The sequence below is a fragment of the Zingiber officinale genome, chromosome 9B (genome assembly GCF_018446385.1).
Source record: "Zingiber officinale cultivar Zhangliang chromosome 9B, Zo_v1.1, whole genome shotgun sequence".
NCBI classification, from domain to species: domain Eukaryota; kingdom Viridiplantae; phylum Streptophyta; class Magnoliopsida; order Zingiberales; family Zingiberaceae; genus Zingiber; species Zingiber officinale.
The window spans coordinates 33,358,875-33,430,051 of record NC_056003.1 but is presented as its reverse complement, the minus strand read 5'-3'; the positions used below and the strand labels follow the sequence as shown (position 1 = coordinate 33,430,051).

General features: G+C 40.9%; 5 protein-coding genes and 1 pseudogene across 8 annotated transcripts; 3 read left to right on the top strand and 3 right to left on the bottom strand.

Moving 5' to 3' along the window:
• The first annotated feature begins 5,370 nt into the window (after positions 1-5,370).
• On the top strand, positions 5,371-14,158 carry LOC122023921 (phosphatidylinositol/phosphatidylcholine transfer protein SFH9-like). 2 transcript variants are annotated; one of them, XM_042582351.1, is made up of 11 exons: positions 5,371-5,622; positions 5,701-5,738; positions 10,826-10,909; positions 11,007-11,060; positions 11,449-11,526; positions 11,912-11,965; positions 12,048-12,107; positions 12,190-12,285; positions 12,680-12,781; positions 12,870-12,950; positions 13,594-14,158. In XM_042582351.1, the coding sequence occupies exons 1-11, from the start codon at positions 5,568-5,570 to the stop codon at positions 13,903-13,905; spliced, it is 1,014 nt and encodes a 337-aa protein (XP_042438285.1). In that variant the 5' UTR covers positions 5,371-5,567; the 3' UTR covers positions 13,906-14,158. The 2 variants fall into 2 exon arrangements, with proteins under 2 accessions (XP_042438285.1, XP_042438286.1); XM_042582352.1 differs by having other exon boundaries at positions 5,687-5,738.
• Positions 14,159-15,020: 862 nt separating this feature from the next.
• Positions 15,021-17,787, bottom strand: LOC122022297 (trafficking protein particle complex subunit 6b-like). Its single transcript, XM_042580253.1, has 4 exons — positions 17,575-17,787; positions 15,743-15,860; positions 15,441-15,648; positions 15,021-15,275 (listed from the first exon to the last, which is right to left on the bottom strand). The coding sequence occupies exons 1-4, from the start codon at positions 17,724-17,726 to the stop codon at positions 15,247-15,249; spliced, it is 507 nt and encodes a 168-aa protein (XP_042436187.1). The 5' UTR covers positions 17,727-17,787; the 3' UTR covers positions 15,021-15,246.
• Positions 17,788-20,522: 2,735 nt separating this feature from the next.
• LOC122025462 (protein MONOCULM 1-like) lies at positions 20,523-21,981 on the top strand. Its single transcript, XM_042584276.1, has one exon. It carries the CDS (start codon positions 20,658-20,660, stop codon positions 21,852-21,854), a length of 1,197 nt encoding a protein of 398 aa, XP_042440210.1. The 5' UTR covers positions 20,523-20,657; the 3' UTR covers positions 21,855-21,981.
• A 6,761-nt stretch (positions 21,982-28,742) lies between these two features.
• LOC122024474 lies at positions 28,743-30,331 on the top strand (annotated as a pseudogene).
• Positions 30,332-31,509: 1,178 nt separating this feature from the next.
• On the bottom strand, positions 31,510-33,482 carry LOC122025407 (60S ribosomal protein L6-like). The gene is made up of 4 exons (XM_042584209.1): positions 33,164-33,482; positions 32,971-33,077; positions 31,896-32,077; positions 31,510-31,818 (listed from the first exon to the last, which is right to left on the bottom strand). Exons 1-4 carry the CDS (start codon positions 33,418-33,420, stop codon positions 31,666-31,668), a joined length of 699 nt encoding a protein of 232 aa, XP_042440143.1. The 5' UTR covers positions 33,421-33,482; the 3' UTR covers positions 31,510-31,665.
• Positions 33,483-35,237: 1,755 nt separating this feature from the next.
• On the bottom strand, positions 35,238-48,047 carry LOC122023452 (chlorophyll a-b binding protein 7, chloroplastic-like). 3 transcript variants are annotated; one of them, XM_042581564.1, is made up of 6 exons: positions 47,881-48,046; positions 47,634-47,800; positions 37,451-37,597; positions 36,243-36,375; positions 35,853-35,945; positions 35,238-35,782 (listed from the first exon to the last, which is right to left on the bottom strand). In XM_042581564.1, exons 1-6 carry the CDS (start codon positions 47,998-48,000, stop codon positions 35,480-35,482), a joined length of 963 nt encoding a protein of 320 aa, XP_042437498.1. In that variant the 5' UTR covers positions 48,001-48,046; the 3' UTR covers positions 35,238-35,479. The 3 variants fall into 3 exon arrangements, with proteins under 3 accessions (XP_042437498.1, XP_042437500.1, XP_042437499.1); XM_042581566.1 differs by lacking the exon at positions 37,451-37,597 and having other exon boundaries at positions 47,881-48,047; XM_042581565.1 differs by lacking the exons at positions 47,634-47,800; positions 47,881-48,046 and adding an exon at positions 44,660-47,625 and having other exon boundaries at positions 37,447-37,597.
• Positions 48,048-71,177: the final 23,130 nt, after the last annotated feature.

Below are 71,177 nucleotides of genomic sequence, written 5' to 3'. Positions count from 1 at the left end.
CAGGGTTTATATGACAATCCTAATGAGCTCCTCAAGGGGCAATTATCAACCTAAATTACTAGGGCACAGTTTCATTCTATAATCAACAACACACCATATAAATAATATCATTTCCTAACTTATCGGGCCTATTGATTTAACGAGCTAAATCGCACCCTTTGATAAATTAAAGAAATAAATATTAAATATACGTGCTTGTTATTATATCATGATTAAGAGTACACACTTCCATAATAACAGAGGTTTTGTTCTTTTATGTAGTCAGTATAAAAAGAAACTACCTCAAATGGTCCTGCTCAATACACTCATAGGTGTAATTTATTAGTCAAGATAAACTAATACCTAATTACACTACAACCACTCCAATGGTTTGTCTCATTCCATCTTGGTTGTGAGCAATTGTTTATAATTTATAAGGAACTGATAACATGAACTTCTGTGTGTCTTCTCACACCATGTTATCTACAATATAAATTAAATGGGCAACTACACTTAGCATAAATATAAACATTTAACCAATGTGATTCTTATTTCAAAATAATTGTTTACAAAAAGCTAGACTTTTAGTATATACTCTAACAGACTTCGCCAACTGGAAAGTAAAAATAGAGGTATTTTTTTAAAATTAACTTTGATATTTTATTAACTATCAAGTATGATTTTGTAGCACTCATAGATCAACACGAAGCCAAAAAGGAAGAACACTACTAGACCAAGAAGGAGCAAGCGGACTTCGTGGACAATGACAAAGCAATGTTTCATTTGCTCAGAGTTTTGCTGCCTCAAGAAGTCAACCAGATCGGAGCCTACGAGTCAACCAAAGATCTATGGGAGAAGTTTCTTGAGCTACATAAAGGAACCTTGGAGGCAAACCTAGCAAGTAGAGATCTACTCTGGAACCAATTCAGCAACCTCCGATTTAAAGAAGGGGAAATAGTTGCTCAACTACATGCCAGACTCAAAGAACTAATCACCGGAATCACCAACCTTTGAGAGACGGTAATAAATCGAGACTCTCTCCCGATACACTTTTAATGCCTTTCCAAGAACTTTAGATTGGACATCCATAGTAGATTCATTCTACATTTCTAAGGATCTTGAGGTAAGTACCTTAGAAAGTCTATTTTCAACTTTAGAATTACACGAAACTCGATGTGCATGTCTAAGAAATAAAAAGGAGCCAACTCAAAACCTAGCTTTCAGAGCTAAAAAGATTAAACAAGAATCAGACTCCTCACTCGACTCGGATCAAGAAGCATATATAGTAAGAAAATTCAAAAAGACTTTTAGATCTAATAAGTTTAATGAGTTGCAAGACAAGAAAAATCCAAGAGGCAAAAGAAAGATCAAATGTTATAACTGTGATGAAGAAGGGCACATCAAAGATAACTTCCCAAAATTAGAAGAAAAGGACAAGAACAAAAGGCCATCACGAACGAAGCATAAAAACCTTAAGGTGACATGAGACGAATCGTCGTCATCAAAATCAGATATTGAAGCATACGCCAGACTTGCAATTATGGCAAGTCATCAAGAAGCCGAAGATAAAGTAAACTCATCCGAAATGAGTATTGAAAGTATCGATGAAGGAGAGATACTTCTAAAGATTGCAATAATGAAGCGGGAGAGTCAAGCTCCATCACAGACATAGTAAATGAGATATGTCTTTTACCTCCTAATTAGTTATACTTAGGTATTAAATCAATATCTATATCTTTTTACAAGTTAAGGTCTAAGTATGTTAAATTGAAAAAGGATAATACTAAATTTAAAATTATTTAGCTAAAGCATATCCATTAGAAGAGTTTGATAGAATTAAAAGCGAAAATATTAAATTAAAAGAACAAATAGAATTCTTGAAAAAATTTGCAAGCTTAAATCCTATTTCTTCACAATAATTTTCAAAATTATAAAAGAAGACTAAATTGGTACTTTAGATTTCACAAGGACTAAATTAGAAAAATAATAAAAATATATATTTTAAGAAAATATCTTATTAATTAGTAGGTAAAAAATTATTTTAGGTACCTAAATCATGCTTAATTTAAATAAATGTGTATGTATGTCTTAATTTAATTGGCTTTACTTTTTGTTTGCAAAATTAATTATGTTATATACTTGTCATTCATGTTTTTTTGTTGAAATTTTTCGTTGTGTTGCAAATATAAATAATCTATTGGTATAAAAATGTTTACGATTTTATGAATTTTCAATCAAAATATGTAATTTAAAATTTAAAATTATTTTAGAGATTAATTTTGAAAAATAGATGTTTTTTTTAAGGAAGTTAACGTTAGATTTTAGATGGTAAGAAAAATAAGAAAGATTTTTAGATGATCATTTCTATTTTTAAAATTTTATTTTTAGAATAAACTCTATCTTTAAAATATTTTCTACGATTAAAATAAAAATATTTTTAAATTTTTATCATGTTCTTAAATTAGTAAGATTATTGTTGATAAAGATTTTTCAAAACATTTTGACACTCTAAAATAATTTTGAAATTATTTTTGACAAATCTAGTTTTTTATTTTTAGAAATTCATATATTCGAAAAATATTTCTTGAAAAAATTTCTTAATCTGGATCAGTATTCAAATCACCCTTAGAAAAGTTTTTTTAGATTTTTTCTCTTTTTATCCTTATTTTTTTGATGGGATCAAAACGGGAGAGAAGTTTAGGAATTAAGGAGAGTTAATTATTTGCAATATTGTATGATCCTGTCCGAAAATCATGGAGATGGCTAGCTGAGGATGTGACTTCTGTGTTGACTAGATGTAGATCTCACTCCACTCTGCAACACAAGAAACGTCAGTGTCGAGCCAGAGAAGGCGTCCCCGGCGTTGGCCCTCCGACGCTTAAGTCAGTCACCGGGAAGATGGAAGGAAGTGCAGTAACAGTAAGCACAGACGTGAATATTAGTGAATAATGTGTATCCACCAATACATAGACCCCCTTTATATAGTGTCCTGGTGGGCAACACGCACACTCTCCAAGGTATGGACACACTTTCCCAACTATCCCATAAAAGGACATGTCAAAAAGGTATCTCTGACATTATACCTTAATAAGGCGTGTAAATCTCTGATGAGACAGTGGAAACTTCTGCCGTACGATCTGCCTGTTAACCATGTCTTGTGTCGGTGGTACTATCCACTAGAAGGATACTAAGAAATACATCAATGATCTCTCTGCTCAGCCAAGCAGGGTAGTCGCTCAGTTGGGGACCCCTCCACCTGATCGACTTCGACTGCTCTTCCCTGCGGTAACTGGGTCCAATAGACTGTCTTCGCTCGATCGAACAAGCGCTCTGGTCTCGTTCCTTGATCCGTACTAATTCACCTGACGATCTGGCCGTAACGTTCTGCTTCGGCCATTGCCTGCCTCGATCGGTAATTGTAGTCGACCTCTGCTCGACTACTATTGGTGAGCCCGTTGACTTCCTAGCGTTGACCACCTTGACTTTGACCTCCACGTTGTCAGCTAACCCCGCTTCTGACCTGAATTGGATTAACCCCCCATTACTACCACATCATTTTACTTGTACTTAATTGCAATATTTTATGTTCACTTAATTTATTGTTTGTTATTACTCTAACTTAACTTGGGTTGATGCACATAAAAGGGAGAGATTATAAGTACTCTGGATAAGTTATGATGTGATAAACTTGATTAAGTTAGACTTTGCATTTTTTATGTCTTGTGTCTAAGTGTGCATGGACTTAGGAATATCAGAAAACAAACAGAAGATGTAGCGGACTAGAAGGATGACACGAGAAGTAAGTCGACAGGCTCGGTGTATCTGAGGGACGAGAATCTGTGAAAGAGTATGCCTGTGGAGCGAGAAGGATGAGCGTGGTGCTTTCGAGGGACGATAACCCAGAGTAGAAGACCGGAGTTGCATTCGTGTGAGCTCAACTCCGGATGACCAGAGAAATCATCCAAAGCGACTGGAGCAAAAGCCGAACAAGTCAACATAAAGTTGACTTGTGATGTTTGAGTCCACGTCAGCAATACTCCAAGCTCCCGGACCGGTCCAGGCGCCCAGGCAAAGATGAAGTTTTATCATCGAACCGTTGCATAGCCGTTGTGAGCCGATAAAGTGCACCACTGGGGGTGCCCGGAAGAGGTCCAAGCGCCTGGGAGTGTCACATATCAAAACGGCTATTTCGACCAGTGGGATATAAATAGAGCTCTGATTCTCTTCATTCACACAACATTTGTTTACGAACTTTATACTTCCATCTCGATAATTATTCTTTGTAATTCTGCGCTATCATCGTCTGTAAGAGACTACTCCGCCTTCATCGAAGGATAACTACTAGTGAGTTGATTCCTGTCTCGGATTAACCATCTCCCCGATTATAATTAAGTAAAAGTTTTGTACCTCTTTCTTATCCTATTTTATATTTAATTATTTGTTTTTCAGTTAACTTATATTTGTCTTTGCTAAGATAGAAAGTAAAAATATTATTTCATCTAATTTGTAGGATATTCATCCCCTCTAATTGACTATATTGAGACCCACAATAATAACTATGGATTGTAATTACTCAAATATAGAAAGTAAAAATATTATTTCATCTAATTTGTAGGATATTCATCCCCTCTAATTGACTGTATTGAGACCCACAATAATAACTATGGATTGTAATTACTCAAATATAGAATTGTATTGTACTTATAAGACTGAGTAATAGGAAATAATAATATAGGAAGTATAATGGAAAATACTTTGATTAAAAATAGGCGTCTATTTCAAAAATGAGGCGCCCTTATATTAGTTTGTCTTTAACTTTTAAATATAAAAAACGACTTATATTCTAGGGACCTGAGCGCAAGGAAATTGCGTTTAAAAAGAGACGTATTTGTCGATTCGTAAATAAGTCTTCAATCTTTTCAAAATCATATCAAAACTTTTGTCACCTGCACAGTCATGACTCATGACTATTCTACATCAAATGGAATCTTTTACCGGTTGACCCTCTAAAATCCAAAAACAATATTCTAAATTCAATATTTAGATAACACGCGCAATTTACTTTCTTTTTTTTTCAAATTTTAACAGGTCAACTATTTCTAAACAAAGTCAACAAAAACTTGTGAAAATTTTAAATTCAAAAGTATATTTAAGAAAATAAAAAATAAAACAAAATTTGGTATTGACGATCTGGATCGCGTCCAAGCTCTTCCATCAACTTACAATGCCTCCCGGTCTTCCATATGTCGCCACGTGGTGAATAGTTAGTGCGGGTTCTTGATGACTCGTTTAAAATTTACACCCTGTGTTTTTTGCCATGTATATGATTGGAGTTGGTTGCGGGACCCACGTGGACCCGTTTGATCCGTAGATCCAGACAGAGATATAAAAATGCCGGAGGCGGCAGTGGAGGGAGGGGGGAAGAGAGCGAGAAGGGCGACGGCGGTCAGCTCACGCCACTCGATTTCTCCTCTGGGAGCCTCGAGGTTTGGAATCGAGGTCCTAAGTTCCGAAGTTCTGATCCCGATTTGAATCTGGAGCACCAAATTTGAGTCCCCTTTTTCGCCTGGGGGCCCGCCGCCGTGGGAATGGGGATCGCCTCGGAGGATGCGGTGGAGCAGCTCTCCACGCTCATCGATCAAGGTATGGTTGTCAATCGGTCGTTGTATACGATATTGTGGGATTTTTTGTGGGTGTTTGACTGTAGGTGGATCTTGTTAGTTGTTGCGGTGGATCTCAAGCTCAAGCATACATTTCAGGTACGGCCTCTGTGAATTTGCGTATAGATGTGTGGGATTTTGAACTGGTTGCTTTGTAATTTGGTGGCTTTGGGCTCTGGTTTTGGTTGAATTATTTTTGTCAACAGCTTCATTTTGTGTCTCCGATCTAAAGTTTTTAGAAAATATCGATTTTCTAAAATGGAGGCAAACTATCAGATTTTGCATTTTTAAAATTTACTGATCTAAGCGAAAGTTAGATTCTTGGTACGCTGCAGATAGTAGTGCTTGCTTCTTCATGTTCAACTTTTTGACCAAACGAATCAGTAGATGGCAAAAAACTGGTTTGTATAGACTGTGAGTTTTTGGGTTACAGAGACGCCTAACCCCTCTATTATTTTTTTCCCATTTCTTTAAATTGCACAACTATCATTAAGATTTGAATATTTGACCATTTCGGACATGTTTTGGTACTCGTATAGAATCATGTTCGTTTTGCTAACTGTCTCGCCTGTTTGTCAATGGGATGCTATGTTGTTTTGCTAGGTTATTAGAGGGTTGTTTAGAATGTTGTGTAAAAGGGAGAAAGGTTTTACTCACACGACATCGTTAAGTACACTTGATCTGGATCTATATTTAACATTATCTCTAACTTGCACATACATTTTGATGCTTCTAATGCTCCATCTCAACAGAATAAGCTACGGAATAAAAACAACTTATTGGGTATTGATCCTGTCCGAGTCGCTGAATCGACGGACGCTGGGCACGTGGCGCTCTCCTCTATCTCCGACCAGCTACACAGACCTCCGGCGAACCTGCACAGAAGTCGGGCCGGGGAGGGGTCCCCGGTGACGACCCTCCGACGCTCAAGTCAGGCAAGAAGAAGATGATGAAATAGCTCCGAAGATCAGAGTTTTCATACCTCCGGCGAAGTCTGCGGGCTCTTATATAGAGCTCTGAGGAGGCTGATGCACATACACCGAGGCACACACGTGTCCTCAGCCCATACCCAGTATGGGCTTGTCAGAGGAGCTTGCCTGACCCCTTACTGCTACAGTCCGAGCACGTCTCTGATGGGACAGCATAATCTTCTGATGAGATAGCATAATCTTCTGTCTTGTCATTCTAGCCCTTCTGTTTCCGCACCGAGCGGCATGCCGCTCGGCAGTCCCATCACGTCCGACCGGACTAAGGTATACGTCCGTTCGGGGTATTCCTGGCCATGTGCTCTGGACTGTTCGCAGTGTTGATACTTTATTCCTTCGGCCGAGCGGGCTATCCGCTCAGCACTACTATACTGTTCATCATGAGCGTCGGAACCCCGACTTCCCGCCGGGGTGTATTGCTTCCGCTCGGAAGCTTCGGCCGGTCGTCACCATCATTATCCGCTCGGCCAAGCTTCTGGTTGGCCTTTTACCTTTCGACATCCACGTGGCGTTGACTCTGCTAAATGGGGACTCCCATTCTTACCGCCGGATCACTTGCCTCCCCTTCAAGTCTAGTCGAAGGAGGCAGTGAGTCCGACTGACTGGACTGTGTGTCCGAGCGGGCGGTCGTCGCCTTATCGCTGCTGCTGATATCCCTTGAGCCGCTCGGCTCTTCGCTTTGTATGCCTTGGCGCTCAACGTGGATGTTGGCTCGTCTCCCGGTTTCCCGGCCGGAGGGTTTATAGACGCCGGACCGTCCCTCGATTTTTAACGACGGGGCTCGTCGGCGCGAATATTTATAGCCGGTCGGCGCGGCTCTCGATCTTTAACAACGGAGCTCGTCGGCGCGGATATTTATAGCCGGTCGCGCGGCTCTCGATCTTTAACGACGGAGCTCGTCGGCGCGGATATTTATAGCCGGTCGGCGCGGCTCTCGATCTTTAACGACGGATATTTATAGTCGGTCGGCGCGGCTCTCGATCTTTAACGACGGAGCTCGTCGGCGCGGATATTTATAGCCGGTCGGCGCGACTCTCGATCTTTGACGACAGAGTTCGTCGGCGCGGATATTTATAGACGCCGGCTCGTCTCTCGATTTTTAACGTCGGAGCTCGTCGGCGCGGATATTTATAGCCGGTCGGCGCGGCTCTCGATCTTTAACGACGGAGCTCGTCGGTCTTCTGCTCGGGGATTTATAGACGCCGGCTCGTCTCCCGGTTTCCCGGCCGATGGGTTTATAGACGCCGGACCGTCTCCCGGTTTCCCGGCCGGAGGGTTTATAGACGCCCTCGATTTTTAACGACGGGGCTCGTCGGCGCGGATATTTATAGCCGGTCGGCGCGGCTCTCGATCTTTAACGACGGAGCTCGTCGGTCTTCTGCTCGGGGATTTATAGATGCCGGCTCGTCTCCCGATTTCCCGGCCGGAGGTTTTATAGACGTCGGACCGTCTCTCGATTTTTAACGACGGGGCTCGTCGGCACGGATATTTATAGCCAGTCGGCGCGGCTCTCGATCTTTAACGACGGAGCTCGTCGGCGCGGATATTTATAGCCGGTCGGCGCGACTCTCGATCTTTAACGACAGAGCTCGTCGGGCTTTTAAGCCTAATTTGGACAACGTTTACCTGGCAGAACGGCACAGGGTCTTCGGAATTGAGCCTTTGGCTCGTACAATATACCTCCGGCTGAGCAGCTCGGGGCCTTCGTCGTCGAGCGCTTAGCTCGGATAATTTACCTCCGGCCGAGCGGCACGGGGCCTTCGGATACTATACCTCCGGCTGGGCAGCTCAGCTCTGGCTCGGATAATTTACCTCCGACCGGCACGGGGCCTTCAGATACTATACCCCGGCTGAACGGCTCGGGGCCTTCGTCGTCGAGTGCTTGGCTCCTATAATTTACCTCCTACCGAGCGGCACGGGGCCTTTGGATACTATACCTCCGGCGGCACGGGGCCTTCGTCGTCGAGCGCTTGGCTCGGATAATTTACCTCCGCCCGAGCGGCACGGGGCCTTCAGATACTATACCCCTGGGCCTTCGTCATCGAGCGCTTGGCTCGGATAATTTACCTCCGGCCACGGGGCCTTCAGATACTATACCTCCGGCTGGGCAGCTCTCGAGCTCCCAGCTCGGATAATTTACCTCCCCGGCGGGCCGGATACTATACCTGGCCGAGCTGGCCTTCGTCGGCGCTTGGCTGATAATTACCTCCACGGGGCCTTCAGATACTATACCTCCGGCTGAGCAGCTCGGGGCCTTAATCGTCGAGCGCTTGGCTCGGATAATTTACCTCCGGCCGAGCGGCGCGGGGCCTTCGGATACTATACCTCCGGCCGAACGGTCCGGGGCCTTCGATCGAGCTCGGGGCTCGGTTTATTTACTCCCGGCCGAGCAGCACGGGATTTATCCCATCGAGCTTTTGGCTCGGTTAATATACTCCCGGCCGAGCGGCACGGGGTTTTCCTATCGAGCTCGGGGCTCGGCTAACATACTCCCGGCCGAGCGGCCCGGGGTCTCCCATCGAGCTCGGGGCTCGGTTTATTTACTCCCGGCCGAGCGGCACGGGATTTATCCTATCGAGCTCGGGGCTCGGCTAATATACTCCCGGCCGAGCGGCACGGGCTTCCCATCGAGCCTTTGTCTCGGTTTATTTACTCCCGGCCGAGCGGCACGGGGTCTTCCCATCGAGCCTTTGGCTCAGTTAATATACTCCCGGCCGAGCGGCACGGGGTCTTCCCATCGAGCCTTTGGCTCGGCTAATACACTCCCGGCCGAGCGGCACGGGAGTTTTTACTCAAGAAACTACAAATTTATGAGCAACAGAAATAATTGAAGAACTGACCTGCCGACCAGCAGGGGATCTGACCCAATTTCTTGACTCCCGAATACCCGTGGAGTGAGAAGAATATATATACTTGTCGAAACTCATCAAGGCTTCCTCGTCGGACCGATATCGGGGCAGGCGTTGCTCCCACTTGAATTTCGGTCGGACCCCCATTTTGCCCCCATTTCGCCTGTTGCTCCGGTCGGTCCGCTCAGCTGTGCTATCCGCTCAGTTTGAGCCTTCTGTTTCTGTTGCTCCACGAGCTTAGCTGCTCTTGCCTCAATTAGAGCGTCGGGCCTCTCCTGGGAGAGCATCACGGTGTGAGGTCATCCAGCCTCGTCCATCTATTCCGCTCGGATACAGGCGCGTTCCCACAGACGGCGCCAATTTGATCCTGTCCGAGTCGCTGAATCGACGGACGCTGGGCACGTGGCGCTCTCCTCTATCTCCGACCAGCTGCACAGACCTCCGGCGAACCTGCACAGAGGGGTCCCCGGCGACGACCCTCCGACGCTCAAGTCAGGCAAGAAGAAGACGATGAAATAGCTCCGAAGATCAAAGTTTTCATACCTCCGGCAAAGTCTGCGGGCTCTTATATAGAGCTCTGAGGAGGCTGATGCACATACACCGAGGCACACACGTGTCCTCAGCCCATACCCAGTATGGGCTTGTCAGAGGAGCTTGCCTGACCCCTTACTGCTACAGTCCGAGCACATCTCTGATGGGACAGCATAATCTTCTGATGAGATAGCATAATCTTCTGTCTTGTCATTCTAGCCCTTCTGTTTCCGCACCGAGCGGCATGCCGCTCGGCAGTCCCATCACGTCCGACCGGACTAAGGTATACGTCCGTTCGGGGTATTCCTGGCCATGTGCTCTGGACTGTTCGCAGTGTTGATACTTTATTCCTTCAGCCGAGCGGGCTATCCGCTCGGCACTACTATACTGTTCATCATGAGCGTCGGAACCCCGACTTCCCGCCGGGGTGTATTGCTTCCGCTCGGAAGCTTCGGCCGGTCGTCACCATCATTATCCGCTCGGCCAAGCTTCTGGTTGGCCTTTTACCTTTCGACCTCCACGTGGCGTTGACTCTGCTAAATGGGGACTCCCATTCTTACCGCCGGATCAGGTATCAATTAAGTTAATCCATAGATTAATTGTATCATGCTGCCTCACTGGTTTCAAAAGTCTTTTGTGCTCATGTTTTGTCTTTTGACATGGTTGACTAATTGTTTACTATCTTGTCTGGTATGCCTATGGTGATTCATATCAGTGAACATTAAAACACAATGTTTCTGCTAACGATAAGATTATGCACATTTTTGTAGATTGAAATTGAGGGTAAAAATTGTAGTATCTTTCATTGTTTTGTTTGCAGAATATGCACCAGGGGAATCCAAAACATACTTTGATCCGCTTTCTCAAGGCTAGAGAATGGAATGTGCCTAAGACAAATAAGATGGTATCTGTTGATTCTGTTTGAACTTTAACTTTTCAGTTACGAAAAAAATATATCGATGTATTTCTTGCTAAGAGCCTTATACTATGTCTTTTGGTAGCTAGTGGAGTGTTTTAACTGGAGGATGCACAATCAAATCGACGATATCTTCTCTGTGAGTATTTGTACTTCTTGTTATACGATCTACTATACTTTTTTTTTTCTTTTTCTCACATTGAGATCTAAGTTCGTTACTTATGATAATTTAGGTAGGAACTCTACATACTATGTCATTAAACAACATTTTGCCTTTTGATATGTTTTATTTTTAGATGTCTCTTCTAATTCCATGAATGATCACCACTTATTTAGGGCTGCATTTGATTTTGACCTGAAGGCCCGAGCTACCAGGAACGAAACTACTACCTTTTGCATATGTTCCTTATATGTTTATTTCATGATCTCATAATAAGCAGAAAGTACCTTAGAAATGTAAAGGAAATTCTCACTACTTTTTCAGTATGTATATACATTTTTCTCACAATGGTCCTGTCTAAATGCAGAAACCTATAACACCGGTGGACCTATATAGGGGGATTCGTGACTCACAGCTTATGGGGTTGTCAGGGTATTCAAAGCAGGCAAGGTTTTGAACTTTTTTTTTTTTTTTGTTGCACTTGGATATCCTAGTTATATGAAAGTTCATTTTCATGCAATATCCTGATCTTACACTGTCATTAGTCAATCTAATTGTTTTCTCTCACTCATTCTATTTATGAATCTTTGCTCATTCATGATAAACTTATATTGAACTTTGTTTCAATGATCTTAAACACTATGTTTCATGGTTTGTATTGTAAAAGCTAATACATGCAGTATGCAAGCATGAATATAAATCACCTTTGCGTGTTAGCATTAGCATTCAACTATATGAAGAAAGTGTTACAATCAATTGTTATATGATACCCAAATAATGTGATACTAGTTTTACTAAGATTATATTTTTTCCACTTCCATTTTTCACAGGGTATTCCTGTCTTTGCAATAGGTGTTGGTCTAAGCACATTTGACAAAGCTTCTGTAAGAATTTTTTTGCAAATGTTTTCAATTCTCCCATCTAGTCTTATCCAGTGTATTATATTTCCGTGCTTCTCCCATATAGGTTAACTATTACATCCAATCACACATTCAGATGAATGAATACCGAGACCGTGTAGTCTTGGTAAGTACCGATACATATAACATTCCTGCTTTGCATCCAGCCAGCTTCTATAATTTATGTTCTCTCTTTTCTCCCTGTTTAGCCTGCTGCAAGTAGGAAAAATGGGCGATACATTGGCACATGTTTCAAAGTTTTGGATATGACTGGTTTAAAGTTTTCATCCTTGGGCAATTTAAAGGTTATTCTTTTCTATTACTTCTCTTTATATTGACCATGTATCTCCGCTTCTTTATCTACGTGTTGGTATACAAGTTAGTTTATAATTTTAGTTATATGCCTTGTAAGAATGAGTTTAGGTTTATGTAGGTCCGATAACATCACACATGATCTGATAAAGTGACAATATACGACACGTATGAAAATATGCCATTGTGTGACTCGTGTATCAAATCAATTATGTTAAAATTTATTTTAAAGATTTACTAATTTTATATTCTTTTATATCGATACAAAATGACATTGCTTGGTGTGATTTATGATTAACATGGCAAAAATTGTCGGTCTTCATTAAAGTTACAGTTAGTACGATAAATGATGTATACTCATTTACATTTCTTCTCTTAATATAACAGTTAGTATCCCTCATGGCTACTATTGATGACTTGAATTATCCAGAAAAGACGGAGACTTATTATATTGTTAATGCTCCTTATATCTTTACAGCTTGTTGGAAGGTATATAAATCCAAGTTATCATGCTGTTAGCTTTAAAGAATGCTCAAATTCATACTATTGACGTATTCTCTCTTTCTTTGGGGTTTAGGTTGTGAAACCACTTTTGCAAGAAAGAACCAGAAGAAAAATTCAAGTATTGGATGGTTGTGGTAGGGACGAGTTATTGAAGGTAAATAAATCTTCTAGTTGCTCCTATCAAGGGAAAGTTTTAGTTGCGAATTTAGAGCAACACAAATTATCTTTATATCAAAAACTATGAGAGCAAAGCAAAGTTATTCTATTGAGATACTTAGAAAGCAATGCAATATATCTGCTTAAAGTTATTTTGATGAATGTCTTTACTGTTGAGATATATGCCCACAAACAAATATGTTATTTTAGTTGATGAAATTTTCAATAATATATATAATGTGGTTCTTATGAGGGTGTTTAGTTGGCTAGATGGTGACAGATTTATTATAAAACAGGGATCAATTCCTAGCGGGCATAATCATACCAAACAAATATATAATTTTTTTAAAAAAATAATCGGTTTACGAAACCAACATTTACTTTATCAGAAAACATAGTAAACTGAATGTCAAAGTATGGGTAATGACTTAGATGACAAAATAGCTTCTGAATGTTCCTCTACTGCTTTTTTCTATTTGCAATGTTTAGTATAAATGTAGACATTTGACCTGTACATGAAAATTTAAGAATAAAGCTACAAAATTCTTGGTTCTGGACACACACTTTATATCTCTTATGATCCCAATAGTTGGATGGTGACTATCACATCAACCAACTAACAACTAATTTGGATGCTTCAGGTAATGGACTATGCTTCCCTTCCCAATTTCTGTAAAAGAAATGGCTCCGGATCATCTCGCGATTCTTCTTTGGATTTGGACAACTGCTACTCCCTCAACCATCCCTTCCACCAAGAACTTTATAGCTACACCATGCAGCAGGCGAGATCCAAGGACCCCCTCATCAAGCAAGGCTCACTTCACGTAGATGTGCCCGAACCAAACCCTGAGGGAACAGAGATCATGAAGACAATACGGTCGGAACTTCACAAGATCGGGAATCAGAACGGTATAACCCACTCATTGAGCGGCCTGCAGATCGACAACCTATGAAGTGCTTATAGGAAGGAAGAAGGATCATTTGAAGGTGCTTTGCTTGGGGTTTTTCACCATGAAGATAACTTGGGGGAGCGGCTATTGTTTCGACATGCCTAAACCCAAAGTAATAAGGGCTGTACACCCTTTGCTTTTTCGATAAACAAAGCGGGAAAGGAAAGTTGTGTAATATGAAGTGCTAAACTAGTAGTATTACAAATTGGAATGTTAACGCTTTGAATAAAGGTTACTCTGCCATAATTATTATTCATCCATTAGTCTTGGTATTTCCTCGCAATTATACACTATATTTGATAACTATCTTTTTTTTTTAAGATTCGAAGTTGTTTCAAAAGAATAGTCTTAGGGTAATGATAAAATTACTGTGGCAGTTTCAAAAATAACCTCTTAATTTTTCTCTAACATTTTATATTGTCACTAGTTTGTGCAAGTAGAAAGATATTTTTAAAAAAAGAAATATGAATAAAATTATAATTTGATCTAAAGACAAAATACATGTTAGTGTTTTCTCAATTTTCTAATTATCTAAGAATTGAATCTTAGATTCGACAGATTAACAGATAAATTTCTCTTGACTGTTAACGTTTTCTCAATTTTCTAATTATCTAATAATTGAATCTTAGATTCGACAAATTAACAGATAAATTTCTCTTAATAAATAAATGATTGACTTAAGCATACTTGACTGATAGATTGCCTGCTAAGAACACTTTACGATTTATCCTAACAAATTTTCATGAGACTAAATTAGTCATCCCAATATTAGTATATGAAAAAAAAATATCTATATATAAAAAATCACATGAGCAAACTAAAGATTTCTTTTTTTAAAAAAAAAAATATTTTTTATTAAAAATTTAAATTTGTAATAAACATTCTCTTTTTTTTTAGTCAACCAAAATTAAGTCAACTTGGTTTGGAATCTTTGAGAAAAATAAAAAAAATCTGACTCAACCGACCTGATCCTAAGCCGAACACACACCCGCCGATTTCACCCACGAACGTACCTATCCGTTTCGTGGCTGGAGGGAGAGAGGAATCTAGGGACCACTCGCATGTAGAAAATTAGACTTTGTATAGATTTACTAGACATATAATCCAACAAAAAAAAATCACATAAAATCCACTCTAAATACTTTCGATAAAGTTAAGGTCAACCAGACCATGTTTCAAGGCAAATAGACAGATCGAACCAGAATTTTCATACAGTAACAATACTTTCACAACAAGTAGAACCAGTGAGAGAGCTCGACTTCGTTTTGTTCAAAAAATATCGCAAACAACTCGAGATCCATAATCAAACCACCTTCATGTCTTAGCTGTGCGTGAGGCGAAGCTCTAAGCTTTTATGCGTACCATGAACGAACCTGTTGTCAATCAACAAAATGTCTTCCGTGACCGAGAAAAGATACATTCTTAAGATCTAACAATTCAGTTTTTGGTGCACTGTGATAACTTTTGAGCAATGTACTGTTTGCAAGTAATATGAATGGAAGATTATAGTATTATTATAAGATTGTGTGAAGACTTACAGAAAGGAAGATTCGATGAATCAGCAGATACAGCACAAGGAATCCCCAAATTTGACAGGGCTCCTCTTATAATTCCGCATGGGAAGTACAGAAGCAGGTTTGTCACTTCAGAAGAAGAGCCCTGAGATCCGTCATCGTTGTCTGATGATGGATCGATCGATATGCGAGTGAGCCAACGAAAATTGTTATCTTGTAGAACAAAAGTGCCCTGCCACAGAGCCAACATGGTTCACAACTTCAAAATGGAAAAAAGAAAATGCAACTGAGGTTGTGATTCTTTTTAAACTGTTAAAACATATTACCTTGTGATTCGTTTTCAAGTTATCGATCTGCTTCTTAAACAGCTCTTGCCAGAAATCTTTGCATATGAATTTAATCACCTCTAGATGATCGTTAAATCGAGGGCGCTCCATAGTGTACCTGCTCAAAGATGAGTAGAAAGTAATACGTTAATAAATTTACAAAAATTTGAAAATACAGCATATCATATTTTCGACTTCCAATAGTTCGTGTACTTGGATTTATCAGGATTAATACATTTAGAAGCATAGTGTATTCAAAAAACACACAGAAAACACTAATGAGAGCCTTCAATGACCAGCCATCAGCTACTGTTGATCTGACTTACTAACAAGAGAAATGATCTCAGATGCAAGTTTTTGACAACTATGAAAATCCCAAGTCACTAAGCACAATATAGAAGTATAGATATTTACTTAGGTGATATGATCCTGACCCCTTAATTCGAGTACAAGAAATGGCAGCCCAATGATGATTTTTGTAACCTTGTTGATACCATCACTCTATATGGAATTTCAGTCTCGAGTTGGAATGGTACAATTACAGTTCCACACCATACCAACACACTACATGCTTCAAAGAGTGCAAACGTCAAGTCAAATGAGTTTTAAGCCTGACATTCACTTCTACTTAACTTGCATACACGTTCAAATAAAAACCAATGATAATTAAAACCTGAATTGAGTTCAAATTATAAAGATAACAATTATAAGAATACAATAAGTCAGTACTACCAAAACTGAGCTGGCACAGCGACATGGTCATGCGGGCCTTGAAGCCATGCAACTAACGACCATCTTATGTTAGAACAAGAACATAATAATCCTTTTGTGAAAACCATCGCGCATAAAACCCTAGGTCTTTCATTTGTAATCATTAGGAATTAATCAACAAATATGCGAAAGTGTAGCTGAATCCATAATGCTTAAGAACCTTTTAGAGTCATGCAGTCGACCTTCCAGATCAACACAATTCCCTTGAGAGACCCCTTCAATATTCTTTCGGCAGTCTCTCTGACTATGGGATTCAAAGAGAATAGATGCTGACTCGTGAAACCCAAGGACCATAACCCCTTATTTATAGGGATAACCTATCTATTATCCTTTGGTGTTTTCTGTTTTAGCCCATTATAAAAATATAAATCACCCATAAGGTCTCTACACATAAAGGGTCATACCCTGTCGCATATATTAAAGTCCAAATACTAAAAAAAACTTTAGTTGATCACTTTATTGGGCTTAACCTAATATGACAACCCACTATACGTAGCTATTTCATATATAAGACCAATGTTGGATTATGGATCCAACATCTTAACCTTACAGAACTGATTTCTGTTCAGTAAGATGTTAATGCCTCGACCTAAATGGATCCTACTTCAATTATTTCAATCCGTGCCTTGGGACTTCCTCAATTTCTGTTGAGAAGAGGATATAACAGATTCAATAAAATCAGTCATGAACAGAAAAGGAAAAAAAAAAATAATCAAGTATAGTCCTTGCTTGGGATTTCTAGTCAAAAGTATCAAATTGAAGCGCACACAGATCCAACACTGTTAATTCTCAACATTAGCCATCAACAGTCACCAAAACCCCTCGGAATAAATCGAAAAATTGCAGCTATATGCAACAGATTCTCAATGGATCCTTTCTTACTACGAAATTTTCAAAAAGGGGAACCCTTGATCACTAAATCTAACAAACTAACATGATCTGTACAAAAAAAAAAATACAAAAAAAATAAATCAACATAGGTCAACAGCACAAGTGAAGAATCAGACAACTGATCTGGGAAAAAAAAAGCGGTGCGCGAAAGGGAAGAAATCGAGGAGAACCTCTCGATGAGCTGATGGCCGACCTGGTACCCAATCGCCTCGATTCGGTGCGCGGCAAGCTCCGGTTTGGTGGCGTAGAACCGCCGGCCGTAGGCCGAGACCATCTCGATGATGACACCGTCGATGCAGCTCTCCGCCACCTCCCTTCCCATCTCTCTCTCTCTCTCTCTCGACTACTCCCTCCACAATAACGCTGTCTCGCCTCTTGTTTCTCCCTGTAAAAGAAATATATTGTTTAAAAATACCAAAAGTTTAAAAAATATCCATATCAACCTTACAACTTCCAAAACGTTTCTTTTTTACCCCTGTGATAATACTCTCACATCAAGATCATCATTAATTCATTAGTGTTGTTTCCATGCGGCGATGGAAAATAGTAAACGTGCAAAATAGAAAGAAAGAATGGAAGAGTTTCAATGGAAAAAAACAAGAATTAAATTGAAAAATACATAAACATATTTTTTTAAAAAATCAAAATTAACTAAAGTCAAAGTGAATTGAGCTGGTAGATGCCACCAAGAGCAAAAGACTTATGCTTCTAAGGAAGTTGGTGTTAGAGCATCCATAGTGAGAACTCTGTGACGTGGACTTGACGAAAAACCTCCCTTCTATAGTGGAGGGAGGTTTTTTGATTAAAATAAAGAAGCGGTTCTGTCGCTGTGGAGCCGCTTCTTCGTCTTTTCATTTTTTTTTATTTTTTTAATAATTAATAAAAAATCAAAAAGCCTGGTAATTAAAGTCTGCTTCTCATTTCAGTGAGAACAACCGTTGTATACCGTTGAGCAACGACTAATTTTTAGCCATTATTCAATGATTATAATTTAATTTTTTTAATATATAAAAAATCTATAAATATGAGATCTATTTCATTCATTCCATTGCTATCTTTGCTCTCAACTCAATTCTTCTTTTCATTCCCTATTTGTATTCGAGATGGATGAAAATCTCAATACTTTCTTTACGAATCTTTTGAATTCTTCAAATACAGAAGGAAAATACATCTTCTAAAAATACTCGCATTCCTCCAAATATCCAATATCCTTATTTTTTCTCTCAACCACAATATCCTCCAAATTTTCAAAATATTTCATATGTTCCACAATATTCTCCAAATTTTCCAAATTCCCAAAGTTCTCAAGACTTTTGGCAGCCGTGGAATCCAAGTAATACCGCCTCAGCTCCATTTGGTATGTATCCATCCCAAGACTGGTCAGCAATGGGTAGCCAACTTGGGATGTCTTATATATCCTTACGAGGTTTCTCCTACTCAACCACCTGTCATACTTTCGAATGAATCTAGAAGGGCGACTATTGATCCATCTATCAGCGACAAAGAATCTCTAATGCCATCATCTGTTCCAGCAACTTAGGTGCCACCACACTCATCACAAGAAGAGCGTGAAGTTGAGCTGGAGGAAAATGAATCGAAAAGAAGATTTTAGTCTCCCGATGAAGATGTGGTCCTTGCGAAGTCATGGGCAACTATAAGCATTGATGCAATCATTGGTAATAACCAGAAGAATCAAGCTTTTTGGAAACGTATTGATGATTACTACAACAAACATCGCCCCACTGGATCTATGACGAGAAGTTATCAACGTCTGAAATCACATTATTACAGGTTTGCATCGATGGTAAATGAATTTTCTGCAACTTATAATAATTTTTGTACTCATCAGCAAAGCGGTTGGAGTGACGAGAATGTGTTGGAGAATGCACTAAATATGTGGAAAGCCAACAACAATAACAAGGATTTAAGTATATGCATGTGTGGAGGGTTCTCAAAGACTACGATAAATATACTCCACAATCAGTTACTCATTACTCTAACAAGAAGGCAAGGACATTCGAGTCAGGAGGAAACACTTCAACATCAAATCCAGATACAAGTGTTGATTTAGATGACTCTGAAGTCCGCATTCGTCCGATAGGGCAAAAGACAGCGAAGAGGAAGGGCAAATCTAAAGCAGAGAGGGCGACACAATGGAACATAACATCGACAAAGAATGGCAAGATATTAAAGAATATCAAATGCAAAAAATGCCTCTGCGGGAAGCCGAGATCTTTCATAAGGATTATGAAATTCTTATGAAAGATACCAGTGAGATGACACCAGGACAACTTTATTTACATGAGAAAATGGTGGAAAAAATTAAACAGAGACATGGCTTGGTGTAGTTTACGTTTATTTTTATATATTATTATAATGTATGTCTTTTCATTTGATGCACTGTAATATTTATGTTGTTTTTTTAAATTATTAATGTTATTTCATGTTAGCAAGTGGTAAATTTAAATTTTATAAAAATTTAATGGTGTATAATGTAAAATATGAAGGAAAAATGGGAATTATATATAATGAAAAGTGTGAGACCCATGAAGGAGTTGTTGAGAGGTTTTTTGATAGTGGAAAGAGGTGTGAGGTTTTTAACTTTTGATGTGGCACAGACGTGGCAACGAAGGAGTTCACAATGGGTTTTAACCACTGTGAATGCTTTTAATGTCAATTTGGATTGGATCAGTCGGTGGATTCGGATTAGATTAAACTTTAAAGTAAGATATTATAAAAAAAACTTCAATCCGAATCCAACTCAAATTTTAATATAATTCAAAAATCTTAAACTCAAACTCGAATAGCTCGAATAATCTGATTGACCCAATTAAAAAATTATTATTTTTTTATAATTTTTTATTTTTATCTTAATATTTTATTATCATCATGTTAACCTTATACTCTTTAAGTACATAAACAAAATTTAATTGGACAGGAGGGTAAAACTGCATGCATAGATCAACATGCAGGATTAATTTGATTAGTCGGCAGAAGATTAGATATCTAAATTAATATATTTTTTTACAACAAAAAAAAATGAGGTTGGAGATGAGTTGATCAGATGAGTAGAGAGCTATCTGCTGCCAATTATTGTTGTTGCCTCGCCCCACCACGCTCTTGTGCCTTTTGCCGAATCTTTCTTTCTTTCTTTCATGTCTTCCACCTCCGATCGATCCCCTTCCTCTGCAAAACTGCTATCCATTCTTCATCATATCATTCATTCTATTCCATCACTTGCACCGCCGCCACCATGCTCGGCTCATTGACGTCCAACACCACTGCAGGCGACGGCGGCGGCAGCGAAGGCAGTGCCGGTTCTTGTCATCAGCATGACTCCAACCTCCACCCAGCTGCCGGTCCAATTTTCTCTTCTTTCCCTGCGCGGCAGCTGCTCATTCACTGCGCCGACCTCGTCCACCGCGGCGATCTCCTCGCCTCCGACCGCGCCGTCACCCTCCTCCTCTCCGCCGCCAACGCCGGGGCGGACGACGCAACCGATCGCCTCGTCCGCCAGTTCTGCCGCGCCCTCTCTCTCCGCATCGCCGGCCGCCCTGCCGCCGCCGCCTCCTCCGCTGCCTACTTCCTCTTCAACCAGATCGCCCCCTTCCTCCGCTTCGCGCACCTGACGGCGAACCAGGCCATCCTCGAGGCCGTCGCCGGCCGCCGGCGGATCCACATCCTCGACCTCGACGCTCACCACGGCCTGCAGTGGCCGCCGCTCCTCCAGGCCATCGCGACGGCCGGCGGCCGTCCCCCTTCGGTTAGGATCACCGGCGCGGGGAGCGACTTCGAAACCCTCCGACGCACCGGCGATCGCCTCACTGCCTTCGCGCGTTCCTTCCACTTGGACTTCGACTTCCGACCTCTTCTCCTCCTTCCCAAACACAGACCCCATCGCCCTACCACTCTCGACCAGCTGCACCTCGACCACACCGAAACAATGGCGGTCAATTGCGTCCTCTTCCTCCACAAGCTTCAAAAGGAAGAAGAACTCCTCTCTTTTCTCACAACTCTCAAAGCGATCAACCCCGCCGTGGTGACTGTCGCCGAGAGGGAAATGCCGCCGGCATCTGACGTCTCCCCCAACTCCATCCACCAGTTCGCCGCCGCCGTAGAGTACTACTCGGCGATGTTCGAGTCGTTGGAGGCCACCTTGCCTCCGTCAAGCAGGGAGAGGTCAGAAGTGGAGCATTCATGGCTAGGCCGGGAGATTCAAACTGTGGTCGCCGGCAGGGAGGTCCACCGGTGGTCGGAAAGGTGGGAGATCGCAATGCGCACCGTAGGGTTTCGGAACATCCCTCCAAGCAGATTCGCGGTGTCGCAAGGTAAAATGCTGTTGCGGCTCCATTATCCGGCGGAGGGGTACGAGATGGAGGTGGTGAAGGAAGGGTTTTGCTTCTTGGGGTGGAAGAACAAGCCCCTCTTCTCAGTCTCCTCTTGGCACTAAATAAGTATGATCATGGCAAAATTATTGCATAAGTTAATAATAATAATAATAAAGGGGTTTAATTAGTTAAGCCTAGAGATTAAATGGATGTAATTTGATTGATGCAATTAAGTTAGTTTAATTATATTAGGGAATGGTTTATGGTTATATATTGAGTGATGTGAATAAATATTGTTTGTGAGAGCAACTTGAGTTATTTAATTTGTGTCATGTGTGAGGGCAAGAAACCCTAACCCTAGCAAACTTGCATTAATTGGCTAAGTTGATTATTCTTCCTTTGGATCTTATTATATTCTAGGGTTTCAAACTTGTTGTGTTTCTTAGTTAACTAATTATTAATGTATGTCTGTGCTATTCGTGTGATTGTAATGTGATGATTTGCTTTAGCAATGGCTAGTTTAATTATTACAACTGTTTGTTAATAATTAGTGGGCTTTGATTAATAATTTTTCAAAAGCATCATTAAATTGCATTAATCTTAACTATTTGGATAAACTATACAATTTTTATCCCTAATGTTATGTTAAACATTACCTATAATTATTGATACAATTTCTCTTATAGCTTAATATATTAATTGTGATAAGTTAAGAATATGCTCTCTTATCTCTCTCTATTTATACACACATACAATGTTGATAAAAAATAGCTACTCATGTCTTACAAAGTATGCAGATTTGAGTAGATGTCTAAGGACCTCTCTATATATATATATATATACTTGCATTTTTTGAAAATCAAATCTATATCAAAACTAACTCCCTTAAACATGCTGCCTCACTGCCCATATATAATGAATCATGTGGCAAAAAGGCGAAAAGCTCACCTCCAACCTCTCCCGTCAACTCATCTTATTACTAATACAGAGAACGTAAATCATGATGACTAAAAAGACAAATAGATGTGAGAGTTAATATATAATGAATCATGGCTAATATAGCAAGGTGTCAAGCCTTCACCAAGTTGTCGATCCCTCTTGGTCCCTCTGTAATGTAATGCATTTAAAGATCCTCAACATCCTCGTTGTTAGAACTTGAACCTGAAATTTCAAGTCTTCATTCTTTCCTTTAGCGTTGAGCTTGAAAGGTTGTTAAGCATTTTTACAGTGTTCTAGCTCTGATACTATTTATTAGAACTGATGGCATTAACTTCTGTATACAATCTAATCGACGAATCGAAGTTATTCACCTCATCTAATGACACCATTATATTGGTCATAACATCAGGTCTGTAGACATCTCCTATTGCATACACAATCACCATGAAATCCTTCACTAGCTAACCAGTTCACACCTAAAGAATATGTGCTCATGTGTCTCCTCCACAATGCAGAAGGTGCATCTCATGTCCTCAAGATAATCCTATTTATTCTAGTAGCTAGCAGCCTCTTGTGTGTCAACATTCATAATTAATGTAATCACATGTCTCCACTGTAGATAGTTCTTCAACACCATTTTTTGCCAATGGCTTCTTGATGCTAACGCCCCTAAAATGATCCTATACCTTCTGCATTCCCCTCCCGACCTGAATGAAACATGATGTCAACCACTGCTTTGGTGCAACATCTATAAAGTTATTGCCGTTTGACCTTATGACCACATATTCAAACTCTTGCAATGTAGGATAAAATTATGTATAATAAACCTAATATGATTTGATCTTTTCCTAAGATCTCGCATTAGCAGAAGCTATATATACTACTGTAGAATATTCTAGAAAATTTGTTTTTTTGTGATGATTTTGCATGAAAAAACCACAACACACCTGCACATTGGATTGTACCTTGTGATGTCTCATAACTTCTTCTTCTTCTTTCTTCTTTCTTGTGTATATATAGCAACAAAGAGTTCATGATGAAGTCAAATGACTGCCACAGTTGCTGGTTTGGCCCCTAAACACTCCAATTGTACATCTGACAAAGATACATATGATAAAGATGGTCCATGTACCTTGTTCAGTAGTATTCCAAAACACATCTACTCACCCATCTAATTGCTTTCCACTCCTTTTTGCAAAGAAACAAAAAGTATTGCTAGAAAATATATTAATCTAGTCAAGAATTATATATATATATATAGAGAGAGAGATATCAACTTAGAGTTGTGTAGTGCAATTGTTATGTTGTAGTATGCTTGCATTTAACTATGATCGATGTACTCACAATTAAGCTTTATATTTATATTTGAGTGAAAATCAAAGTAATTAAAACAACTAAAGCAAATCTTTAATTAATTAATTAATTAATCTTATCTGTGTTATAATGATTAAGTGTTTTCGCCAAGTAGCTAGGCCATGATAAACAAATATTTGTTAGAAGAAACATATATAATAAAATTAAAAATCACATACAAACTAGCTAGATGAAGAACTAATCAATGCCTAGAAGGAAGCACTAATCACTTCTAAATTAAGCTTAATTATTAAAGGTCAACAATACTCAAGTGGTTCATCTCGATCCTTCAACATCATGGCAAATCAATTTCGGTTCACTAATCTCAACCAACTATAATTAATCTATTATTAAAAAAACACTTCTTTTATTTGTTTTATTTTATTTTTTTAATAGAAAACATGTTTTCTTTACTTAGAAGCATGGATTGAGACTAGGCTCGTGACATCCCCATCATCAGCTTTGGAATCCGACAGATATCTCAGGACGTAGATTCTGGCGATCCATGCATGCATGCATGCCGATCCAGCTCGAATAATGCAGCCAGGAAATTTTACTTGCCTTAAAAATGCTGAATCCTGCTTCCCTCAGACTCATCCTTAAAATTAATCAATTCATCAAACTGTACCTAATAGCAATTAAAAAAAATATACTAGAATTACTATATACGCTTTACTTATTAATCGATTGTTGTGAGTCAGACTAATCGAATTGTGTCGAATAATATAAAAATATTAATATTTGAGTTCGATTTTAAAAAAAAATATATAAGATATTTGAAACTCAAAAATATAAAAAATTTGAGCTTGAGCGTTCGATTTGAATGGTTCAAATCTTATTCGAGCATATTCGAACAATTTAAAATGACTCAAATTTGAATTTGAATTGAATTACTTGAATTAATTTGAATATATTTAAATTAAAGTAGTGTAAAACTAATTATAATATTTTAATTTGAGTTCGACTCGTGAACTACTTATGAACAATCAAACAAAATATTATGGGTTTGAATTCAGTTTGAAAAAATTATCGAACATGTTTGAGTTCGAATTGAATTCGATAATTTCGAATAGGACTAGAATAATTTTCGAGCTGGCTTGAAAAGCTTATAAATTGATTCGATTCATTTACACCCCTAGTCATAACTCATAAATATATATATAGACATGCCTCGGGACTACCGTGTAGTTTATTAGATATCTAAAAATTTGAATTTGAGTTGTGGTGTATTGTAGGAATTTTTTGTATGGAACAATAAATCTAAGAATGTTGACTGTTTAGATGGATCTTCACGAGTATTTTTTTATTTATCCCGATGATAATATATATATATATATATACATATAAAAAAATCATTTTATTTTTGGTGATATTATAATCCACCTCGTCTATCTCTATGTTATAATAATCTTGTGGTAGCTATGATTTTATAATTATTATAATTATAATAATTTCAATCTTGTGGTTAATATAATATAATATCGAATGGTGTTGAAAAAAATAAGTTATATTTATGTTGTAATAATTATAATATAATATTCAACAATATTAATAATTATGATCTCTAGGGGAAAATATGCATGTAATCAGTATTGATAAATAAAATTTTACATGTATTAAAAATCTTTATTTCCACTCCCTAGTCAATATAATCATATGTCCTTAATTACCCTTAATATTTTTTAAGTATAAAAAGTCCAAAAATGAGTATAATTCCGTTTAAATTCAGTATATTAAATTAGAATATAGTATATTTTCTATCAAATTAAGCACGATTCTTTTTCCACCTCAATTGGATGAAGAATGTAATAGATTTTCTTTAAATGATACTCAATTGGATGGAAAATATACTAGATTTTCGTTAAATGATGCAGAATTTAGAAGGAATTATATTAAGCAGGAAAAAAGTTATACTCAATTTAATAAAAAATATATTTGATTCTAGTGTCAAGTGCTGAATTTAATAGTAATTATACTCATTTTTAGACTTTTGTACCTAAAAAATATGAGGGTCAATTTTGATATAAAATATACTCGATTTTTGTATAAAGTGCTAACTTTAAAAGGAATTATACTCATTTTTGGATATTTTGTAACTAAAAAATCTAAAGGATAATTAGGTAATGATATTTGTATGTGAGAGTTCAAGCAAATAAAACTTTACATGCATGTAGTGAAAACAAAATTTTTTGAACATGGGGACTGCACTCAAATTTCAAATTTCCTCCCTCCTTTTTCAGTTCTTTCATTGCAGTTCCTTAGCTTTAGGATAGGGAGAAAAGAAAAAAAGTGTATGGAACCTCAACAAAAATGTGATAGATCGAAGATCGAATTTGGGAGACCTAAAATTTAAATGTGGATCTAGTCTAGGGAGGGTTCCGTGAGAAAGAAGATACTTAAATTAAATAAAAATAATAATTTAGTAGATTTAGGATAGGAACAATTGATAGTTAGAAAGAAATTGTATTACTTAATTATTACTTTATAAAATAAAATTGCAAAGTTAAACTTGTGATTTGGGATTTTTTTCTCTACTTTACCATTGTTATGTTATAACATAATATTATTAATAAAAATAAACAGACCAAATGTAGTAAAAAAGTTTCCAAATACTCAAATCACAAATTATAGTTTCAAAATTATCAAATTATGTATTCACTTCCCATTTTATCCTCATCTTCAAATCAATTCGAATCGAATTGATTTCTTTTCTATGTGCATGTTTAAAAAAAATCATCAGTCGATTTCAGTCAAAATCGGCTGATGGACCTAGAGATCTTGAAATGACATGAAATCAGTTCTTATGTATTTTTCTAGTTCCCATAATTGTAAAAATACTATTAAACATCAATTTGACTGAATATATTAAGAGCAGTAATTTTTTAAAAAACTAATGTTTCTGAAAAACTAATTTGTATTTAAAAAATCATTGCTCTTAATGTATTCGATCAAATTAATGTTTAATAATATTTTTACGATCAGAATAACTAGACGAACAAATAAAAACTAGTTTCATGTCATTTCGAGGTATTTAAGCCTATCATTCGATTTTGGCCAAAACTGGTTAATGGACCTAAAGATCTAGAAATGATATGAAACCAGTTCCTATGTGTTCATCTAGTTCTACTGATTGTAAAAATACTATCAAATATTAATTTGACCAAATATATTGAGAGTAATGATTTTTTAAAACATGAATATGTCTAAAAATTAATTCGTGTTCAAAAAATCATTGCTCTCAATATATTAGGTCAAATTGATATTTGAGGGCATAGATATAATCATAAAAACTAGAATAACTCATAGAATCTGATTTCACTTCATTCCAAACTCTCTAGGTCAATTAATCGATTTTTGGCTGAATGAATTTATATTGATTTTATTTAAGTTCATTCGGTCATAGTTTTTAAAAAAAACACTGCTCTCAATGTGTTGCATCAAATTGATATTTGATAGTATATTTACAACTAGGATAACTAGATGAACACATAAGAGTTGTTCTCATATCATTTGAAGGTCTCTAGATCCGTTAGCTGGTTTCGATAAAATCAATTGATCGGCCTAGAGACTTCAGAATTATATAAAACCAGATCCTATGTGTCTGTATAGTTTTCCTGATTATTAAAATGCTATCAAATATCAATTTGACCAAATATATTGAGAGCAATATTTTTTAAATACAAATGTGTCTGAAAAATTAATTCATGTTTAAAAAATAATTGTTCTTAATATATTCGGTCAAATTGATATTTGATAGCATTTTTAAAATTAGAAGAACTAGACGAAGATATAGAAACTGATTTCATATCATTTCGAAATCTTTAGGTCCATTAGTTATTTTTTTATCAAAATTAACTTATAGATTTTTCAAATAGAATGAAATTGATTCGATTGAAAAAAATCAATCGATTGATTTGTTTCTCTTGTCGAATTGATTTGAGGATGCGGATAAAATGAAAAATGGGTACGTGGTTTGGTAATTATAAAATTAGATAGTTTAAAAATTTATTTATGGTAAAAAATTTATATATATATATATAATAAATTATTTTATATATTATTATTATTATTATTAGAGATAATAAAACCGGCTGAGAGTGGGAATCATTGCGCTTCACAAATGACAAGGTAGGCCAACTGTAGCTTCCATTGGCGTGAACAAGAAAAGGTGTTGATGGCTGACACACGTGTGGTGGGACCAATGCTTTCGAAACTGGACCCGACCACGGTTCAACCGACCGCAGGTCCGGAAGTCATTAGACCGCGGCTGGGCTAAATTCAGTGGAATCATCACATTTTATTTTATTTTATTTTATTTAAAATATACATTCTAATTTTATATATAGAATATATATAAGGAGAAAATTCTAGTTTCTTTCTCTCCAGGAAACGACGAGTTTAGAATCTCATACGAGTTTCCTTATTTAAATAAAAAATTATTTTATTAAATTTAGATATCTATTTTTACTACATCATATCATATGATAATTTACGGAATTAAAATCTATTCCCTAAAAAGTAAATAATTGATGTAAAATTTTTTTACTGACAAGGATAAATTTTTAGATAAAATAATTAATATGAATACTCCAGTTAGTCTGCTTCGAGATCCCGATCCCAGCGGAACCCTCCGCTCCGATCAACGAACCTAGCGGCCTCATCGGTCGGCGTCGCTTGATGGACTGCCGAAGGGCATGGGAAGCATCAGGCCAGAGTCAAAACCCCCTCTTTTGTTCTGTTCCAGGGCTATGTTTGTTTTTTTTTTTCCTTTCTATTTTCTGTGCTGGCGTTTTCTGTCTGTGCCCCGTAAGTATCGGTTTCTGCGAAAGTATACTTGCGACGATCGAGATGCTTCGGTTGGCCTTTTGATAGTTTCGGTTTTTGTGAATCATTTGTTCTTCGTGAATTCACAGTTTTGCAAACTTCTATGAAAACCTACTCATTTTCTTCTACACGTTGGGTTGGGAAATAGGGTTCTGAATTCTTTTCCAGGTAAATAGCGTTCTTGCTTATGCTATTGATTCTGCATATATGGTCGGCGTGCTTGGAAAAAGCCACTCACTAAGGCAAAGTAGTTTAGAATTGTAGGCTTACTTTCAGTATCCCGTCAATTTGTCTCAGGGTTAATACAAGGGAGGCATTTACTTTGGTTATGCCGAGGTTCAATTCCTAAATCTTATGATGATAGCATCTCATGTGTTAACCACTAGATCATTCCAAAAAAACGAAATAGTTCGGAATCAAAGTTTGGTGCGAAGATGGTCGAGGCACAATGCAGCGAAGGGCATTGAATGCAACTTCAGCGAAGTCATTTGAGCATCATTTTGAATTTCCAAAAATTGATGAAAGTATCAGGAATTGCAATTCCATTTTCGAGCAGTTTGGTAAGTTGAATCTTCATTTCACAAGGCACACAAGGAAAATCAATAATAGAAGTTCTGGGCTAGCATCTAGTACTGAAACTGTGATTAACTTGACTTTAGATTCTTGTAATTGACAGTAAACCCATCAAAACAAGCTTTAGTTTAGTAGCTTATGACTAACTATCACGGGCCAAGAATAGAAGAGTAATCTTGAGGTCAGAGTTGTTAAAATAGCCGCATGTAAAAAAATACAAGGTAATATTGGTCCAACTCTTTCTTCGGACCCTTCACTAATGGCATATTCGTGCACCGGACTGACCGATCTTAATAGTTTGGACATCATTGAAATTGTATTTTTGATAACAGATGAGCCCTTTCTGATGCGGAATATTGTAATTTGCAACGAGCTGAAATATTCAGTCAATGTTACTTTGCATAAATGCCTGCCATTTTGGCTCATTCTTTTATAATTCATTTTTGTAGATGAAGATTCCAATGGCGCGATTGATCAAGAAGAGCTGAAGCATTGTTTTCAGAAGCTTGAAATTTCCTTTAATGAGGAGGAGATTCGCGATCTTTTTTTAGCATGTGACATAGATGACAACATGGGTACGAAATTTAATGAGTTTATCGTCCTTCTGTGCCCTGTTTATCTTCTAGAGGAGCCAACAGCTCATAAACAGGATCCTTGGAGTGCTTTGTATCTCTCTGTCAAAATGTTTCATCCATGTCACCCTTGATTAGCTTTACTTGAGTTTTGTTCATGTAGCTTTACTCGACAAAACTGTCAACATGAATTTACATGTTTGCTGAATCCAGCTAATTTGATAGCTATCACGTATGGAATTGGAATCTTTTGTTTACGGGTTTACAAAACAACGGAAGAAACATTCGCAAAGGTCCATAATAGTCTGAACAATCAGGAGCAGGTTGCTTAATCATATAAATCGTTTATAGTATTTGATCCGTCTGTAATGAGGGTGGCTTGGTTGTTCTACTGAATTTGAATAGAATGTCTGAAATCCTTTTCTACTCTGAGTGTAAGAATTTGGTTTAATAACAGGCTATTTTTAAGGTTATTTTAGATTTTTCTTTCGAGAGTTCATATATTTTTTTTTTCTTTTTAGCAGTAATAATTTGCAATGGGACTTCAAACTTAGTTCTTCCATGAGTACAATGCTAGAATTCCCGGATGCGGTTGGTAGAACTTGAGAATTTTTGAGACACTAGTTAATTCTTTTGTGTTCTTGATAAGAATAAGGATGGATTTGTTAGCAAGATAGAGATGGTTTATACTACAAATGAAACCCTAAACCACGGACCATCAAATCTATGCCTTGGCAACTTCCAATAATCTGCATGCCCTTATCTTACCACAGGCAGTGAAGCCATCCTCCTCGGCTAAGTATCATCAACTTCGGTCTGAGCCCAACAGCCTTATACAGCACTTGAGACAAAAGCACTTCTCACCATGGCCGAACTTAAAACCTCACAGGCACCCCAACCAGCTGTAGCCTTCTCAGTCTCAATGAAACTCATCCTGAATTCATCTGATTGTGTCACCTAATTAATAAATTTGACACACTACGATTGACTATTGACCGTAATACCAACTCAACTCCAAATTGTTTACTTAACCATGTTTTGTTTGCTACAGAAGAGGACTGGGGCAAGAATGGAATGGTGACATTCAAGAAGATGAGTGAAGTTGTGCTTGTCTTAACTGTTTAGTATCAAATTAAGTATTTCCTAGTATACAAGCAAAAACTATAACATTTGTAAATTTCCCTTTAGACATGGATATTACTAAAAATAATCCTTTGGTTGCGTCTTCCTCCTTCAACCTCTAATCTACCATAACAAAGCATTGGTGTCAAATGATACTAAATTTCTATAAGTTACTAGAACATACATTTCAACCATTTCACCAGAAACAGTAAGTTTTCAAACCACGCTCTAAACACCAACACACCCAAGCAAAGGCTCCCATAGATATGAGATTTTAAGTGACTACCAGAAGATCAAGCTCAAAAAGCTTTAGTAAGATTCACGCAAAGAAAAAAAACCATGTAAAATGAATAAAGAAAGATATGGTTGAATAGAATATAATCCAAACAGATCATGAAGGATAAAATTTATAACAGTCTAGTAGATAACCAAGTGATCCTGACAGCAAAAATCTTACTCGAGTAAGAACGCAAAGGAAATTAAAGTCAGTTACAAACTCCATAAAATTATGCTTGATGCAAAGAAAGACACATAACAATCAAACTACCATTTAAAATTGTAGCTCATGAGGCTTCGTTCCAGACCTGAGGGTGAATTTTGTCCCGAGGTAACCTCTCAAATACTCCACTGCTTCAATAGCCTTAATGAGTGGAGTGTCAACCGCCTTCTGATCGTCTTTCTTCTGTTGAGGCAGCTTTTTTTCCTGCATTGCAAATGAATGTGGATAAGCATTATAGAGGAGATGATGAAGGCAATTGGTGTACAGATCTACTGCAATACCTGTTTCTCAGTCTCAAAAAATGAGCTTTCGCTTTTCTTGTACGCCTTTTTTTTATCCTTTGCAAAGTATTTATCATCAAACTTATCAACATTGACACCAGATATGTCAACTTTAGTTGAAGTAGCTATAACATAAGCTTGATTAACCCTTCTTAAGGGTACCCCATTTACAGTGAAAGGGCCTACAAGATTAAGCATACAATGAGAGTTTGGAAATAGCTTAGATTGAAATATGACAAAAGGCTGACTAAGATCACCACATGACATATTAAGAATACCTACGTAATAAAACTATGAACAACAAGAGATCAGTCAACATTACGCGTTCTGAAGGGAAACAACGATGAAAAAATAATTGAATGTTAAATTTCAATCCAAAACAAAACAGCATAAATATACGCTCAATTAAGAGGAAATTCAAGCTCCAAAGCCAAATAATTAATAACCATATGGCACAAGGTCCCTATGAAACTAATTACATAAAACTAAACCAAAAATTGTCCACTTGAGAAGAATCAAACAGTTTCATCCAAAATGGTTATATTCAGATATGATTTTATCGATATAAGCAGAATTGACTGTCTGATCATCAGTATAATAGCAAGCAGCAATAGTGGACTATCACTCAGATCCATTTTCAATATGTAACAATTTACTGAATCAAAATGAGTAATGAAATCTCATAATTACAATTGTTACTCTTGTCAATGGCACAAACACTTCATTTGAATCAAAAAATGTCATGCATACAATAAACATACATATTGACCATAACCAATCACTTCATGAATAAAACTTGAATGGGCATCAAGTTCAAAATATGGAAAATTATTTTTAATATATATATATATATATATATATATATATATATAATAATTTTAGTAAACTCCTTAATGACCTACTCGTCATGTTCATAAAAAGAAAGCTTAAAATGCCATAAAAACTATATTTGGGTAGTCAGCTCTGCGACAAGAACCAGAAGTGGTATACAAATTGTTGATGAATCAAATTACATGCCCAAAGTTACCCATATGTCAATGGAATGATTCTCTTTGCAAATGATGACTCGAATTACCAGTGATAAGAAGTAATCCGGAAGGTAACTGCTTAAGGAAAACCACTCTCTTCCCCATGAACCTGCCCGCGAGGAGGATGAGAACCGTTCCTGGGGTAATGCTGGCTCTATATCACCAAATAAAACCAAATCAGTAAAAAAAACATCCTACTTTATGAAAAAGATAATATCAAGAACCATAAAAAAACGAAACCTGAGTTTTGCTGGCTTGGGCTTGCGGCGATTGGGCACGGGGGTCTTGACATCGTCAGCGGGGTAGAACTTTGGGGGCTTCTTCGACGCCGGCTCAGGAGCAGCGGGCTTGGGGTCGTGGCGAGGGAAGGTCCCGCCGTGCTTCGCCTTTAGAGCCCAGATGCCGCGCTTGTGGTACATCTTGGAACGCGAGAACTTTCCGATGCCGGGAATAAGGAGAGGGTTCCGGCTCTTGCTCCTGGGCTTAGACGGCGCCATCGCAAATGGGAAGAGAGAGAGGAGACTGAGGAGGAGGCGGCGGCCGCGGACGAAAGAGAAGCAGAAGCAAATAACGAAAACCCTACGACATTTATAGAAGCTGAGGAAATCCTAGATTTCATCGAGTCCGTTCGTGAGATCTGAGGATCTGATCTAACGATAGATAGATATATATGGGTTCATAGAACATTTTAGTTTGGGCTTTGACACATTAAGATGCCCAATTAGATTAATTGAATCATTTTTGAAATTTTATTATTTTAAAAAAAATCAAATTAAAATTAAAAAAAATCAAAAGATCAATCTATATTTTTTTGTTATAAAAAATATCTTTATTTTCTGCCTACAATTCTAGGAGCGTTACACAATTGTAATAATTCTATAACTATTACAATCACACAAACCTAACAATTAGGTTTTATAACTATTAGGGTGCGTTTAGTTTAAGTCATCAAGTATAACCTTGATTATGTGATTACCTGGTAATTACATAACCATGGTTATGGGGAATAAAACATAACCAAATATTGTTTGGTTCAACCTAGGTAATGCAACAAAAACTTATTTGTTTGAAGGTTTTAATGAATATCCTAATTTAATATTTTACCGTATTATCCTCAGTTACACAACCAACTATACATAATAATAATAATAATAATAATATTATTATTATTATTATTATTTATTTTTTTAATGTTTTTAGATTTTTTATATTATTTATATTTATTTATTTTTTATTTTTTTACATTTTTTAATTTTTATTTTTATTTATTTATTTATTTTTAAAAAAAATTAAATTTTTTTTTATTTTTTTAAAATTTTTATTTTTTTAAAAAAATTTTATTTTTATTTTTTTTAAAAAAAATTATTTTTTAAATTTTTTTTTTAAAAAATTTATTTGTTATTTTTTAAAATTATTTATTTTAAAAAAAATTTAAAATTTTAAATTTTAAATTTTTTTAAACATTTTTTTTTATTTTTTACATTTTTTAATTTTTAAAATTTTTTTTTTTCATATTTTTTCTTATCGGAGAATATTTTTGGTAAAAAAAATTCGTTAACCCCGGAATCAAGAAAAACCTTAGTTTTCTGAGGTTTTCCGATTCCGGGTTGCATGACCCTTTTGCTGACGTGTCGGGCATGGAATATTACTCAGGAATCATCGAATACCTAAACCAAACAAGGTTTTTGTTGATAACCTTGGATGGATAACCAAGGTTATCAAGAATAACCCCGAACCAAATACCCTTATAATTATTGTTAATGAGTATGGATTAAAATGAAGTATTTATATTATAGTAGTTATGAACTGTAATTATTATAATATAATATTATTAATATTGAATAAAGTTAAAATATTCTATTATAGCAGTAATACCATAACAACATTGAAAATTAAAATGTTTTTAAAAATAAACATATACTGAAACAAAATAAGATACCATTTTGATAATAAATAAAAACGAAAGGATTCTAATAAAAAATGTCCTTTTAATTTTTATCCACTATTTTTTTCAATAGACTCTAATGAAAAAGGCAATCATGCTTTGATTTTTTTTTTTTAAAGAATTTAAAGGATAAATTAACCTAATTCTTCTAAGAAGAAAACAAGCAACCAATTGATACTTTTAAGATAATACATAAATTTAAAAAATGTTTAATTAATTGTTAGGTATCAAAGCAAGTAGAAGATTGTTATGAGTGTCGATTTCAAATATTCGAGGGAAAAACTATTGTCATTTGACAAATACAATGCCAAAAGGTGCCCTAATTCACACTTTCATGAAAAATAAGAGCTTTTAGCCAAATTCTTCAACTAAATAAATTCAACCGAGCAAAGAAATGAAAATATTATGGAAAATCATGTACATGCATTTACAAAAAAAAAAAGGTTAATCACTAGTTGGAATTGTACCATTTCCTCCTAATTTTGTGAAATCAACTACAATATACACAATCATGTTAACTTGCAAGAAGATTGTTACAGCTTGACAAGGATTGCGAGGAAATCGGAAGCGGAAGATGATGAGCCTGTTGAGCTTGCTTTCATTTTCGCTTGCTATAGATGATGAATAAGAGAAGTGATATTGTTGTGGAAAGGATCTGCTAAGTGTTCAAAAAGGTTCCTAATTGGACCTTTTCCTGTAACAGCTGCTTGAAGATAGAAGCCGATCCAAGCCACCATTGCCAGCCTACCATTTTTTATCTCTTTCACTTTGAGCTCTTCGAAAGCTTCTGGGTCAGAAGAAAGCCCCAGAGGATCGAAAAGTATGCCTCCTGGATAGTTTATGTCCCCAGGCAAATACAAACCCAGTGGCTCCAGAGCCTCAATCCCACAGTATCGAGCATACTCCGGTCCGACCTAAGATTATTGGTAATCCATCTACTTGAGAGAACACTTGAGTAGATTGCATAATGGAAGTCATGATTACCATTAGAAGAGCTTGACAGATTGCGATTATGAGGACGCCTTGCCCACCCGCTATACGAAGTCCAGGAATGCCCAAGTAGTCCAGTGTATCACCCTGCGAGAGAAATCGTGTCGTTAAGAAATGCATTAAATGTCAAACTCAACTGATTCAAACATTTGCAAAGGAGCAACCAATTGGGCAAAAACAAAGTTCTGAAAGACCACACATAATATGTAAATATACATCAACCTGCCAGAATCCAAAATTGAAGACCGACATACTGATGTACTTTTTCAGATTGTTTGAATCATGTAATTATGAAAGCTGTCTCGAGGCCTCCCAATAAACAGACAACAATTCCGCTTAATAGAGATTAAGATACTTGAGTATGAATTGCATCAGACCCCTTACCTGAAGCTTTGCGTACCCAACTTTCCACCACACAGGCTCGATGAATTGGACGACACCAAGTTCAGCTAACAACTCAGGGACAACAACACCAAGAGATGCTAGCATTGCCCAACGAGCATGTAGAATTTCGTAGCTGCATGAGCATTTGTTAAAATTAGAGGGTGTTGAACTTAAAAAAAAATCAGCACATTTTCTGTTATTAAAAACAAATTAGTCATCGCCATGATAGTTGAACTTCACATTTGAACAAATCATAAAAATTCAAGATCCTATGAATTTTACATCTCAGCACCCCATTGGCACCACCACAGCACAAATTTCATTCCATTCGGGGATTGGAACCATGGCATAGAATGAGATTTGAGACATTGTTGGCCAGATAATTACTTATCAAACATTATGATATTGCTATTCATGATGTCTCCAATTGGCATGGAATTACTTGTACCGTATGTGATACTCTACATGTCCAATATATCAGGAATAACTACCATACCAGAATATCAATGGTCTGATCAAATTCGAGTGTCACACACAGAGATATATACCATTCGAGGTGGTCTTCATATCTTACCTAATTACCTATCATTTATTAAACTTAATGAAGGTGTGCATACCACTCACTATTATCTAGAACCAGCATGCACATATCAAGTAAATAAATTAATCAGACCTTTCTATTTTGTTCCCTTGGCCTTAGTGAGATAATAATGTTATAACCATCATTCGGATTTTGGTTGACATACCTTTCACCAGAAGATGTTACAGTTGATGATCGAGATGGATTCACCTCTCAAAACAAAAAAAGCTAGCTTTGACTTATTGATGCAATTTATCATCCAAACTTATAGAGTAGGTAGGTATAGAAGACAGGACATTGTTTATGTCTAGATCTAAGCACTGGTAAGAGATGTTCTTGCATCAATATGGTTAAACTTAACTTTCAATCTTTAATCCTAAAAAATTCTCCAACCTGAAAATATTTTGATGGTCATATAAATAACTGAAATTATAAGTTGAATCTTTAAGCATAACCATGTTTCCATATCGAGTTATGAGAATCTTTAACAAGATATGACTAAACCATAGATCAAGGAATGAAACTCTTGGTTATGTCATAGAGAATGAGAACGCCCAACAACCAACTAGCAATCACAATATAAGCTAAGGAGAAAGAAATTGTAGCAAGTGATACTTAGTTTACCTACTTAAAGTATTTTCCGAAGGCCACCGGATCCTTGGCCAGGCCAGCAACATCAAAGCCATAATCACCAGGAAGATCTCCAGTAAGGTGAGATGGGTATTCATATGGGATAGGCCCAAGCCAGCGAGGTCGATCTCTCCCATACCAATAACTGCAAAATATATCCTTAATTAGATAAAATATTCTTATATCCCTTCCATAAATAGAAAACTCAATGGTTTCAATTTAAAATAGAAAGACAACTAAAAGATCAAAGTGTGTGATGTAGGAACATTATATTTTCACATGGATCAGTTGAATGAACCTACTGAGAATCGCCACCTGAGGATCTAAAATACTCTTTTAAGCCAGTGCAAATCAAATCATCAAGCTGCGTGTAAGTCACAACTAGCTTGTTTGGCTACGTGGACCTTATCCTTTCATCCTCTCTAGGCATCTTTATTCAAGAGAACAATGCAAAGGATAATATCTTTCTAATCTTTCCCTCTCCACAATTCCATCTTTCATATAAATTCATATTTTCAATTCATCAACATCTAAGAAAACAAGGCCTTAGTCCACATACTTTAGATCAATCAACTTGCCATCAGTCGAATAAATTGTATACAGTTTGCAAGTTTCATACTTGCCTTCTACGGAAGTGAGATTCCACTGCACTTAATGGTTGGTTTCTCTAAGCATGTACAAAAGGGGGAAAAAAAATATCGCCCATTTAGTGGGTAGCATGTGAAAATATCAGTTATTGGAAAATATTCTAGAAGCTTCTTAGCACAGATAGGTCCTACATGTGCAGTCCAAATAGAAACAATGTGAAAACAAGCCTATCTATGGCTATCATGTGGAGCCAACCTAGTGGGAGCAGTCTGGCATCAAGGTATATTAGACAAATAACATCCCTAGAGATCTATAAAAGTTGTGTTCCCACATTATTGAAAGGATATTTTGAGTAAAGCATTTAAAGTGTAAAGTGTTCTACATCTTTTGAGCCTTTCCACCACCTTCTTAGAATGTCAACTGAGAGGGTGGCAACACTCAGCCATGAGAGTCAGAGGAGGAATGTTGTGCCCCTTGCACTCATTTTTGAACCCAAAAATAAATCCATGAGGGCTTAGATCCAAAGTAGACAATATCATATCATTGTGGAGATATGTGAATTCTTCTGGTTCTAACAAATGGTATCAAAGTCAGGTTAAGTGCTCAAGTGATGGCCAAAAATGGAACTTCTTCTTTTCATTTTCCTTATCTCACAAAGGAGAATTATGAGACATGGTGTCTAAAGATCCCAAGATGTATGGGAGATTGTAGAGAAAGGCTATGAGAAGCCTCAAAATGAAGATAATTTACCTCAAGTAGAGAAGGATTCTTTGTCAAAGACAAAGAAGAAGAATCAACAAGCTCTCACCCTCATCCATCAATGTTTAGATGATTCCATGTTCGAGAAGGTGGCCGATGCTACTACTTCAAAAAAAGCTTGGGAGATATTGGCAAAGGCTCTCCAAGGTGTTGACAGAGTAAAGAAGGTAAAACTTCAATCACTAAAGAGTGATTTTGAAGTATTGAAGATGAAAGAGTGAATCCATTATGGATTATTGTTCACGGATGAAGGAAATTGTCAATCAATTGAAGAGATACAGAGACAAGATAGAAGATGTACGCGTTGTGGAAAAGGTGCTTTGTTCTTTGATTCCTAAATTTGACTATATTGTGTGCCATTGAAGAAACAAAAGATTTAGATTCGATGACTATTAAAGAATTGGAGGGATCATTACAAGCCCATGAAGAAAAGATGAAAAGAAGACAAGAAGAGTCATTGGAGCAAGTTCTCAAAGACAAGGTTATACTAAAGAATGATGAAAGAGGACACAATTATTTTAGAGGTCGTGGTCAAGGAAGAGGCCATGGACGAAGAAGAGGACATGTACATGGCCAAAATGGACCAAGTGCAGGGAAAAGAGACAACTTTAATCAAGAAGAAAGAAGTCAATCATCACCTAGATACTATGGAAGAGCAAGAGGAAAAAGACAAGGCTATTATCCAACTTCAAATGGAAGAAGGTATGACAAGTCTAAAGTTGAATGTTACACATGCCATAAAATGGGTCATTATGCTTGGGAATGTCATAGTGCTAGTAATGATATTAAAGAAGAGGCTCATCTTGTTGCGGACAATCAAGAAATTGAAGAGCCAAAGCCAACTTTATTGCTACAAATCAAGGAAGAAGAAAAAGGCGATAACAAGTTACGGTATTTGAATAATGGTGCAACCAATCATATGTGTGGGTACAAAGATAAATTTGTAGAGCTTGATAAGAAAGTGAAAGGCATTGTTTCTTTTGGAGACTCCTCAAAAATTCATATTGAAGTGAAAGGTACAATTCTCATCTCTTCTAAAGATGACAGTCATAGAATAATATCAGATGTTTACTTTGTGCCAAAATTAAGGAGTAACATTATAAACATGGGTCAACTACTTGAAAGAGGTTGTGAGATTCTTATGAAGTATAGCTATCTTTGGCTTAGAGATCAAAATGCTAATTTGCTTGCTAAGGTTACTTTGTCAAAGAGCAGGATGCTTACTTTGAATATTAAGACAATTGAAGCAAAGTGTTTGAAGGCTAATGTGCAAGATGAAGCATGGCAATAGCACATGAGATTTGGTCATTTGAACTTTGAAGCATTAAAGGCTATGGGAGAAAAGAATATGGTGAAAGGTATGCCTCTGATCAACCATCCAAATCATTTAAGTGAAGCATGTCTTCTTGGGAAACATGCTAGGAAGAGTTTTCCAAAAGAAGCAACATTTGGAGCGACAATGTCACTTGAACTTGTGCATACAGATGTCTGTGGACCAATCAATCCTCCTTCACTTGGTAAGAGTAGATATTTTTTACTCTTTATTGATGATTTTAACAGAAAAACTTGGGTTTATTTTCTTAAACAAAAGTCAGAAGCTTTTGGTGTTTTCAAAAATTTCAAGACTTGTAGAAAAAGCGAGTGGATATAATAGCAAAGCTTGAGGTTTAATTGAGGAGGTGAATTCACTTCCAAGGAGTTCAATGACTTTTGTGAAACCTCTGGAATGCGACGTCCTTTGATAGTTCGATCGCCACAACAAAATGGAGTAGTTGAGAGGAAGAATAGAACCATTCTTAACATGGCAAGATGCATGCTAAAAGCCAAAAATATGCCAAAGGAGTTTTGGGCCAAGCTATTTCTTGTGCAGTTTACTTGTCTAATCGCTTTCCAATATTGAACATCAAATATCAAACTCCTCAAGAAGAATGGAATGGAAGAAAGCCTAATATCAAACATTTGGGACTTTTTGGAAGCATTGCATATGCTCAACTACCACAACAAGAGAGGTCTAAGCTTGATGATCGAAGTGCTAAATATGTCTTTATTGGATATGGTTTACATTCCAAAGGATACAAGTTATACAACCCAAGCAATGACAAAGTGGTGATAAATCAAGATGTTGAATTTGTTAAAGAAGCATCTTAGAATTGGGAAGTTCAAGAAGAGAAAAATTATAATTTTCTTCCATATTTTGGAGAAGAAGAAGAGGACACTATCGTGCCAACACAAAATACAACTCGACCACCTACTCCCCATGAAAACAGTCCAACTGAAACACCTCAAAAGATGAGAAGTTTGGAAGATATATATGCTGAAACTCATGAAATCAATGTTTCTATTTGTCTTTTTGCATATTTAGAACCCCTAACATTTGAAGTAGAAGTGAAAAATAAACAATGGAGACTAGCAATGGATAAGGAAATAAATGCAATTCATAAGAATGATACATGGTAATTGACAACTCTTTCAAAAGAAAAGCAAACTATTGGTGTGAAATGGATATACAAGATAAAGAAGAATGCAAATGGGGAAGTCCAAAAATACAAAGCTCGTCTTATTGCAAGAGGATTTAGTCAGCAAATAGGTATCGATTATAATGAAGTTTTGGCTCCAGTTGCTCGCTTAGAAATTATTCGATTAATTATTGCATTGGTGGATAAAGAAAATGAATATTTTTTAGTTAGATGTCAAGTCAGTTTTCTTGAATGCAATGTTGGAGGAAGATGTTTATACTTCATATAGAACAACCTAATGGTATATTGCCATAGCACAAGAAAATAAAGTTCTGAAATTGAAGAAGGCTTTGTATGGATTAAAACAAGCTCCTTGAGCACGGTACAACATAATTGATCAATATTTCAAATTTAAAGGTTTCATAAAGTGTCCACATGAATATGACCTCTATGTTAAAGAAAAGGAGAATGGCGATTTGATAATTGTTTGTTTATATGTTGATGATCTGATTTTTACAGGGAGCAATTCAACAATGTCGTGTGAATTAAAGAAAGACATGACTACATAATTTGAAATGACAAGTATTGGGATAATATCATATTATCTTGGCATTGAGGTAAACAAAGTGATAATAGTATCTTTGTTTCTCAAAAGGGATATACAATAAAATCTTATAGGAATTTGGTATGGAAGATTGTCAATCAGTTGGCACCCTGTTAAATGTGGAGTCAAGTTGTCTAGATTTGACGATGGTAAGAAGGTAAATCCAACATTATATCGAAAGTTTGCTGGAAATTTGAGGTACTTTACATGTTCTAGGCCTTATATTTTATATGGAGTTGGAGTTATGTGTCGTTATATGGAGTCCCCAACTCAATCTCATATGAAAACTGCCAAAAGAATATTAAGGTATGTTAAGGGAACTTTGGATTATGGTTTAATTTATTCATTTTCCGAGAATTGCAAGTTAGTTGGATAAAGTGATAGTGATTGGGGAGGCGATATTGATGATAGAAAAAACACTTCTTGTTTTCTTATTTGCATTAGAGATACTGCATTCACTTGCAGTTCAAAGAAACAACCGAATGTGACGTTGTCAACTTGTGAAGCAGAATATGCAATTGTTTTTGCTTGTGTTTGTCATGCTATATGGCTAAGAAAATTATTGAAGATGATGCATTTGATACTGAAATTTTTATTGATAATAAGTCAACTATTGCTTTGGGAAAGAATCCTATTTTCATGACATGAGCAACATATAGATACAAGATATCATTTTATTAGAGAGAGCATCGTTAGAAATGAAGTTCAACTAAAGTATGTGAAAACACATGATCAAATTGCAGATATTTTCAACAAAGCATTGAAGTTTGAAGATTTTAGAAGATTAAGAACAAAGCTTGGAGTAACAAATGTTTAAGTTTACGGGGATGTTGAAATAATAAACTTAATCTTTTGTATATGAATGAATATTATTCATTAACTCTAGACTATATTTCTAGAGCATATTCTTAGCATCTAGAGTATATTCTTAGCATGAAGAGTTAGGTGTCTTTTAAAGAGTTTTGTATGTGTCTCTTAAAGAATCTTTTTGTATGTATAAATATGTCCTTGTATTTGACATTTGTGAATCAATCAAGAAGATTAAGAACAATTGTTAGTGAGCTCTCCTTCATTCTCTCCTCTCTACAAAGATCCTCATCTTCATTCTCTCCAACAGCATCCAACTCGGCCTGATGCACCTGTGTGAGCAAAACCTGGGGAGGAACTGCCCTGACCTAGAAAGATTATGAGTTAAATGTCTGAGTTTTGGGAAAAAGCTATACAGGAATAGTATGAGAACTCCAGAACCTCCAACCTTGAATACCTTGATCTTGCCTCTACATCTAAAGTTTCAAACCCCCAATTAGCCAATAACCTAGCAGTCATTTACAACAGGTTGTGTTTATCCTCTAGAGTTCATCTCAAAAACTTTAAGCGAATTCTAGAAAAGTGTCAGGACCTTGAAAAGGAGGTCTCCAGGCTTGAAATTGTTGTTCGAAATCTAACTATTTTCTATACAAAAAATAAGCCCCTAACAGCAAGGCATGTGTGTGACCTAGTTGCTGAGATAGCAGAGCAACCCAAGCTCGTCGAAAAGGAAGCCCTCAGGATAACTGAGGAACTCAACGACAAGCTTCAAAGGGTTGAAATCCTTTTGCACAAACTGGAACGGGGGACCGTGCCATGAGTCACATCCTTACAAGAAACACCGCATCCTACCAAGACGCAGTAAAAGCAACTATAGAGCAGCCAGATGAGCAGAACCGCTGCATTACAACCCTAAAGATGAGGAAAGTGACGAAGAGTCATTTCATGTACTCTATTTTATCTCTGGGATCAGTGAAGGCCTGGTTGGCGACATGATTTTTTGTAATTGATTCCCAGCGTGAGAAAGCATCATCAAAAAGGCCTAACTGTTCTGGGATGATGAACATGGCGCCTCCTTATTGCTGGGCCGACGGTAAATTCCACATTTCATTATTCATTCCACCTCTGAATTGAGCTCTTGCAGGTCTTTGTTCATAAATGAGCTGGGGTGTTGATGGGCCTGGTTCCCCTCTTGCAGGTGGGTACCCAGGTGGCCCCATAGTAGTGTCTTCTGGTGGTCTGTAGGGGAAAATTACGGTACTGGTTGAGTATACTTGTTGCTATCGTTCTTCTGGCAGAGAGATTTGGGTTAACGCCTGAGGCTAGGATACTCCATACCAGTTGCAATTAGTTGGGTTTGGGATTCCCCACTACCTTCCGATGCGAACGGATTAATGGAATCCTTAGAATCCTCATCATATGAGTCTCAAATAGGTTGGTCGCCACATTCCCTTTTAAGTGGGCTAGGCTCTGTTATGGAGGCGAGATACTGAATGTGTTCAAAGAAACTATCAGCCTCATCAGTTTCATCTAGGGAAAGGTCCATGGACCGGAGTACAGAGGCCCTGGGCTTGTATCATGGTTTTCCATAGATAAACCTGGGTTGTCGATGTCTCCTTCTATTTCAATAATAGGTAGAAGGTATCTCCTTTCCAGTTCCTCGAGGGTGATGTAATGTCGCCGCCTAGGTGCCACGAGTGGTTCCTCTGCTTGTTGTTTGGGAACCAAAATATCCCATAACGCCTGTGTTAATGTGGGTTGCTCATTTTGAAGTGTTGTTGTAACTGTTAGTGGCATTGTATCATGCTGCCTGCTTGTACTAGGGATGTTAGTGGAGCCGAAGCCTTGAGCTCCCCTTCTAGTTGTAGATAACTCAGAGACTGCCAGCATCTCTGGCAATAGTATTCTTTCAAAGATAATCTGGGCTATACATTCGCCCTGGGGACTGCAACATTGGAGTCAGTGTGGTTAAATGCAAGAATAATAACCTCACCTCTGTAATCGGTGTCAATTACTCCTGCACCAATGTCATGGCCTAATTTCCACGCGGCTCCTGATCTGGGGGAAATTCGGTCGTAGCTACCCCAAGGTATTCCTATACAAACTCCTGTGGGTACTTGGGCACGTCCCCATAAAGGTATGACGCAGTCTTGGCTGGCCTCCAAATCATATCTTTGCAGCACCATAACTCCTGCGAATAGGTAACTTTGTATGCGGTGAAATTATACGTACCAGTTTGTCTGGGTATATATCCAGATTTTCTTCCATTACTTCAGGATCCAGGCTTTGTTGTTCTTCAGTGTGTTTGTTTGATGAGAACCGCTATTGCATGAAATGATTCTTCATCACTTTCCTCATCTTTAGGGTTGCAATGTAGCGGTTCTGCTCGTCTGGTTGCTCTATAGTTGCTGAAGCTTAAAGATATTCTTCCATCCATTAGATTTCTACTATTCACTTCGGATGGTTGCATGGGAATTACTATTGTTGTGAGTTGAATGATCCAGTTCAGTCCTTAGAGGGGGTTCATAGAGTATCTCCATCCTGATAGAGCACGAACTCCATGACTTGTTAGGTAATCAACAACCCCTTGAATTTCATAAGTAAATCCAACATTTGGGGTGTTGGATAGTCGTCCCACCATGCCTCGGGTTACTAGCAGGTTGGTTTCACCGTTGTTCCATTGCTCATAACCCTTGGTTAGCATCGAGACCTGGATATTTCTGTAGAAGTCGCCAATAGTCATCATAATACCAGGGATAACATATACAAGTTGAGTTCCCTGAGTTAGGTCGACTTCCATTGTGGTAAGGATGGCCTGGTCACCAGTCCAGCGGTTGTCCCTAAAGACGATTAGGGCCATCGTCCCTTCCTCTTGCCTGTGGAAGATTTGGATACGTACCTGTAGTACTCCAATGTGGATGTACTGCATACGACTTCTTTGTAGTTGATCAAAACTTTCCTCCAGGATGAATGTTCTGTCAAGCTGGCTACCGTCAGTAACCAGGATAGCTTCTTCGGATCTATGAATATAGACCCGAAGGTGTGCGTCATCACAGCGGGAATGATATAGTACTTTTGTCGGTACTATAGCTGCTCTTTCTGGCATTGAAAGTTGTAGTTGTGCCTGTGGATCAATCTATTGTTCTAATGTATGTACAGGAACTGATCACCCTGTAAGTCTTCTGGAGAGTCTTCTTGCTGACTGTTGTACGTTATGTAGTCTTCTCTGATGGCGTTTGTACTCTCTTGTCTGATCTTCGAATAAGGGGGTAGGAGCTAATGTTGAGGGCTGCTCTGTGACTATTCTGGACGTCATCACTTTAGCTTTTCCTGTTCTTCCTCAAAATCCCTTTGAAGACTCTTAGCTTGCCTTTCTTTTCTTTAGGCTTTTCTGCATAGCCCAAAGATAGGTTTTGTAGTTTAGCAATTAGATCCTCAGGTATAGATGATACCTGAACTCCTTTCTTGGTCTGCTCAAATACGGTCTTGAGATCCGCCTAAATATCTTTGAGAGTCTCGGCAATTTGGACCAGCAACTATATCTGGGTGTTGTTCTGTTTGATGATAGCAGTATTCCCAGAGACTGGACCTTGGAACTCACTTGGTCGTATAAAGCCAAAGGCAGGAGACTCGATTTGTTCTGTTGCTTTTATTGCAACTTAGTAGGATGCGGTGTTTCTTGTAAGGATGTGACTCATGACACGGTCCACTGTCCAGTTTGTGCAAAAGTATTTCAACCCTTTGAAGCTTGCCGTTGAGTTCCTCAATTATCCTGAGGGCTTCCTTTTTGACGAGCTTGGGTTGCTCTGCTATCTCAACAACCAGGTCACGCACCTGCCTTGCTGTTAGGGGCTTATTTTCTGTATAGAAAATAGTTAGATTTTGAACAGCAATTTCAAGCCTGGAGACCTCCTTTTCAAGGTCCTGACACTTTTTCTAGAATTCGCTTAAAGTTTTTGAGATGAACTCTAGAGGATAAACACAACCTGTCGTAAATGACTGCTAGGTTATTGGCTAATTGGGGGTATGAAACTTTGGATGTAGAGGCAAGATCAAGGTATTCAAGGTTGGAGGTTCTAGAGTTCTCATACCATTCCTATAGCTTTTTCCCATAACTCAAACATTTAACTCATAATCTTTCTAGGTCAGGGCAGCTCCTCCCCAGGTTTTGCTCACACAGGTGTGCCCTTGGACTTACTAACGGTCTTCTTGCCAAGTTAGGACCTGTTCTTTTGCTAATCCCTAGTTTGCATAATATCAACAGACCTATTGGATTATAAGTAAATTACTTAGTTACGAGTTGACTTACAGGGATATGGTGGGATAGAGCTCCTTCTGCCCCTTCCTTTAGCACCTTGATCTTTTGTGTTCTTAGGCTATCATGACCATGTTGAGAACCAAGTAATTCCCGTGTGTTCTTTCGTTTCTACTATTTATTTATATTCTGTTGCATACTAACCCCGATAGAAAGAATGAACCAATGAAATTAAAAAGAAAGACGGTCGATATTTACTCCGTCCAACTGAACCACATTCCACTTTATGGACTATCCCACTAGGGATTGGATTCCATGTCCAATTCGAACTGACCCACAATAGTCCAAATTGACTCAGAAAGTCTTGTACTCATCCGACTACGCACCCAAATTGTAGTTCAAGCATAAGTAATTAATTTTCTATTGATTTGTCCCTACACCACAATTGGATATAAGAAAAAAAAATTAGAGGTGGGAACTACAAATGTGATCTGCTCAAAATAGTGTGACTACACAAATTCTAACCTTCAACTTTTCACATAAAGCTCTCGAAATCTTACTCGTTTCCCACTAAACTAAGCAATTGTTGGTACTTGAGTAATTAATTTAACAGACTACCGTTTAATCTGTAGTGATCCATTCATAATAATAGAAAGATAACTTGCCATAGGCACACAGATATTCAATTAATCAATAGGAAGACAACGAATACCTTGCTTTTCTGGCCTTCCGAGCACGGGCTTCGAACCTCCTCGATTTCTCCAACGCATCCGCCTTTGTTTCCTCGAGTTTCCGGCGAAGCTTCTCCCCCAGAGCGCTATTCGCCAGGGCCTTCACCGCGGTGAAAGGGATCGCGGAGAAGACGAGGACCCCTGCGAGCTGAGACAAGGAGAGAACAAGCTAGGGATCTTGATTCCGGATCGAATAAGAAGGAGAGGTTGGAGACTAGCGAAATCAACCTCCTGCCACGACGATCGGACGAGGAGAGCCGATCTCCTCCCGCGGCAGCTGAGCGGGCTCCTCGATGTGGCTGGAGGCGAGCGAGAGAAGGCGCAGGAGCGTGGAAAGAGCAGAGCCATGGGAGTGGAGTGGAGCGGAGGAGATGTCTGAATCACGCATACAACGGTGCTTTACATAATAATAAAAAAACCAATAATTTTGTGATTTTTTTTTTAAAAAATATGTAGGTACTCCTCGAATATAATATGTCATATGATTCCATCTAAAAACGACCAAGACAATTGATTAAGAATGTGACTTTATAATTGATCGTATGAAGATTCTATTCTATCTTGTAAAATTAAGAATGTCAGTGTCAAGATAGGGAAGGAGTCCTCGACATTGACCCTCCGATGTTCAAATCAATTATCAGAATAGTAAAAAGACGGTAAAGAGAATTGTAATAGCAATAGGATCCTAATAACAAATAACACATATCTCTGTAGTGCATGGACCCTTCCTTTATATAGTGCTCGAGTAACAGACATGCACGTTTCTTAAGGTACGCGCACGTTTTCTCAACTATTCTATGAAAAGATACGTCAGGAGAATGTCTTTGACACAATTCCTTGATAGAGCGTGCAAATCCCTGACATGATAGCGGAAGCTTCCGTCGTACAATTTGTCTGTTGATCATGCCCTACTATCAGCCGCACCAACTCCCAGAAGGATACAATGAGCTAAGCAAGGGGTCCCGCTGTTTGGCCGAGCGGGAGAGCCGCTTGGCCAAGATTCCCTGCCCGATCGATCTCATCTATTCTTCTCCACGGTCGCTCGGCTCGATAGGTTGTTCCTCGCGCGACCGAACATGTAGTCCGGTCAGACTAGCCCTTGTATAGGGTCGTCACAATTGTGAGCATCTAATGCCCTCTCTATAGTCGTCCTGACCAGACGAGAGATCTGCTCAGATGAGCCTCCCAGCCAAACAAACCCTTTAGGCCTGCTCAACCCGTTGCCACGCGCTCAACCAGCTTTGGTGCTCAGGCAATTTCTTACCTTTGACCACATTGACTTTGACATTCACATTGGCTGCTGTTCCAGCCTTTGACTCATACTTGGTGGGCTCCCTTTACCGCATCACAAGTCTTTGTTGGACCCCGTGGTTGTTTTGATGTGATCAAGTTAAGTTAGGTTCTGTTTAGTTTTGATCCCTGTGTCTAAGTGTGCAGAAGCTTAGGAGCACAGGAAGTCAAGCAGAAGACACAACTAGTGAGAAGGATGGCACGGGAAGGGAGCCGACGGGCTTGGTGCATCCGAGAGATGAAAGGCTGCAGAAGAGTATACCGGTGGACGAGGAGAACGTACGTGGCTTCAAGGGACGAGAAGCCGGAGCGGAAGCCTACTCGAGGAGAAGACCAGAAATTAGATTCGGGTGAGCCCTATTCCGGTGGCCGAAATCATGCAGGAACTCACAGCAGCAAAGGAGCAAAATGGAGCTGCAAGTGCTGCTGGAGGCGCCTTCAAAGGTTGTTGAAGGCACCTCCACGCCTTCTGTGGAAGACGCCTTCCATGGCTAGAAGGCGCCTTCGATGAACAATGCGAAGGCGCCTTCCAAGGCTATGGAATGCGCCTTCGGCCAATCAAAATAGTCGTTCTGCAGTGGATAAAGCTTTATCCACTGCGCCACGCTGGAGGCGCCTTCCAAGCCCTTTGGAGGCGCCCTCAAGTTTTGATGAGATTTCCCAAGAGCTATAAAAAGACTCCTGGACCTAGGAAATCAACAACAACTTTGTATCAACTCTAGCTTTCATTTCCTAGCACATTCATGAGCTATTAACGATTGTAATAGGCTTCTCCGCCTACACGAAGGAGATTTTTTTAGCGCTTTCTCTTGCCTTGGATTAACAACCACCTAGGTTGTAACCAAGTAATTCCTTTGTGTCTTTTTGATTTATTAGTTGCTTAATTTCATTTATTTAAGTATGCTACTAATTTGAGTTGAAGAACAAGGAAGGGTTTTATTTTTTCTATTTCAGGCAATTCACCCCTCCTCTCTTGCCGGCCCCGCTGCGCTAACAAGTGGTATCAGAACCCAACTGCGTCAGAAGGACTAATCGCTGACTGAAGCATCAAGATCAAGACGATGGTCGGACCAACGATCTACCCGCCAAAGTTCGAAGGGGATTTTATCTCATGGAAAAAACGCATGGAGATATTTTTCAAAACCGACTTCAAAATTCTGCTAATAATTAAATATGGTTTTGATGCTCCCAAAACCCCCCCAAGGAGAAGAAAAATAAGAATATCATTGGTCCAAAAAGGAGCAAGCATACTTCGTAGCAAACGGATGAGCCGAGTTCTACATACTCAGTGTATTTCCACCCTAGGAAGTAAATCGAATTAGAGAATACAACTCAGCGAAGGAATTTTGGGAGAAGTTCTTGGAATTGCACGAAGGAACTTCCAAAACAAAGCATGCGAGACGGGATGTGCTCCAGAATCAACTAACAAACCTCCGGATGGAAGAAGGAGAACCAGTAGCACAACTACACGGAAGAGTCAAGGAGCTAATCACCGGACTAACAAACCTCAGAGAAATGGTAACAAATCGGGACACATAAAGGTATGCTTTAAATGCGTTCCCAAGAACACCTGAATGGACAACTATAGTAGACTCCTACTATATATCCAAGGGTCTTGAGATAAGTACTTTAGAAAGTCTTTTCTCTACTTTCGAATTACATGAATCTCAGTGTGCAGGACAAAGAAAATGACTGAGTTAGAATGTTGCCCAGGAGGCAAGAATAAATGATTCAGACTCCAACGAGTCTATTGATGGAAAAGAAGCAGCTCTAATGGTAAGAAAGTTCAATAAATTTATTAAGTCTAATAAATTTGAATCGCGGACAAAGAGGGATTACCGAAACAAAAGGAAGGTCCGATGCTACAACTATAATGAAGAAGGCCACATCAAAGATGAATGCCCTAAGCTAAAGAAAAAGAAAAAGGAAAAGTATGCAACATCCTCCGAACATAAGACCCTGAATGCCATGTGGGACAAATCGTCATCCTCTGAATATGAAATCGAAGCATACGCGAGACTAGCTCTAACAACAATCCACCAAGAAGAAGATGAGACCAGCTCAAAGATGAGCATAGATGTAGGGGGAGGATCATCGAAAGAAAGCAGCGATGAAGGGGGAGCATCAGAAATTGAGGTAAGTGAGGTACGTGCTCTCTCTCCCAAGCAGTCCTTTAATTTTATTAAAATTCTTACTAAAGATCTAGTGAAATTAGAAAAGGAAAATGCCGAGTGAAAATTGAACTTAGCAAAGGCATGCCCTCTAAAATTGTATGATAATCTAAAATTAGAAAATGGAAAATTAAAAATAGAAATTGAAAAATGACCATGCATGCTTGAAACCATATAACTTTCAGAAATCAAAATTTAGAATTTATGATAGACTAAATTGATATATTAGATATCACCAGGGACAAATAAGGAGAGTTCCAAAGAATCATCTACCCCCAAATTTTTAGTTAATCCAGTAGGAAGGAACCTATATTGGGTTCCAAAATCATACTTAGATTAAATTTTTTTTAAAATGCTTTCAAAAAAGTTAAATGTTTAAATTCTCTAAAAGGCTTTATCTAGAAGTGATTGATGATCTAATAACCAAGAAAACCTAGTGCCTCGCCACAGCCTAGAAGTCGATTATTGAATTAAATATTTAATTGACAAACTAATAAGCCTATGAAATTAATTAAGATAATACTTTCAATGTTGTCAATTTTTGGAAAACTCCATAACTTAAGTTATCTTTTAAGTTTTTAAAGGTTTGCGTAGATGGAATATTTCGGATTTCTTGAGGAGGGTAGTCCCCTCACTAAATTGTAATGGTTACCTATCATGTTCTCACTTTAGGAAGGTTGTGCATGTTCTTCTCATCTTATGAATTTATTGATTCCTATAAACTATGGATGTTAGATTTCCTTAGTAAAAGTATTAAGCTCGGGTTGGTTATTAGTTACTGATCCGGTTGTAAGAACAGGGGACCCCCGTCCGGTGGGGTCAACGCCACGTGGAAGTCAAAGTGGCAGGTGGCCGATCGGAGAGGGGTGGGTTCGACCGGCGGGGCGGCCGGTCGGTGTCTAGTTGATTAAAGGCGTCTCGTCGAAAGTCAGGGTTCCGGCGCTCAGCGGACAAGATCGCAGGGCCGATCGGACTGCACGCTCGGCCAAAGCCATCAGGTAGCATACTGCGAAGTCGCTAAAAAGCATGTGATTGAGAATCGCCCTAAGTAAACCGCCGTATACGTCCGGCCGGATGTCGTGGAAGTTGGCCGGCCGGACGATCTCCAGGGAGTAAGGGCAAAAGGACAAGTGACATCTTTTTCTGACAGCGGGTATGTTCCACATGTAGACCATACTCCAAATCTTATGACAGGGGTTCCACTGTCCCATAGAGGACATGCTAGGACTGTAGCAGTAGGGGTCAGGTAAGCTCACTAACAAGCCCTTACTGGGGTATGGGCCGCAGACACGTGTACAGCTCGGTATGTGTACACTCGCTTCTCCGCGGCCCTATATAAAGGCCCTCATCCTTCGCCGGAGGTACGCATTATAATATTTGGAGAGCCACTTTTTCATTGCTTGCTTGCCTGACTTGAGCGTCGGAGGGTCGTCGCCGGGAACCCCTTCCCGGCCCGACTTTTGTGCAGGCTCGCCGGAGATTCGTGCGACCAGACGGAGGCCTACGTCATCGACTAAGAGAGCGTCACGTGCCCAACGTCCGTTGGTTCAGCGATTCGGACAGGATCAATTTGGCGCCGTCTGTGGGAACGCTCTTGCATCCGAACGGAAACAATGGACGAGGCTGGACGACAACACACGGTGACGCTTTCCACGGAGGAACTCGATGCTCTGATCGAGTTGAGGGCCGCCAAGCTCGTGGAGAAAAAACAGAAAGCAGCAGCCGAGCGGCCGGAGCAGCAAGCGACGTCCGCGTCTGGTGGCCGAGCGGAAGCACCTCAGGCCACCGTAGCATTCCATAGGGCCCTATTCCGCACGCCTGAAGTCGCAGCAGCTAACAGAGATCGGGGATCATTATCGGATGAAATGCCAAGACGAGATGGCAGAAAAGGGAAAGCCCCTCGAGCGGACACATCGCCCGAGCGGATCAACCGCCAATTTTCAGAGGCTATTCTACGGGACCCTCTGCCCAAACACTATGTGCCTTCGACGATCGGCGAATACAATGGGACCACCGATCCGGATGATCATCTGGGTAAGTTTGATAATACTTCCACTCTCCATCAATTCACAGATGGAGTGAAGTGTCGAGTTTTTCTTACCACCCTCTCGGGATCGGCTCAACGGTGGTTTCGGAGGCTGCCGGATGGATCCATCACCAGCTTCAAAGACTTCCGAACGACCTTCCTCCACCACTTCGCCAGCAGTCGACGCTACCAGAAGACTAGCGTAAGCCTGTTCGCCATCAAGTAAGAAGCTCGCGAGTCGCTACGAGCCTATATCCAGCGGTTCAACAGGGTGACCATGGATATCCCCACGGCCACCTCGGAAACCATGATGAATGCCTTCACACAAGGCCTTGTGGACGGGGATTTCTTCCGCTCGCTCGTTCGGAAACCGCCCCGAGACTACGACCATATGCTACACCGAGCCAACGAGTACATCAACGTGGAGGAAGCCCAAGCAGCCCGGAAAAAAGAAGCCCCAACTGAGCGGGTTCCTCCTGCCGAGCGGAAGCCGCACGCTGCTCATCCACCTAGAGGACCGAGGGCTGAAGCAATCCGCTCCCCCCATGTCAGGTCCAACGTGCAAGAGGTAGCTGCCGCCAGACCCAAGCCAAAGAAGAAATGGATCCCGATGTTCTGCTCCTTCCACTGAACGGATACGCACAACACAAGGGATTGTCGAAGTCTTCCCTTGATTGCTCATCCCGTTCCCCGGAATGGTGGTCGACGATCTCCCTCATCCGATAGGCAACAGAGAACTCATGAAGCCGATCGGACTTGATAGGCGACAGCAACAGACTCCCGATCGACATCGTCGATCCCCGAGGCGGGAGAAGCGGCGAATGTCTAGAGAATGGTCTCGACCGTCCGCTCGGGAAGAAGAAAATAGAAGTAATACTTCCCGAGGAGAGATCAACATCATAGCTGGTGGTCCGACCGGAGGAGATTCCAACCGAGCAAGGAAAGCGAGCGTCCGGCAGCTCCAAATCCATGCAGTAGGCTGCAGCCAATAGCGGGCAAGCGGACCCGAAATCAGTTTCGGGCCCAGGGACTTGGAAGGAGTCGAAGTGCCCCACGACGACGCTCTGCTCATCAAAGCGGTAATAGTCAACTACACTATTCACCGCGTATTTATTGACACAGGAAGCTTGGTCAATATCATATTTAAAAAGGCGTTCGATCAACTACAAATTGACCGAGCCGAGCTGTTGCCCATGACAACCCCCCTCTACGGGTTCACAGGCAATGAAGTCCTGCTGGTCGGACAAGTCCGGCTGGCTATCTCTCTTGGAGAGGAGCCGCTCAGAAGAACGAGGACAGCAAACTTCGTGGTGGTCGATTCGCCCTCATCATACAACGTCATTTTGGGACGACCGGCGCTCAACGAGTTCCGAGCGGTCGTCTCCACCTTCCACCAGAAGATCAAGTTCCCCGTGGATGACAAAGTGGGAGAAGTGCGGGGAGATCAACTGTAGCTCAGCGATGCTACATCGAGATGGTCCGAGCAGAAGCCAATTCCGCTCGGAAGACACCCCGGATCGAGGTAAACGCCATCACTGAAAAGCCTCCCTCTTTAGTTTACGAAGAAAAAGAGGAAGTGCAAATACACCCGACCCGATCGGAGGCCACGACCTTCTTCGCGTCCGATCTGGAGGCGAATCAGAAAGAGGAGGTGATCCAATGTCTTCGAAGAAACCATGATGTCTTCGTCTGGTCGACACAGGAGCTGCCCGGAATTTCACCAAGTATAGCACAGCATGAGCTCCACGTCCGACCGGACGCTCAGCCAGTAAAGCAAAGAAAAAGGGACTTTAGCGCCGAGCAGAATGTCATCATCCGGGCGGAAGTTGAGAAGCTTCTGGAGGCCGACCATATACGCGAGGTGCAGTTCCCGAGCTGGTTGGCTAACGTAGTATTAGTCTCCAAGCCAGGCAACAAGTGGAGAGTGTGCATAGATTTTCGGGATCTCAACAAAGCTTGCCCGAAAGATTTTTATCCTCTGCCCTGGATAGATCAGCTGGTGGACTCTACGGGCGGCTGCGAATTGATATGTATGCTTGACGCTTACCAAGGCTATCATCAAGTGTCGCTCGCTCGGGAAGATCAAGAAAAAGTTAGCTTCGTTACAGCTGACGACACCTATTGCTATAAGGTGATGCCGTTCGGATTGAAGAACGCGGGAGCCACGTATCAACGCTTGATGAACAAAGTGTTCAAAGAGCAGATCGGGCGGAATCTAGAAGTATACGTGGACGACATTCTCATCAAATCCGTCCGAGCGGCCGACCTCTTGGACGACATGAAGGAGACTTTCCGAACACTGAGGAGGTATGGCGTTAAACTAAATCCCCAGAAGTGTCTGTTCGGAGCAAAAGGAGGACGCTTCTTAGGTTACATAGTGACCGAGCGGGGTATTGAAGCAAATCCCAGTAAGGTGAAAGCTCTACAAGAAATGCCGCCTCCAAGAAATCTGAGGGAAGTGCAACGTTTGACCGGTCGGATAACTGCCCTGTCTAGGTTCATCTCCAAAACCGCCGACCGGAGCCTGCCTTTCTTCAAAATCTTGCGCAAAGCCGCCAAGTTTCAATGGGACGAAGAATGCGATCGGGCATTCGAAGATCTGAAGACATATTTGAATTCTCTCCCGATACTAGCCAAGCCAGCTGTAGGTGAGCAGCTTTGTATTTACTTATCTTCAACCGAGCAAGCAGTCGGCTCGGCACTAGTGAGAGCGATCAGAGAAGAGCATGTATATTTTCTGAGCCATATTTTGAAAGATGCTGAATCTCGCTACACTGGGCTCGAGAAGTTGGCCTTCGCTCTGGTCCTCGCCGCTCGGCGCCTTCGACCATATTTCTTGGCTCATACCATCATCGTCCGTACGAATAGTCCTCTGTGAAGAGTTCTGTTGAATCCAGAAGCGTCCGGACGGCTCATCAAATGGACTATAGAATTGAGCGAATTCGACATTCAATACCAGCCTCGTTCGGCGATTAAAGCGCAAGCCTTAGCGGATTTTGTGACTGAGGTGCAGAATCCAGAGCCGGAAGCTATGTGGAGAATATATGTGGACGGATTGTCCACTCGGCTCGGAAGCGGTATTGGTGTATTATTGTTATCTCCCCAAAAAGAGAAGATGCATCTATCCGTCCGGCTTGATTATAGAGCCACGAATAATAAGGCAGTGTATGAAGCCCTTATAGCCGGCTTACAGGCCGCCCGGCATGTTGGAGCCGGTCGGGTAACGCTCCATTCGGATTCACAATTGGTCGCTCAGCAGCTTTCTGGCACCTTTGAAATTAACAACGCTCGGCTCAAACTCTACGCAGAAGCCTTTGAAAAACTCAAAGCCGACTTCGGAGAGGTTATTATCCAAAAGATACCCCGAGCAGAGAATCAAGCGGCCGATGAGTTAGCCAAACTCGCGAGCTCAATAACGTCGGTCGCCATCCAACAGCCAATTGAATAAGTATCTTTGGTGGCGTACGTCGTATCTTTGGTGGCGCACGTCGACCGGATGGAGGGCCTCGCGTTTCCGAGCGATTGGAGGACACCCATCATGGAGTTTCTCTGCTCGGGAGCTACATCGTCCGATCGGGATGAAGCTCTCAGTTGCTAAGGAGGAGAGCCGGCCGGTTCACACTCATCGACAATCAACTCTACAAGAAGGCTTTCTCCTGCCCACTTTTGAAATGCGTAAGTTCGGAAGACGCGGCATACATCCTTCAAGAAGTGCACCAAGGATCATGCGGAGGGCATCCGGGCGGACGATCATTAGCTAAGAAGATCCTGCTGGCCGGATACTTCTGGCCAACCTTACAAGCAGACGCCGCTCGGACCGTTTCGACGTGTCTGTCTTGCCAGAAGTACCACAACTTCTCCCACCGACCGGCGGAAGAGATGAAAGCAGCTACTGTATCCTGTCCCTTCGACCAATGGGGAATGGATATTGTGAGTCCATTCCCTATGGCGACCGGGCAGCGGAAATTTTTACTAGTGGCAGTCGATTATTTTTCCAAATGGGTGGAAGCCGAGTCGCTAGCCACGATCACCGAGCAGATGGTCAAGAAGTTTATCTGGCAGAACATCATCTGTCGGTTCAGCATCCCTCGTCGACTTATTTCCGACAACGGGCGGCAGTTCACAGGAAAATTGCTCGAAGATTGGTGCAAAAGCTTCGGCATTGAACAACACTTCACGTCCGTGGCATATCCCCAAAGCAATGGTCAAGCCGAAGTAGCCAATCGAGAAATTCTTCGTATTTTGCGTGCTCGGCTCGATCATATGGGAGGAAGCTGGGTGAATGAGGTGCCAGGCGCCTTATGGGCCATCCGAACGACCCCGAAGGAAGGAACTGGCGTCACGCCCTTCCATTTGGTGTATGGCGGCGAAGCGTTTATTCCTGTCGAAGTTGGAGTTGAGTCCTCTCGGATCCAAAATTATGATGAGGACAACCCCGAGCGGAGGAACATGGAGCTGGATTTGGTCGAGGAAGAAAGAGCAAAGGCATCCGTCCGGCTGATGGCATATCGTCAAAGAATGAAGCAAAATTACAACAGGCGCGTAATCCCCAGATCATTCCAGGTCGGCGACCTTGTCTGGAAGAAAGTTAAGCCGGTCGGCGACGTTGGCAAGCTTGAAGGTTATCGAAAAGCTCCGCTCGGGCTCTTACTATTTGGAGGATGAAGACGGACGGCAGCTTGATCGACCGTGGAGCGCGAATCATCTCCAGCCTTATAAAGCTGGGTGAAAGGTGCATTGATGTAATTCATTTCTGTATATTTTGGTCGCCCCTGTCCTTGAAATGCAGGAAGCATAAATGGTTTAAAGGATGGCTGGTGGTTTCGCTGAGCGCCAGTATTAAAGTTAGCCATAAAAAGACCGTCGAGCTCCGACGTTAAAAATCGAGAGACGAGCCGGCGTCTATAAACCCGCCGAGCGGAAGACCGTCGAGCTCCGACGTTAAAAATCGAGAGACGAGCCGGCGTCTATAAACCCGCCAAGCGGAAGACCGTCGAGCGGAAGACCGTCGAGCTTCGACGTTAAAAATCGAGAGACGAGTCGGTGTCTATAAACCCGCCGAGCGGAAGACCGTCGAGCTCCGACGTTAAAAATCGAGAGACGAGCCGGCGTCTATAAACCCGCCGAGCGGAAGACCGTCGAGCTCCGACGTTAAAAATCGAGAGACGAGCCGGCGTCTATAAACCCGTCGAGCGGAAGACCGTCGAGCTCCGACGTTAAAAATCGAGAGACGAGCCGGCGTCTATAAACCCGCCGAGCGGAAGACCGTCGAGCTCCGACGTTAAAAATCGAGAGACGAGCCGGCGTCTATAAATATTCCGAGCGGAATAGAGCCATAAAAAGGACGGCAAGTAGCCCGAGGCACGCGATTTCGATACCGTTCGACCGTCTCTACGCTACGATTGGCCCGGTATCCAAAGGTACTTGGCATTTTGTAAATGATCTCTACTATCAAAGAGGAACAGGGTACATTTCGCCGAGCGGGGAGATCACGATGATTACTTTGTGAAAATCCCTTTGGGGGAGCACGAGAAGTAATAATGGGCGAGCGGATAAACACACATTTCGGTTATGTAAAAAGATAGCAAATACGATGGAAACATTGCATTAAGGTTAAAACTTTAGGCCGAGCGGCCTAATTACAAAAAGGATCATATCCAGTCGAGTGGCCAAATTACAGAAACTACTCAATATAATCATAAAGGGTCTTGGGGATGTTATCCAAAAGCGTCATCTGATTACCGACCGGAATAGTAGTGGACTCCAGGAGAAGGCTCTTAGACTTCAGATATGTCAGGGTGGCGGTCATAGCCAAGTCGAAGGCTGTGTACATCCGCTCGCAGATTTTTTCCGAGAATGCAGGCGCCCTGTCTTAGAGCAGCAACCCGACTCGGCTCGGCCTCTTGGTACTCTTTGAAGGCTAATTGAGCTGCAGCGAGGGATTCTTGCAAAGTGGTCAGCTCGTCCTTATGATTAGTGGCGTCGGCCGAGCGGCTCATCTTCTCTTGGTCAAGCTGCTCCATCAACTCCTTGACCTTCAACTCCAGGCCTCGAGCCTCCACATTCTTCGTCTCCAAGTCGGAAATGGCCGTATTCTTCCGAGTGGTGGCCAGGGTAAATTTTTGCTCAAGCGACTTGACCTGCCGCTCGAGCTCGGCCAGATGATGAGCCCGGTCGGCTGTTTTCTTCTGTTCGGCCGCCAACATATCTTGTGCCTTCTTAAGCTCCTTCTGCAGCTCGGAGTAAGACGGGACTTGAGAGCCGGACGGACCGCACGCCGCCTTCAGTTGCCTTAACTCCTCATCCACCATGGCTAAACGATTGGAGACTGCAATCTCCTCCACCCATCTCTGGCAAAAGAAAATTAGAGTTATTAGTGGCCGATCGGAAACAATGTGTACAAAACTTCGAAGAAAGCGAACTTACCCCCGTGGCCTCCTGCATGTGGCTATTGGCCAAGTTCTGGAGGGGAATCAGCGCGATGCGTGCCCGAGCATCGGCCCACATCTCAGCTAGGGGCCCTTTCAAGGTAATGGTGTGCTCGGGAGCGGTTGGTCGGTCGGCCTCTGGCAGCAGTTCTTCAGTCGGGAGATGAAGAGTGACTCGTACGGTGCGGCCATGACCGTGGGTCGTCCGACCGGCGGTCGGAAGGGGATCAGAAGCCGGCGCAGAAAACTGAGAATGAATGGTTGAGCGTTGGACTGAGTGAAGAGCGGGCGGAAGGGTGCTAACCGGAGTAGCCTCAATTGGAACAGTCGGCTCGTCCCATTCGGAAGGCGTCCGGTCGGACGAAATGGTTTCGACCTCTGGCGCCTTGCCCCGAGCTGTCGCAGTGACCCGCTCGGATGGTTGGACCGCGGAGGTACCCGACCGCAGGGGAGTCTCCACTCGGCGTCTCTTTGGTAGAGGTTGCTCCTCCTCCCGAGCGGAACCTTCCTTGGGGACAGTTGGTTCCCCAATGGGGGTGGCTCCGCTGGCCACGTTTTGTTGAGAAGCTGGAGCGGCCGACTCAGCCTGAGTCCCGCTTTCCCCTTCATGGGATCCGACCGGCTGGATACCCAGCATTTCCATTTCTTTGGCCACCGCGGCTTCGAGCGCCGCCGCCTTTCTCTTCAAAACGCCGGCCATTACCGAATCCATGACGATGTCCGCTGCAAAGGAAAGAAGAGAAATCAGTTAGCAATCAAAACAAAGGACCAAGTAAAATGCTTACCAAAGCCGCTTGGAAGGGGAGTCCGCATTGGACTCAGGCCGAAGATGTACATCACCCCTTCGTGAAGAAGCTTATTGATGTCAAGCCGCAGACCGGCTAGCATATTTGCCGCATAGAGGTAGTCCGATCGGGTCTTGAATTTCTTCATCTCGGGAGTGGGGGGCAAGTTGACCTGCCACTTGGTCGGGAAGTTGGCCTGATCGGGCATACGGATGTAGAAAAAATAATCCTTCCAATGTTTATTGGAAGTGGGTAGTTTGTTGAAGAAGACTAAGTCGGGCCGAGCTTGGAACATGAAGGTGCCCGGCTCGGCTTGCTTGGGGTAATAGAAATAAAAGAAGACCTCCGGTCGGAGGGGGATGTTGTGAATCTTGAACAAAACAACAACACCGCAGAGGGGACGAAAGGTGTTGGGTACCAGACTGCCAAGCGACACACCGAAAAAATTACAAATATCTATGATGAAAGGATGTACGGGGAAACGCAGACCGGCGGTAAACTGATCGCGGAAGACACAGAAAGCTCCGCGCGGCGTCCTGTGCGGCCGAGCGGAAGGACCGGCTAAAAGAAGTTCAAAATCTTCGGGGATTTCGAAATTGTCTGTCAGAATATCAAAATCGCGCTCGTCGAATCGGGACTACATGGTGGTGTACCATGGGCAGAGGGACTGTTCTTCGGGATGGGAAGAGCTAGCCATGAGTCGATCGGAAGGAGTCAAAAAGGCAGGAGAAAAACAACAGCCAACGAAAAGAGGTTTCAAGGATTGGAACTAGGGAAAGAAATGCGGATGAGACACCGGAAATGAGGAAGAAAAGTTATAAAGCCTTACAGAGAGGAAAGGGATCAAGGAAGAGGCGCCGGAGAGCGTCGGAGAACAGAAACGGTATCGCCAGAGCTCCAAGCACTGGGGGCAGGGGTTGAAATCGCGGAGGCAAATGAGAGAAAGAAGGAAAGGAAGGATTTATAGGGTGGAGGCCGGGCGGCCTCCACCGTTGGATCCATGTCACGAGAAACAAAGCATGCATCGTGCCGTCCATTTCGAATCGCTTCGATCACATCAAAGCACCATGCCACCGCCGCCGTACGATGATGGCAGTACGCCACGTGGCATTCGACCATTCGAAGCATTTAATGAACACATGCTCAGCCTTAATGTCGAAGATTAGTGCAACACACGAGGAGACCCGATGAATGCCATTGTTGATTTACTTTTAAGGCCATTTAGGCGGTAGGCCGATCGGAGGATACTAGCACGGAGGAGCCGCCCGGCTAGGCTAACAGTCCAGTCAGTCGGACTAATCGCCTCCTTCGACTAGACTTGAAGGGGAGGCAAGTGATCCGGTTGTAAGAACAGGGGACCCCCGTCCGGTGGGGTCAACGCCACGTGGAAGTCAAAGTGGCAGGTGGCCGGCCGGAGAGGGGTGGGTTCGACCGGCCGGGCGGTCGGTGTCTAGTTGATTAAAGGCGTCTCGTCGAAAGTCATGGTTCCGGCGCTCAGCGGACAAGATCGCAGGGCCGATCGGACTGCACGCTCGGCCAAAGCCATCAGGTAGCATACTGCGAAGTCGCCAAAAAGCACGTGATTGAGAATCGCCCTAAGTAAACCGCCGTATACGTCCGGCTGGATGTCGTGGAAGCTGACCGGTCGGACGATCTCCAGGGAGCAAGGGCAAAAGGACAAGTGACATCTTTTTCTGACAGCGGGTATGTTCCACATGTAGACCATACTCCAAATCTTATGACAGGGGGTTCCACTGTCCCATCGAGGACATGCTAGGACTGTAGCAGTAGGGGTCAGGTAAGCTCACTGACAAGCCCTTACTGGGGTAAGGGCCGCAGACACGTGTACACCTCGGTATGTGTACACTCGCTTCTCCGCGGCCCTATATAAAGGTCCTTATCTTTCGCCGGAGGTACGCATTCTAATATTTGGAGAGCCACTTTTTCATTGCTTGCTTGCCTGACTTGAGCGTCGGAGGGTCGTCGTCGGGAACCCCTTCCCGGCCCGACTTTTGTGCAGGCTCGCCGGAGATTCGTGCGACCAGACGGAGGCCTACGTCATCGACTAGGAGAGCGCCACGTGCCCAGCGTCTATTGATTCAGCGATTCGAACAGAATCAGTTACAATAATATTTCTCCTCCTTTTTTATCATGATATTATTAGATGAAACGTACTAAGTTTCGGTTAAGATGCTATGACCATAATCATGTTTAGGATTGTTTTATAGTGTAGGCTAGATTCGGTTCTTGATTTAGGATGTGTGAATTAAAAAAAAAATATCCAGATAACTTCATGATTAATATAGGATACGGTTTAAAGGGTTTAAAATGCTATGGGACTACTATGTTTGACACACCCCTTTATATGGACAACGATGCATTTTACCATGCATGTTATGGATTTAAAAACAAATACCATGATTTCCTCTTGCTATAAAATGTTAACACGAAGAAAAAAAAAGGTTTGCATGTCTGAGGGTGTGAAGTATAATTATAGCTTCTAGAACATTGATTATAAGAATATGGATAATCTTGATTAATAGCCGTTATGAAATTTGTATGAAACCATTGCATGCATGTAGAAATAGGATGTAAATATCAAATTCTAACACTGTGATTATATGAATATGGATAATCATATTTTAATAATTATACATGTTATTAATTTTATGATAATTAATGATCATAGATAATGTGAATTTCATGATTACATATGTTATGGATTTTATGTTAATATGGTGTTTATGTTTCCTACTTGTTTTCTAATCAAGATAATCTTATATATCTTGAAAAGGATTCGGATTCTAGTTTTGGTTTAGTTTTCACGATGTTGCACTACAAGTTACTTCATATTTTACTAATTGTTTATCCTTAAAAGTTAGAGAAATTTGCATGCTCAATTTATAGAGTATAGAACTTCCAAGTTTCAGTCTTTTAAAGGCTTGGTTTAAATTCTGTTTTAGAGGTTTAGTTATCATAAAGATGCACTACGAGTCACTTCATGTTTTACCATTTGTTTACTCTTAGAAACTAGAGAACTATGCATGCTCAAATTATGTTATTGGCCTTGTAAGTTTCGGACATGATAAGAGTAGTTTTCTGTGGGCCACATTCATCATAATGTTGCTTTACGATTTTTTCATGTCTTTCTCATATCATGTTTTAATTTAGTTCCTCATGTTCAAGTATGTTTAGATACCCTAAATGAGTTTCGGTTTTGGTTGTATGTATGCATTGAGGAAATGATGCCATGTTAGCTTCTTTAGATTTGTAAGATTCGGATTTCATAGATTCCTATGCTTTTTTGTTATTTGGAAGTCAATACCATGCTAGCTCCTAGAACTTGTAACCTTCATAATTTAGTATGAATGTTTGAGTTACTCTTGCTCCTCACATCATGGTAATTTAGTGGACTTTAATTGCTACATCTAGATTTCGGATCTCTATGTTAGGTAAGTTCATGTTGTTATTCTTTGCTTCTTATTTCGATAACCTTGAATGCTCATGAAATGAATCCACTTACGGTGATGCACCTGTTAATAATTGCATTTCATGCTTATGTAGTAATCATGTTTATATATGTTTGAGCACATGTCTATGTAAGGGTTATGTTTAGGTCGATGTACATGCTTATATTCATGCCTATTTAGTGATCATGATTATGATTGTGCTTATGCTTATGTCTATGTTTATGGAATGAAGTGGTTGTTTGTAACCGAGCACCTAAGTCCGGAAAGCATACCAAATCTTATTATGGGTTAAGTTATGAATCGGGGACCTAAGCCCAGGAAGCTTGCCAAATCTTATTATGGGTTAAGTTATGAACCAGGGACCTAAGCTTGGGGAGTTTGTCAAATCTTATTATGGGTTAAGTTATGAACCGGAGACCTAAGCTCGGAGAGCTTGCCAAATCTTATTATGGGATAAGTTATGAACCGGGGACCTAAGCCCGGGGAGCTTGCCAAATCTTATTATGGGATAAGTTATGAACCGGGAGCCTAAGCTTGAGGAGCTTGCTAAAGGACCCCCATGAATTGGGATGGTGGGATGAATCGGGGACCTAAGCTCGAAGAGCGCGCCAAAATCATGCATGGGTAGGAGTTTCGTTCCAAGGAGTGGTCCCCGCCAACCTAACTAGGGTAGCTGTCTGATCAATAACTTATGTTATGGTACCACTATCTGCAACCAAGCCACCACCACGATACGTTTATAAATACACATGCATATATGTTCAAGCTATGTTTATGTTTACGCCAATGTTTATATTTGTGTTTATGTTTATGTTTACGTCTATACCCATGTACATGCTTATGATCAAAATCTATCATTATGCCTAGATCCATTCCCATGTTTATATTTATGCTCTCATGCTTAAGTCGGTACCTATACTCACATATTCTCTACCAGTACGTTGGTAGGAAAGTCTCAAGTTGTCTAGAAGGGGGTTTCCCTTAGTGCACTATAGATTATAGGCGCTAACTATCGTATAACAGGATTTTGAATATGTTGAGTTTCTCAACTCACAGACTTTAACCTTTTTTCAGATAATGGGACAAGCAAGATATGGCACATTGACCAGTGAACCAGCTCGGGATCACGGTGGCACAACCTAAAAACCTTCCAGTTCAGTTTCCGCATTAAGTTATGTTTTAAGAACCATCTATATAATTTCATTGAATTGAGAACTCACTATGGAAGTATGTATAAGTGACGTCCGCAGTTATATTTATATGATTTGTAAAAAAAATAAGGGCATTATATACTCAATGTCATCCGATCTGATGCACTTAAGCAGCGGTCTCGAGAAAACTCTCTTATATAAATGATCTCCAATTAGTGTGAACCGGATGCCCCTCCTTTTTAACAGCCTAGCTTCCTCCCTATCGGTCAGTGTGCCACCCAATTAGAGGAACTCTATCAGTGGCGTCCTCCAGTCACTCGAGGAGCCCATTCCAGCCATCCTATCGATATGTGCCACCAGTAAAACCTGCTCAACTGACTTATCTATGACGACAGGAGATAAAGAACTTGCTAACTTAGCCAACTCGTCAGCATACTGGTTGTCTGACCGAGGGACCTTCTATATTATTACTTATTGAAAACTTATCTTCAATTTCTCTAAAGCTTCAGCATACAGCTTGAGCCGAGCATTATTTATCTCAAATATCCTCGATAGCTACTAAGCTGCTAGCTGAGAATCCTAATGGATGAGGACTCTTGTGACTCCCACATGCGGGCTACTTGCAAGCCAACTATCAAGGCCTCATATTCTACCTCGTTATTTGTAGCCCGATAATCCATCCGTATGAACAACTGCATCCTATCCTCGTGCGGTGATATTAAGAGGATGTTGATTCCACTGCATTGTTGGGTGGATGAGTGGTCTACATATATCTTCCAAGTCACGTTCAGCTCGGTGTTCTGTACCTCAGTGACGAAATCAACTAAGGTTTGGGCATTGATCACTGTTCGAGTTAATATTGTATGTCAAACTTACTCGGCTCAATGGTCCATTTGATCACCTGTCCGGATGACTCTGGGTTAAGGAGGACTCTTCCCAACGTGTTGTTAGTCATCACCACGATGGAATGTGAGAGAAAGTATGGACGAAGCCTCCAAGAGGTGAGTACTAGCCCGTACGCTAACTTTTTGAGATAGGTGTAGCGGGATTCTATATCTTTCAATATATGACTTAAGAAATACACCGACTGTTATTCAAAGTCATTCTGCTGCACCAATGTCAAGTCAATCGCATGCTTTATGGATGACAAATATATCCAAAGCGGCTCGCCGGCAATGAGCTTTGTCAGTACAAGTAGGGAGGTAAGGCATTTCTTAAGTTCTTCCAGAGCCTTGTCGCATTCAGCGTCCTACTAGAATTTTGTCGCGCGGCACAGGATCTTGAAGAACGGGTGACTCTGATCAGACAATTTCGAAATGAATTTTGACAACGCGGTGATTCGTCCTGTCAGTCGTTAGACCTCCTTTAAGTTGTGAGGCTGGGGCATGTCTTACAGCACTTTCATCTTTCTCAGATTTGCCTCGATTCCCCGCTCAGTCACAATGTACCCGAGGAAGCGACCACTCTTTGCCTCGAATAGGCACTTACTCGGATTCAACTTGATTCTGTACTCCCTCAAGGCTTGGCAGGTTTCTTTTATGTCTGCACAAAGGTCAGTGGCTCGAAGAATTTTATTAATATGTTGTCGACATATACCTCCATATTCTGGCTAATCTATTGTTGGAACATCTTGTACATCAATCTTTGGTAAGTGGCTTCGGCGTTCTTCAAATCGAACGACATGACGTTATAGTAGTAGGTCCCGTCGACCATAATGAAGCTGACTTTCTCTTGATCTTTCTTGGTGAGCGGCGCTTAATGGTAGCCCTGATACGTATCAAACATGCAGATCAGCTCGCAGCTTGCCGTGGAGTCCACCATTTAATTAATACGTGGCAGGGAATAGAAATCCTTCGGGAAAGCCTTGTTTAAGTCGCGGAAGTCAATGTAGACTCGCCACTTGTTGGCCGACTTAGAGACCAATACAACGTTGGCTAGCCAGATCAGAAATTGAATCTCGCGGATATGACCGACCTCCAATAATTTTTCTATTTCAACTCGGATAATCTGATTCTGCTCTGACCTGAAATCCTTCTTCCTCTGTTTCACTGGCTGGGCATCCGATCGGACGTGAAGCTCGTGCTGTACTACGCTCGATGAGATGCCTAGGAGCTTGTGAGTTGACCAAGCAAACACATTGTGATTTTGCCTAAGACAGGCGACCAGCTCTGCCTTCCTCTCATCTGTCAGATCGGCGACAACAAAGGTTGTGACTTTCTATCGGCTAGGATGGATCTGAACCTCCTATTTTTCATCGTAAACCAGCGCAGGAGGATCCTCCATGATTATGTTCACCTCCAAAGGCTGAGTCTTTCGAGCGACCTTAGCCTCAAATTTAACCATCTCAACATAGCACTGCCGAGCAACCAATTGGTCACCTTCTACTTCGTCCACCGAATTATCTACAGGGAACTTGATCTTCTGGTAGAAGGTGGACACTACAGCTTAGAACTCGTTCAGGGCTGGTCGGCCCAATATTACATTGTAGGCGGATGATGCATCCACCATGATGATGTTTGTGGTCCTTGTCCTCTTAAGAGACTCCTTTCCGAATGATATGGCCAGTTGAGCTTGGCCGGTCGGCAATACTTCATTGTCAGTGAACTCGTACAACGGGGTTGTCATGGACTGCAAGTCTCTCCGATCGATTTACAGCTGGTCGAACACTTTCTTTAAGATGATATTCACCGAGCTACATGTATCCATAAAAGTTTAATGAATAGTATAATTAGATATTACTGTTCAGATGATCAAGGCATCGTTGTAAGGGATCTTCACACCCTTTAAATCCCGACGACCAAAACTTATCTCTGGTCCCTCGGCCTTTTCCTTGCTGCATCGTACAACATGTATCTCCAGTTGCTGAATGTACGACTTCCTCGCTTTGTTGGAATCACCATCTGTCAGTCCTCCAACGATCATTCCAATTTCACCCTGAATCGCATTGCTTTATTTTTCCTCCTCCCTAGCTAAAGGTTGAGTCTGATCAACCGAAGCCCGGGTGGGACTTGCATTACCTCTTCGTTGAGGTTGGAGTTGACGTTGCTCAGCCGTCGATCTTTTTCTTCCCGTCGTCCGTTTGATCGACATCGATGATGTCGATCGGGAGAGGATGAACAACAGCGATATCCTGGAGGAGCGGGTCGACTTGAAACTGACCTCAAGTCATAGCAGTCCCAGGTATTATGTGTCGTCGAGCGATAGTCGGAACAGAACAACGTGTTCATGGCCTACCCTTCGCAGACTTCGGCTGTTTTGCTTCCACATGTTGTATGGGCTCAGGGCTCCTGGTGTAGTTGTGTTGCTCCCGCTCGGAGACCCTTTGGTGGTTGATGGCTACTGGTTGGTCGTCATTTAGGGACGACAATATGTTTAGCGGGCACTTCCTTCCTTCATGTCGCTTGGGCCTCATCCACATTGATGTATTCGCTAGCGTGCCTGAACAGGTGGTCGAAGTTTTTTGGCGGCTTCCAGATGAGTGAGCGAAAGAATTCGCCTTCAGTAAGCCCCTGCGAAAAGACACTTACCAATATCTCCGGGGTGACCGATGGAATATCCATAGCCACTTGGTTGAATCTCTTGATGTAGGTCCTCAATGTCTCCTTGGGCCCTTGTTTTACAGGGAACAAGTTAACGTTTATCTTCTGGTAATGACGGTTGCTGGCAAAATGATATAGAAATGCCACACGGAAGTCCTTAAAAATGTGAATTGATCTGATCGGTAGGCGTCTAAACCACCTCTGTGCTGATCCAGAAAGAGTTTTGAGGAAGACTCGGTACTTCACTTCATCGATGTACTATGGAGCATGGCCGTGTGTCAAACTTGATCAGATGGTCTTCTGGGTTGGTCGTTCCATTATACTTCCTGATCGTCAATGGCATATAATGTCGTGGTAGTGGGTCGTCTAAGATCCCCTGAGAGAATTGCTTATTAATCCGTTCAGGGGAATCATTGATCCTTGGTGCCTTTCCCTTCCGTCCGTCCCGGATAGGTGTGTAGTCCGAGGAGGATCCTTACTCTCTATCTGCTCGACCTTATTCCTCTGAAGGGGTATGGAACGACGCCTAGTGAAAGGGGATCGACGCATTTGGTGCATCCTCATATGTGTCGGTCGACTTTTTGTTTGGCCCCCGAGCGGATATATTTTTCACTCAGTCTCTATAACTGGCCTGTTGTCACGTTGCTGACGTCGCAGGTTCATTTGCTTGGCGCTCAGCCATCGCCTACTGTTACTGTTCCACCATCTTAGTCGCTCGGGCTTGCATCAGCATGTCTAATTCTTCCTTTGTCAATGTCATGGTTATAAGTCATCCAGCGTCCTCCATCTTCATGTCTCGAATACAAGTTAAATTCCCACAGACGGCGCTAATATGATCCTGTCCAAAATTAGTGAAGATAGTTTGGTGGGGGATGTAGCTCCGCGATTGACCATGTGAAGACTCTGCTCCGCTCTACAAAACCAAGAATGCTAGTGTCGGGTGTTAGAGTATATACTAAAAGTCTAGCTTTTGTATAAACATTTATTTTGAAATAAAAATCACATTGGTAAAATGTCTACATTTATGTTAAGTATAGTTGCCCGTTTAATTTATATTGTAGATAACATGGTGTGAGGAGGCACATAGAAGTTCATGCTATCAGTTCCTTATAAATTATAAACAGTTGCTCACAACCAAAATGGAATGGGGCAAACCATTGGAGTGGTTGTAGTGTAATTAGGTATTAGTTTATCTTGACAAATAAATTACACTAGTATACTATGAGTGTATTGAGCAGGACCATTTGAGGTAGTTTCTTTTTATACTGACTCTTTAAAAAGAACAAGATCTCTGTTATTATGGAAGTGTGTAATCTTAATCATGATATAATAACAAGCACATATACTTAATATTTATTTCTTTAATTTATCAAAGGGTGCGATTTAGTTCGATAAATCAATAGGCCGATGATCCGGCGGTAAGGACGGAGGACCTCCTTTGAGGGGAGTCAACGCCACGTGGAGGTCAAAGGGCGAAATGGTCAACCTAAGGTCTGGCCGATCGGCCGACCGGCCTAGCGAGTCCGAGCGAAATCAAAGACAACCCGACGGGGAGTCGGGCCGAGCGGGCAGTTCGCTCGGCCGAGGGGTAAAGCATCAAGACTGTGAAGGAACAGTCTCAGACGAGCACGCGATGGAGTGAAATCTTCCCGGTCGGATCGATTCCTACGCCCGGTCGGACCACTGACGGCCGAGCAGATGGATGGTCGGCTCGAGGAAAGAAGGGACAAGGACAAGGGGACATTGGGGAACATCTTCTGACAACAGGTATGTTCTACAACCAAGTCATGCACAGAATCCTGCGACAGAAGGTTCTGATGTCCCATCAGAGAGGTGCTTGGACTGTAGCAGTATGGTGTCAAGCATGCTCTTCTGGTAAGCCCATACTACGATATGGTAAAGGATGCGTGTACGCCTCGATAGGTGTACATAAGCCTCCCCACAGCTCTATATAAGGGCCTTCAGATTTCGCCGGAGGTACGCAATCATGCGATTTCTCATCTTTGGAGCCACTTCACCATTTTCCTTTTGCCCGACTTGAGCGTCGGAGGGTCGTCGCCGGGAACCCCTTCCCGGCCCGACTTCTTTGCAGGTTCGCCGGAGATTCATACGGCCGGTCAGAGATCCACGTCACCAGTTCGGAGAGCGCCACGTGCCCAGCGTCCATCGACTCAGCGTTCGGACATGATCAAATTGGCGCCGTCTGTGGGAACGCACATGCATCCGAGCGGAAGAGATGGACGAGGCTGGACGACAGCACACCATGATGCTCTCCCAGGAGGAGCTCGACGCTCTAATCGAGGCAAGAGCAGCTAAGCTAGTGGAGCAACAGAAACAGAAGGCACAAGCCGAGCGGTTGGAGCAACAAGCGACGTCAGCGTCAAGAGGCCGAGCGGAAGCACCGCCTGCCACGGTTCCATTTCATCGGGCCCTATTCCGTACGCCTCGTGAAGTCGCAACAGTTAACCGTGATCGAGGATCTTCATCCAACGAGGCGCCCAGGCGAGACAACAGAAAAGGCAAGACCCCCCAAACGGACGCCTCCCCCGAGCGGATCAACCGACAGTTTTCAGAGGTCATCCTGCGGGACCCTCCGCCAAAGCAGCCCCCGGCGATCGGCGAATACAATGGAACCACCGACCCGGACGACCATCTAGGTAAGTTC

Coding starts and splice junctions, on each gene's coding strand:
- LOC122023921 (XM_042582351.1), top strand. CDS start 5,568: ATGGGGATCGCCTCGGAGGATGCGGTGGAGCAGCTCTCCACGCTCATC. Junction 11,061..11,448: donor AAATCGACGATATCTTCTCT/GTGAGTATTTGT, acceptor GTCTAAATGCAG/AAACCTATAACACCGGTGGA. Junction 12,286..12,679: donor CATCCTTGGGCAATTTAAAG/GTTATTCTTTTC, acceptor TTAATATAACAG/TTAGTATCCCTCATGGCTAC.
- LOC122022297 (XM_042580253.1), bottom strand. CDS start 17,726: ATGGGAAGGGAGGTGGCGGAGAGCTGCATCGACGGTGTCATCATCGAG. Junction 15,649..15,742: donor ACTTGAAAACGAATCACAAG/GTAATATGTTTT, acceptor GCTCTGTGGCAG/GGCACTTTTGTTCTACAAGA. Junction 15,276..15,440: donor TTCATCGAATCTTCCTTTCT/GTAAGTCTTCAC, acceptor GATTGACAACAG/GTTCGTTCATGGTACGCATA.
- LOC122025462 (XM_042584276.1), top strand. CDS start 20,658: ATGCTCGGCTCATTGACGTCCAACACCACTGCAGGCGACGGCGGCGGC.
- LOC122025407 (XM_042584209.1), bottom strand. CDS start 33,420: ATGGCGCCGTCTAAGCCCAGGAGCAAGAGCCGGAACCCTCTCCTTATT. Junction 33,078..33,163: donor CCCAAGCCAGCAAAACTCAG/GTTTCGTTTTTT, acceptor TTGGTGATATAG/AGCCAGCATTACCCCAGGAA. Junction 31,819..31,895: donor TTTTTGAGACTGAGAAACAG/GTATTGCAGTAG, acceptor TTTGCAATGCAG/GAAAAAAAGCTGCCTCAACA.
- LOC122023452 (XM_042581564.1), bottom strand. CDS start 48,000: ATGGCTCTGCTCTTTCCACGCTCCTGCGCCTTCTCTCGCTCGCCTCCA. Junction 47,801..47,880: donor TCCGATCGTCGTGGCAGGAG/GTTGATTTCGCT, acceptor TCCTTGTCTCAG/CTCGCAGGGGTCCTCGTCTT. Junction 35,783..35,852: donor TCTGTCAAGCTCTTCTAATG/GTAATCATGACT, acceptor CAATAATCTTAG/GTCGGACCGGAGTATGCTCG.